General features: G+C 45.6%; 5 protein-coding genes across 5 annotated transcripts; 4 read left to right on the top strand and 1 right to left on the bottom strand.

Moving 5' to 3' along the window:
* Positions 1-31851: 31851 nt before the first annotated feature.
* LOC123079753 (rop guanine nucleotide exchange factor 7) lies at positions 31852-35402 on the top strand. Its single transcript, XM_044502553.1, has 7 exons — positions 31852-32414; positions 32498-32614; positions 32699-32853; positions 33768-33842; positions 33926-34216; positions 34308-34664; positions 34768-35402. The coding sequence occupies exons 1-7, from the start codon at positions 32213-32215 to the stop codon at positions 35185-35187; spliced, it is 1617 nt and encodes a 538-aa protein (XP_044358488.1). The 5' UTR covers positions 31852-32212; the 3' UTR covers positions 35188-35402.
* Positions 35403-35493: 91 nt separating this feature from the next.
* On the top strand, positions 35494-36474 carry LOC123079757 (rop guanine nucleotide exchange factor 5-like). The gene is made up of 2 exons (XM_044502556.1): positions 35494-35735; positions 35840-36474. The coding sequence occupies exons 1-2, from the start codon at positions 35712-35714 to the stop codon at positions 36257-36259; spliced, it is 444 nt and encodes a 147-aa protein (XP_044358491.1). The 5' UTR covers positions 35494-35711; the 3' UTR covers positions 36260-36474.
* Positions 36475-36592: 118 nt separating this feature from the next.
* LOC123079756 (rop guanine nucleotide exchange factor 5-like) lies at positions 36593-37544 on the top strand. The gene is made up of 2 exons (XM_044502555.1): positions 36593-36806; positions 36910-37544. Exons 1-2 carry the CDS (start codon positions 36783-36785, stop codon positions 37327-37329), a joined length of 444 nt encoding a protein of 147 aa, XP_044358490.1. The 5' UTR covers positions 36593-36782; the 3' UTR covers positions 37330-37544.
* A 497-nt stretch (positions 37545-38041) lies between these two features.
* LOC123079758 (non-specific lipid-transfer protein) lies at positions 38042-38752 on the top strand. The gene is made up of 2 exons (XM_044502557.1): positions 38042-38449; positions 38557-38752. The coding sequence occupies exons 1-2, from the start codon at positions 38116-38118 to the stop codon at positions 38571-38573; spliced, it is 351 nt and encodes a 116-aa protein (XP_044358492.1). The 5' UTR covers positions 38042-38115; the 3' UTR covers positions 38574-38752.
* A 10-nt stretch (positions 38753-38762) lies between these two features.
* Positions 38763-42415, bottom strand: LOC123079755 (uncharacterized). The gene is made up of 6 exons (XM_044502554.1): positions 42087-42415; positions 41575-41650; positions 40672-40835; positions 40503-40557; positions 40373-40424; positions 38763-39195 (listed from the first exon to the last, which is right to left on the bottom strand). Exons 1-5 carry the CDS (start codon positions 42225-42227, stop codon positions 40408-40410), a joined length of 453 nt encoding a protein of 150 aa, XP_044358489.1. The 5' UTR covers positions 42228-42415; the 3' UTR covers positions 38763-39195; positions 40373-40407.
* Positions 42416-71320: the final 28905 nt, after the last annotated feature.

The raw sequence follows: 71320 nt of genomic DNA, 5'->3' as shown, positions 1-71320 counted from the left end.
GCCGTTGCCGGGGAGGTGAGTGCTTGAAGGTATATCTTTAGATCTTGCAATCAAATCTTTTAGTTTCTTTTTTTATCACTAGTTTAGTATATAAAAGAAAACTACAAAAAAAATGGAATTGAGTTTGCCTCATATGCTTCATCTTTTTAATATCTTTCGTGAGTATGATGGAAAGGAAAATTGTGCCAAAGTGTTAGAAGAAGAATGCATTAAAAAATTTGGCACTAAATCTTTGAATGATAAGCATGATTGCAATGTTGTTAGTATGAACTCTTTGAATATCCATGGTACTAATGATGATTGGACTAGTCATGATGAAAATGTTTCCTATAAGCATGTCGATTTCTGTGGAGTGCATGGAGTTTGCAAGTACACCCCAATTAGGGAATATAGATTTTGCAAGAGGCATAAGTACTTAGAAACTAAATGGTTGCAAGAAAGGCTAGATGTTTGTGCTGAAAATTTAAATTTTCTTAGCCGTACTTGTGAACTTTGCAATGAACGTGGTCATTTAACTATCTGATGCAAATTGTTTCATGATCTAATCGTTTCCAAAAATTGTGATGACTTGATTTCCCTTGCACATCATAATGAACTTAGTTTTCTTATGGGTTATGAAGAAATGAAACGTATAACTAACTATCTTCCAGTATTTGCCCGTGATAAACTTCTTGATTTTGATCTAGAGGAAATTTATATGTATTGTGCGGTGAATTGCATTGAAAATCCTTATATTGCCAATTACATAAAGAAAAGAAAACAAATAGAGGATGAAGATAATACTAATGAAAGGGAAGAGACTTCCCAATATTCTCCTATTATTTCTTATGATGAATCAGGTAACGAGGAGGAGCCTTCTATTCAACCAATCTCATTAATAAGGAGCTCCAAAAAGAGGATTGAACCCACACATGATGTGAAGAAGAAAAAGAAAAGACGGAGAAGCAAAGGTAAAAAGTTATCCCTCCCAAATGATGTTGCTCCTACTACTCATCGTGATGATGATAATTGCTATACTATTGGTGTTATCCATACTATTAATGATGAGAGTGATTATGCTTATGATATGAAAAGGCCCAAGCTTGGGGAAGCTATGTTTGATGAGAATGACATATTTGGGAATATGTTTGCTGAAATTAATGTTTGTCCCAAGCTTGGGGATGCTATGTTTAATGAAGATGATGTTTTTAGCCTCCCAAGTTTTGATATGCAAATTTGTTATGATGATAGCATGTCTCCTATTTATGATGATTATTGTGATGACACCTATGATATAAAGAGTAGTGATGATTATATTTATAAAACTTATCATGATTATGATTACCCTTTTTCTGAACATTACTCTTTTAATGTGGAAACAATTTATAGTATTCGAGTTTCTTATGATACTCCCACTATTCCGAATGAGAAGAATTTTGCTTATGTGGAGAGTAGTAAATTTTCTATGCTTGTAGATCATGAAAAGAATGCTTTAGGTGCTGGTTATATTTTTTAATTCATTCATGATGCTACTGAAAATTATTATGAGGGAGGAACCTATGCTTGTAGGAATTGCAATAATGTCAAGTTTCCTCTCTATGTGTTGAAATTTTTTAAGTTGCACTTGTTTTGCCTCCCTATGCAAGTTGATTCTTGTTCCCATAAGTTGTTTGCTCACAAAATCCCTATGCATAGGAAGTGGGTTAGGCTTAAATGTGCTAATCATATGCTTCATGATGCTCCCGTTATGTTTCAATTCTTATCTTTTATGAGAGCATCATTGTCATCATCATGCCTAGCTAAAAAGGCATTAAAGAAAAGCGCTTGTTGGGAGACAACCCAATATTTACCCTTACTGTTTTTGTGTGTTCACATGATTATGCTACTATAGTAATCATGTTTTATAGATTTTGTTTCAATAAAGTGCCAAGTAAGACCTTTAGGATAGCTTACGGTGATAGTTAATTTGATCTTGCTGAAAAATAGAAACTTTTGCGCGCACGAGATTAGTTTTCATAAATCACAGAAACGTGCTTTGCAGTTGATTCTTTTTGCAGAAGATTAATAAACAAATTTATTAGGACTTCCTAATTTGGTAGAATTTTTGGAGTTCCAGGAGTATACGTTTGATACAGATTACTACAGACTGTTCTGTTTTTGACAGATTCTGTTTTCTATGTGTTGTTTGCTTATTTTGATGAATCTATGAGTAGTATAGGAAGGTATGAACCATAGAGAAGTTGTAATACAGTAGATATTACACAAATATGAATTTAGAATGAGTTCACAACAGTACCAAAAGTGGTGATTTATTTTCTTATACTAACGGAGCTCATAAGATTTTCTGTTGAGTTTTGTGTTGTGAAGTTTCCAAGTTTTGGGTAAAGATTCGATGGACTATGGAATAAAGAGTGGCAAGAGCCTATTCTTGGGGGATGCCCAAGTCACCCCAAGGTAATATTCAAGGACAACCAAGAGCCTAAGCTTGGGGATGCCCCGGAAGGCATCCCCTCTTTCGTCTTCGTTCATCGGTAACTTTACTTGGAGCTATATTTTTATTCACCACATGATATGTGTTTTACTTGGAGCATCAATTTATTTTGTTAGGATTTTCTTTCTTTTATTTAGAATAATGTTTTGCATCTTTATTTTCAATAAAAAAAGTCAAGGATAGCCTTTACCATGCTTATTTTGCAAGTATGCATGTTGCTGTTTCAAAACATAAAGTTTACCGCTGTTGCAAAAATTCCCTAGAAAAATCAGAATGTGATAAATTGTTGAAACCTTTTGCATAATAAGCTCTGATAAATTTACTACAGCGGGAATTTTGTTTCATAATGTTTGGAGTTAGGGAAGTATTGATACTCTTGTATTCTTTACAGACTGTACTGTTTTGGCAGATTGCTGTTATGTTTGCATATGTTTGCTTGTTTAATGATTCTATTTGAGGATAGGAGTATTAAATATGCAGAGGCATTTAGTATGCAATGTTGAATAATAAATTTTGTGATTTTCTACAGTAGAGAATGATAAGGTTTTTGCATTGGTTTATACTAACTTATCTCACGAGTTCTTGTTGAGTTTGGTGTGGATGAAGCTTTCGAGATTTAGGAAACCGTGATATGAGAGGAATTAAGGAGACACAAAAGCGGGATGCCCAAGGCACCCCAAGATAATATTTCAAGAAGTCTCAAGCATCTAAGCTTGGGGATGCCCCGGTAGGCATCCCACCTTTCTTCTTCGAGAATTATCGGTTAGTATCGGTTGAGCCTAAGTTTTTGCTTCTTCACATGATGTGTGCTATCCTTGAAATGTAATTTTATTTTGCTTTGCTTGCTGCTTGAATAAAATACATTATATCTGAAATTCTTAAATGAGTGAGAGTCTTCACATAGCTACATAATTATTTAACTACTCATTGATCTTCACTTATATCTTTCAGTGTAGTTGGTCATTTGCTCTAGTGCTTCACTTATATCCTTTTAGAGCACGGCGGTGGTTTTATTTTGAAGAAACAGATGAACTCTCATGCTTCACTTATATTATTTTGAGAGTCTTAAACAGCATGGTAATTTGCTTTGGTTAGGATTTAGTCCTAATATGATGGGCATCCAAGAGGGGTATAATAAAAACTTTCATATAAAGCGCATTGAATACTATGAGAAGTTTGATGCTTGATGATTGTTTTGAGATATGAGGATGGTAATATTAGAGTCATGCTAGTTGAGTAATTATGAATTTGAGAAATACTTGTGTTAAAGTTTGTGATCCCGTAGCATGCACGTATGGTGAACCGTTATGTGATGAAGTTGGAGCATGATTTATTTATTGATTGTCTTCCATATGAGTGGAGGTCGGGATCGCGCGATGGTTAACTCCTACCAAACCTTCCCCTAGGAGCATGCGTGTAGTACTTTGTTTTGATTACTTGTAGATTTTTGCAATAAGTATGTGAGTTCTTTATGACTAATGTTGAGTCCATGGATTATACGCACTCTCACCCTTCCACCATTGCTAGCCTCTCTTGTGCCGCGCAACTCTCGCCGGTACCATACACCCACCATATACCTTCCTCAAAACAGCCACCATACCTACCTATTATGGCATTTCCATAGCCATTCCGAGATATATTGCCATGCAACTTTCCACCGTTCCGTTTATTATGACACGCTCCGGATCCATCATTGTCATATTGCTTTGCATGATCATGTAGTTGACATCGTATTTGTGGCAAAGCCACAGTTCATAATTCTTTCATACATGTCACTCTTGATTCATTGCACATCCCGGTACACCGCCGGAGGCATTCATATAGAGTCATATTTTGTTCTAGTATTGAGTTGTAATTCTTGAGTTGTAAGTAAATAAAAGTGTGATGATCTTCATTATTAGAGCATTGTCCCATGTGAGGAAAGGATGATGGAGACTATGATTCCCCCACAAGTCGGGATGAGACTCCGGACGAAAAATAAGAAAAAAAGAGGCCAAAAAAAGAGAAAAGGCCCAAATAAAAAAATAAAAAATGAGAGAAAAAGAGAGAAGGGGCAATGCTACTATCCTTTTACCACACTTGTGCTTCAAAGTAGCACCATGATATTCATGATAGAGAGTCTCCTATGTTGTCACTTTCATATACTAGTGGGAATTTTTCATTATAGAACTTGGCTTGTATATTCCAATGATGGGCTTCCTCAAAGTGCCCTAGGTCTTCGTGAGCAAGCAAGTTGGATGCACACCCACTTAGTTTCCTTTTGAGCTTTCATACACTTATAGCTCTAGTGCATCCGTTGCATGGCAATCCCTACTCACTCACATTGATATTTATTGATGGGCATCTCCATAGCCCGTTGATACGCCTAGTTGATGTGAGACTATCTTCTCCTTTTTGTCTTCTCCACAGCCACCATATTCTATTCCACCTATAGTGCTATGTCCATGGCTCACGCTCATGTATTGCGTGAAAGTTGAAAAAGGTTGAGAATACTAAAGTATGAAACAATTGCTTGGCTGAAACCGGGGTTGTGGATGATTTAAATACTTTGTGTGATGAAGATAGAGCATAGCCAGACTATATGATTTTGTAGGGATAGCTTTCTTTGGCCATGTTATTTTGAGAAGAAATGATTGCTTTGTTAGTATGCTTGAAGTATTATTGTTTTCATGTCAATATTAAACTTTTGTCTTGAATCTTTCGAATCTGAACATTCAAGCCACAATAAAGAGAGATTACATTGATAAATATGTTAGGTAGCATTCCACATCAAAAATTCTGTTTTTATCATTTACCCACTCGAGGACGAGTAGGAATTAAGCTTGGGGATGCTTGATACGTCTCCAACGTATCTATAATTTTTTTATTGTTCCATGCTATTATATTATCTGTTTTGGACGTTTAATGAGCTTTACTAAACACTTTTATATTATTTTTGGGACTAACCTATTAACCGGAGGCCCAGCCCAAATTGCTGTTTTCTTGCCTATTTTAGTGTTTCGAAGAAAAAGGAATATCAAACGGAGTCCAAACGGAATGAAACCTTCGGGAGAGTTATTTTTGGAACGGAAGCAATCCAGGAGACTTGGAGTTTACGTAAGGGAAGCAACGAGGAAGCCACGAGGCAGGGAGGCACGCCCTACCCCCTGGACAGGCCCCCCACCCTCGTGGGCCCCTCGTGGCTCCCCTGACCGACTTCTTTCACCTATATATGTCCATATACCCTAAAAACATCGAGGAGGAGAATAGATCGGGAGTTCCGCCGCCGCAAGCCTCCAGAGCCACGGAAAACCAATCGGGACCTGTTCCGGCACCCTGCCGGAGGGGGAATCCCTCTCCGGTGGCCATCTTCATCATCCTGGCGCTCTCCATGACGAGGAGGGAGTAGTTCTCCCTCGGGGCTGAGGGTATGTTCCAGTAGCTATGTGTTTGATCTCTCTCTCTCTCTCTCGTGTTCTTGAGGTGGTACGATCTTGATGTATCGCGAGCTTTGCTATTATAGTTGGATCTTATGATGTTTCTCCCCCCTCTACTCTCTTGTAATGGATTGAGTTTTCCCTTTGAAGTTATCTTATCGGATTGAGTCTTTAAGGATTTGAGAACACTTGATGTATGTCGTGTCGTTCTTATCTGTGGTGACAATGGGATATCATGTGATCCACTTGATGTACGTTTTGGTGATCAACCTGCGGGTTCCGCCCATGAACCTATGCATACGGGTTGGCACACGTTCTCGTCTTGACTCTCCGGTAGAAACTTTGGGGCACTCTTTGAAGTTCTTTATGTTGGTTGAATAGATGAATCTGAGATTGTGTGATGCATATCGTATAATCATACCCACGGATACTTGAGGTGACATTGGAGTATCTAGGTGACATTAGGGTTTTGGTTGATTTGTGTCTTAAGGTGTTATTCTAGTACGAACTCTATGATAGATCGAACGGAAAGAATAGCTTCGTGTTATTTTACTATGGACTCGTGAATAGATTGATCAGAAAGGATAACTTTGAGGTGGTTTCGTACCCTACAATAATATCTTCGTTTGTTCTCCGCTATTAGTGATTTGGAGTGACTCTTTGTTGCATGTTGAGGGATAGTTATATGATCCGGTTATGTTATTATTGTTGAGAGAACTTGCACTAGTGAAAGTATGAAACCTAGGCCTTGTTTCCTGGCATTGCAATACCGTTTCCGCTCACTTTTACCACTTGTTACCTTGCTGTTTTTATATTTTCATATTACAAAAACCTATATCTACCATCCATATTGCACTTGTATCACCATCTCTTCATCAAACTAGTGCACCTATACAATTTACCATTGTATTGGGTGTGTTGGGGACAGAAGAGACTCTTTGTTATTTGGTTGCAGGGTTGCTTGAGAGAGACCATCTTCATCCTACGCCTCCCACGGATTGATAAACCTTAGGTCATCCACTTGAGGGAAATGTGCTACTGTCCTACAAACCTCTGCACTTGGAGGCCCAACAACGTCTACAAGAAGAAGGTTGCGTAGTAGACATCAATCTGAAATCTTGAATTAAAAAGAATCCTCCATGGCTAGTTAATTATTTGACTACTTAGTGTTCTTCACTTATATCTTTTTGGAGTAGTTTGTCATTTACTCACGTGCTTCACGCATATCCTATGAGTAAATGGTTGAATGAATTGAATATCATAAATCTGAATTTATATGTGTTTCATATGCCTATACCATGGGGAGTAATGACTTCACACATAATAAGTATAGGTAGTAAACTTATTGAAAGTTAGCAAACGCAGAATTGGTCACTTGAAGAATTTATGAAAGAGTATTGAAGGAAGAGAGATTTCTATCTTGGACATCTTTTGTAATTGTGAGCACTCATTAAAATATGACATGCTAAAAGCTTGATGTTGGACAAGGAAGACAACTTAATGGGTTATGTTTTCCTATATCTGAAACGTTATATCGTCTTGGTGAAGGAAATATGCCCTAGAGGCAATAATAAAGTTATTATTTATTTCCTCATATCATGATAAATGTTTATTATTCATGCTAGAATTGAATTAACCAGAAACGTAATACATGTGTGAATACATAGACAAACATAGTGTCACTAGTATGCCTCTACTTGACTAGCTCGTTAATCGAAGATGGTTGAGTTTCCTAACCATAGACATGAGTTGTCATTTGATTAACGGGATCACATCAGAGAATGATGTGATTGACTTGACCCATTCCGTTAGCTTAGCACTTGATCGTTTAGTATGTTGCTACTGCTTTCTTCATGACTTATACATGTTCCTATGACTAAGAGATTATGCAACTCCCGTTTACTGGAGGAGCACTTTGTGTGCTACCAAGCGTCACAACGTAACTGGGTGATTATAAAGGTGCTCTACAGGTGTCTCCGAAGGTACTTGTTGAGTTGGCGTATTTCGAGATTAGGATTTGTCACTCCGATTGTCGAAGAGGTATCTCTGGGCCCTCTCGGTAATGCACATCACTATAAGCCTTGCAAGCAATGCGACTAATGAGTTAGTTGCAGAATGATGCATTACGTAACGAGTAAAGAGACTTGCCGGTAACAAGATTGAACTAGGTATTGATATACCGACGATCGAATCTCGGGCAAGTAACATACCGATGACAAAGGGAACAACGTATGTTGTTATGCGGTTTGACCGATAAAGATCTTCATAGAATACGTAGGAGCCAATATGAGCATCCAGGTTCCGCTATTGGTTATTGACCGGAGATGAGTCTCGGTCATGTCTACATAGTTCTCGAACCCGTACGGTCCGCACGCTTAAAGTTTCGTGACGATCGGTATTATGAGTTTTTGTGTTTTGATGTACCGAAGGTAGTTCGGAGTCCCAGATATGATCACGGACATGACGAGGAGTCTCGAAATGGTCGAGACGTAAAGATCGATATATTTGATGACTATGTTCGGATACCGGAAGTGTTTCGGGAGGTTTCGGACATTTACCGGAGTACCGGGGGGTTACCGGAACCCCCTCCCCCCCCCCCCCCCGGGGGGGGGAAGCTATTGGGCCTTATGGGCCTTAGTGGAGAAGAGAGAGGGCATCCAGGAGGTGGCGCGCGGCCCCCCTTGCCCCAGTCCAAATTGGACAAGGGAAGGGGGCGGCGGCCCCCCTCTCCTTCCTTCTCTCCACCTCCTCCTTCCCCCTTCTCCTTCTTGGAATAGGAAAAGGGAGGGACAAACCTACTTGGAGTAGGATTGCCCCCCCTTGGGCGCGCCTCTCCCTTGGCCGGCCCTCTCCTCCTCCCCCCTTTATATACGGAGGAGGGGGCACCCCATAGACACAACAATTGATCATTGATCTCTTAGCCGTGTGTGGTGCCCCCTCCACCATATTCCACCTCGGTAATATTGTAGCGGTGCTTAGGCGAAGCCCTGCGTCGGTAGCATCATCACCACCGTCATCACGCCGTCGTGCTGACGGAACTCTCCCGCAAAGCTCTGCTGGATCGGAGTTCGTGGGACGTCATCGAGCTGAACGTGTGCTGAACTCGGAGGTGCCGTGCGTTCGGTACTTGGATCGGTCGAATCGTGAAGACGTACGACTACATGAACCGTGTTGTCATAACGCTTCCGCTTTCGGTCTATGAGGGTACGTGGACACACTCTCCCCCCTCGTTGCTATGCATCACCATGATCTTGCGTGTGCGTAGGAAATTTTTGAAATTACTACGTTCCCCAACAGTGGTATCAAAGCCAGGTTTATACGTAGATGTTATATGCACGAGTAGAACACAAGTGAGTTGTGGGTGATACAAGTCATACTTCTTACCAGCATGTCATACTTTGGTTCGGCGGTATTGTTGGATGAAGCAGCCCGGACCGACATTACGCGTACGCTTACGCGAGACTGGTTCTACCGACGTGCTTTGCACATAGGTGGCTGGCAGGTGTCTATTTCTCCAACTTTAGTTGAACTGAGTGTGGCTACGCCCGGTCCTTGAGAAGGTTAAAACAACACTAACTTGACGAACTATCATTGTGGTTTTGATGCGTAGGTAAGAACGGTTCTTGCTCAGCCCGTAGCAGCCACGTAAAACTTGCAACAACAAAGTAGAGGACGTCTAACTTGTTTTTGCAGGGCTTGTTGTGATGTGAAATGGTCAAGGCATGATGCTATATTTTATTGTATGAGATGATCATGTTTTGTAACCGAGTTATCGGCAACTGGCAGGACCCATATGGTTGTCGCTTTATTGTATGCAATGCAATCGCCCTGTAATTGCTTTACTTTATCACTAAGCGGTAGCGATAGTCGTAGAAGCAATAGTTGGCGAGATGACAACGATGCTACGATCGAGATCAAGGTGTCGCGCCGGTGACGATGGTGATCATGACGGTGCTTCGGAGATGGAGATCACAAGCACAAGATGATGATGGCCATATCATATCACTTATATTGATTGCATGTGATGTTTATCCTTTATGCATCTTATTTTGCTTTGTTTGACGGTAGCATTATAAGATGATCTCTTACTAAAATTTCAAGATAAAAGTGTTCTCTCTGAGTATCCACCGTTGCCAAAGTTCGTCGTGCCGAGACACCACGTGATGATCGGGTGTGATAAGCTCTACGTCCATCTACAACGGGTGCAAGCCAGTTTTGCACACGCAGAATACTCGGGTTAAACTTGACGAGCCTAGCATATGCAGATATGGCCTCGGAACACTGGAGACCGAAAGGTCGAGCGTGAATCATATAGAAGATATGATCAACATAGTGATGTTCACCATTGAAAACTACTCCATCTCACGTGATGATCGGACATGGTTTAGTTGATTTGGATCACGTGATCACTTAGATGATTAGAGGGATGTCTATCTAAGTGGGAGTTCTTAAGTAATATGATTAATTGAACTTTAATTTATCATGAACTTAGTCCTGATAGTATTTGCATATCTATGTTGTAGATCAATAGCTCGCGATGTAGTTCCCCGTTTATTTTTTATATGTTCCTAGAGAAATATATGTTGAAAGATGATAGTAGCAATGATGCGGACTTGGTCCGTGATCTGAGGATTATCCTCATTGCTGCACAGAAGTATTATGTCCTTGATGCACCGCTAGGTGACAGAACTATTGCAGGAGCAGATGTAGACGTTATGAACGTTTTTGACAAAAGCTCGGTATGATGACTACTTGATAGTTTAGTGCACCATGCTTTACGGCTTAGAACCGGGACTTCAAAAATGTTTTGAACGCCACGGAGCATATAAGATGTTCCAAGATTTGAAATTGGTATTTCATACTCATGCCCGTGTCGAGAGGTATGAGACCTCTGACAGTAATTTGCCTACAAGATGGAGGAGAATAGCTCAACCAGTGAGCATGTGCTCATATTGTCTGAGTACTACAATTGTTTGAATCAAGTGGGAGTTAATCTTCCAGATAAGATAGTAATTGACAAAGTTCTCTAGTCACTATCACCAAGTTACTAGAACTTCATGATGAACTATAATTTGCAAGGGATGATGAAAACAATTCCCAAGCTCTTCGCTGCTAAAATCGGTGAAGGTAGAAATCAAAGAAAAAACATCAAGTGTTGATGGTTGACAAGATCACTAGTTTCAAGAAAAAGGGCAAAGGGAAGAAGGGGAACTTCAAGAAGAACGGCAAGCAAGCTGCTGCTCAAGTGAAGAAGCCCAAGTTTGGACCTAAGCCTGAGACTAAGTGCTTCTACTGCAAAGGGACTGGTCACTGGAAGCGGAACTACCCCAAGTATTTGGCGGATAAGAAGGATGGCAAAGTGAACAAAGGTATATTTGATATACATGTAATTGATGTGTACTTTACTAGTGTTTATAGAAACCCCTCGGTATTTGATACCGGTTCAGTTGCTAAGAGTAGTAACTCGAAACGGGAGTTGCAGAATGAACAGAAACTAGTTAAAGGGTGAAGTGACGATGTGTGTTGGAAGTAGTTTCAAGATTGATATGATCATCATTGCACACTCCCTATACTTTCGGGATTAGTGTTGAACCTAAATAAATGTTATTTGGCGTTTGCGTTGAGCATGAATATGATTTGATCATGTTTATTGCAATACGGTTATTCATTTAAATTAGAAATAATTGTTGTTCTGTTTACATGAATAAAACCTTCTATGGTCATACACCCAATGAAAATAGTTTGTTGGATCTCGATCGTAGTAATACACATATTCATAATATTGAAGCCAAAAGATGCAAAGTTAATAATGATAGTGCAACTTATTTGTGGCACTGCCGTTTAGGTCATATTGGTGTAAAGCGCATGAAGAAACTCCATGCTGATGGGCTTTTGGAATCACATGATTATGAATCACTTGATGCTTGCGAACCATGCCTCATGGGCAAGATGACTAAAACTCCGTTCTCCGGAACAATGGAGCGAGCAACTGACTTATTCGAAATAATACATACTGATGTATATGGTCAGATGAGTGTTGAGGCTCGCGGTGGGTATCTTTATTTTCTGACGTTCACAGATGATTTGAGCAGATATGGGTATATCTACTTGATGAACACAAGTCTGAAACATTTGAAAAGTTCAAAGAATTTCAGAGTGAAGTGGAGAATCATCGTAACAAGAAAATAAAAGTTTCTACGATATGATCGCAGAAGTAAAATATTTGAGTTAACGAGTTTGGCCTTCAGTTAAAACAATGTGAAATGGTTTCACTACTCATGCCACCTGGAACACCACAGTGTAATGGTGTGTCCGAACGTCGTAACCGTACTTTATTAGATATGGTGCGATCTATGATGTCTCTTACCGATCTACCACTATCATTTTGGGGTTATGCATTAAAGACAGCTACATTCACGTTAAATAGCGCACCATCTAAATCCGTGGAGATGACACCGTATGAACTGCGGTTTGGCGAGAAACCTAAGCTATCATTTGTTAAAGTTTGGGACTGTGATGCTTATGTGAAAAAGTTTCAACATGATAAGCTCAAACCCAAATCGGAGAAGTAAATCTTCATAGGATACCCAAAAGAAACTGTTGGGTACACCTTCTATCACAGATCCGAAGGCAAGACATTCGTTGCTAAGAATGGATCCTTTCTAGAGAAGGAGTTTCTCTCAAAAGAAGTGAGTAGGAGGAAAGTAGAACTTGATGAGGTAACTGTACCTGCTCCCTTATTGGAAAGTAGTTCATCACAGAAACCGGTTCCTATGACACCTACACCAATTAGTTAGGAAGCTAATGATGTTGATCATGAAACTTCAGATCAAGTTACTACTGACCCTCGTAGGTCAACCAGAGTAAGATCCGCACCAGAGTGGTACGGTGATCCTGTTCTGGAGGTCATGTTACTAGACCATGATGAACCTATGAACTATGAAGAAGCGATGATGAGCCTAGATTCCGCGAAATGGTTTAAGGCCATGAAACTGAGATGGGATCCATTTATGAGAACAAAGTATGGACTTTGGTTGACTTGCTCGATGATCGGCAAGCCATTGAGAATAAATGGATCTTCAAGAGGAAGACGGACGTTGATAGTAGTGTTACTATCTACAAAGCTCGAATTGTCGCAAAAAGGTTTTCGACATGTTCAAGGTGTTGACTACGATGAGATTTTCTCACTCGTAGCGATGCTTAAGTCTGTTCGAATCATGTTAGCAATTGCCACATTTGATGAAATCTGGCAAATGGATGTCAAAACTGCATTCCTTAATGGATTTCTTAAAAAAGAGTTGTATATGATACAACAAGAAGGTTTTGTCAATCCTAAAGGTGCTAACAAAGTGTGCAAAGCTCCAGCGATCCATCTATGGACTGGTGCAAGCATCTCGGAGTTGGAATATACGCTTTGATGAGTTGATCAAAGCATATAGATTTATACAGACTTACGGTGAAGCCTGTATTTACAAAAGTGAGTGGGAGCACTACAGCCTTTCTGAGAAGTATATGTGAATGACATATTGTTGATCGGAAATAATGTAGAATTTTCTAGAAAGCATAAAGGAGTATTTGAAAAGAGTTTTTTTTAAAAGACCTCGGTGAAGCTGCTTACATATTAAGCATCAAGATCTATAGAGATAGATCAAGACGCTTGATAAGTTTTTTCAATGAGTACATACCTTGACAATATTTTGAAATAGTTCAAAATGGAACAGTCAAAGAAAGGAGTTCTTGCCTGTGTTGCTAGGTGTGAAGTTGAGTAAGACTCAAAATCCGACCACGGTAGAAGATAGAGAGAGAATGAAAGTCATTCCCTATGCATCAGCCATAGGTTCTATAAAGTACGCCATGCTATGTACCAGACCTATTGTATACCCTGCCCTGTGTTTGTCAATGGAGTACAATAGTGATCTAGGAGTAGATCACTGGACATTGGTCAAAATTATCCTTAGAGGACTAAGGAAATATTTCTAGGTTATGGAGGTGACAAAGAGTTCGTCATAAAGAGTTACGTCGATGCAAGCTTTGACACCGATCTGGATGACTATGAGTCTCGATCTGGATACATATTGAAAGTGGGAGCATTTAGCTAGAGTAGCTCCGTGTAGACTGAGGGAGTCCTGGATTAGGGGGTCCTCGGACAGCCGGACTATATCCTTTAGCCGGACTGTTGGACTATGAAGATACAAGATTGAAGACTTCGTCCCGTGTCCGGATGGGACTCTCCTTGGCGTGGAAGGCAAACTTGGCGATACGGATATGTAGATCTCCTCCCTTGTAACCGACTCTGTGTAACCCTAGCCCCCTCCGGTGTCTATATAAACCGGAGGGTTTAGTCCGTAGGACAACAAAAATCATACCATAGGCTAGCTTCTAGGGTTTAGCCTCTACGCTCTCGTGGTAGATCAACTCTTGTAATACTCATATCATCAAGATCAATCAAGCAGGAAGTAGGGTATTACCTCCATCGAGAGGGCCCGAACCTGGGTAAACATCGTGTCCCCCGCCTCCTGTTACCATCTGCCTTAAACGCACAGTTCGGGACCCCCTACCCGAGATCCGCCGGTTTTGACACCGACATTGGTGCTTTCATTGAGAGTTCCACTGTGCCGTCACCATAAGGTTTGGTGGCCCCTTCGATCATTGGCGACGATGCGATCCAGGGTTAGGTATTCCTCCCCGGACAGATCTTCGTATTCGGCGGCTTCATACTGCGGGCCAACTCGCTTGGCCATCTGGAGCAGATCGAGAGCTACGCCCCTGGCCATCAGGTCAGGTTTGGAAACTTGAACTATACTGCCGACATTCGCGGAGACTTGATCTTCGACGGATTCGTGCCCACGTCAGGTGCGCCACACAATCACGACGAGCATGACTTAACTCTGCCATTGGACAGTGTTTGGGAGATCACACCTGCAACTACTCCGGCCCTCAATCCGGAACAAATTGCGCCATCTGAGGACGGGTGGATAGACCCCGCCACGGAGGCCGCATTCTCAGTGGCGATAGAGCCGAATACTGACTTCACCTCCTACGAGAGCCGTGTTGCCGAACCATTGGATTCGTCCTCGGCCACGGGCTCCGAGCCGCTTGCGTTCGTGCCTATCGAATCCGATTGGGCACCGATCATGGAGTTTACCTCCACGGATATCTTTCGGCACTCGCCTTTTGGCGATGTGCTAAATTCATTAAGGTCTCTCTCCTTGTCAGGAGAACCTTGGCCGAACTATGTCCGGCAAGAATGAGATGCGGACGACGAAGAAATTCGCTCCCCACCCACCACCCACTTAATAGCCACTATCGATGATTTAACCGACATGCTCGACTTCGACTCCGAAGACATCGATGGTATGGACGACGATGCAGGAGACAAACAGGAACCACCGCCCACAGGGCGCTAGACCGCCACCTCATCATATGATATATACATGGTGGATACCCCCAAAGAAGGCGATGGCGATAAGACAGCGGAGGATGACCCCTCCAAGAAGCAACCCAAGCACCGACGTCAGCGGCGCCGCTCTAAGTCCCGCCATAGCAAAAGTAGCGATACCGGCACAAGAGACAATAACACTCCGGACAGTGCCGAAGACGACGACAATCCCCTCCAGCCAGATTTAGAGTGGGAGGATGAACAAGCTAGCCCTCCAGAACAGGCAGCAGACGGAGAAAATGGAGGATGACAATTACATGCCTCTCTCCGAAGACGAGGTGAGCCTCGGTGACGAAGAATTTATCGTGCCTGAGGATCCCGTCGAGCAGGAGCGCTTCAAGCGCCGGCTTATAGCCACAGCAAACAGCTTGAAGAAAAAGCAACAACAGCTTCGAGCTGATCAAGATCTGCTAGCGGACAGATGGACTGAAGTACTAGCGGCCGAGGAATACGAACTCGAACGCCCAACCAAGAGTTACCCAAAACGCAGGTTGCTACCCCAACTCGAGGAGGAAGCATTAAAACCTACATCACCAGCGTATGATGTGGTGGATCGGTCACCTCGTGGCCGAGACAGAGGGGCATATCAGCCCGAAGTCCAGCCTGCACCCCGTCGCCAGACAACCAAAAACACCAAGGCCCGGGGCAACACGCGGGACCTGCAAGACGTATTGGAAAACAAAGCAGGGCATACAAGATCAATCTACGGATCACGGGGTCGCGCCCCAACGCGTGACGATGATCGTCATGCCGGATACAGTAAAAGCAAATCCGGCCAGGCCGAATACAGCAGACAAGACTCGTATGAGCTGCGTCATGATATAGCTCGGCACAGAGGCGCCGCACACCCCCTATGCTTCACTGATGAAGTAATGGATCACGAATTCCCAGAGGGTTTTAAACCCGTAAACATTGAATCATATGATGGCACAACAAACCCTGCGGTATGGATCGAGGATTTCCTCCTCCACATCCACATGGCTCGCGGTGATGATCTACATGCCATCAAGTACCTCCCACTAAAACTCAAAGGACCAGCTCGGCATTGGCTTTGCCAGCAGACTCCATTGGCAGTTGGGAGGATTTGGAAGATGCATTTCTCGACAACTTCCAGGGCACTTATGTGCGACCACCGGATGCTGATGACTTGAGCCATATAACTCAGCAGCCAGGGGAATCGGCCAGGAAATTCTGGACCCGGTTCCTAACTAAGAAAAACCAAATTGTCGACTGTCCGGATGCAGAGGCCTTAGCGGCATTTAAGCATAACATCCGTGACGAGTGGCTCGCCCGACACCCCGGCCAGAGAAGCCGAAGTCCATGGCAGCCCTCACGACACTCATGACCCGCTTTTGGCGGGCGAGGATAGCTAGCTGGCTCGCAGCAACAATACATCAAGGAATCCTGGCACTTCAGATGCCAAAGATACTACCGGCAGACCACGCCGTAACAAACACAAGCGCCGCAGCAACGGCGATAACGCCGAAGAGACGGCAGTCAATGCCGGATTCAGTGGCTCTAAATCCGGTCAGCGGAAAAAGCCGTTCAAAAGAAGCAATCCGGGCCCGTCCAATTTGGACCGTATACTCGATCGCTCGTGTCAAATTCACGGCACCCCCAATAAGCCAGCCAATCACACCAACAGAGAATGTTGGGTGTTCAAGCAGGCCGGCAAATTGAATGCCGAAAACAAGGACAAGGGGCTGCATAGCGACGACGAGGAAGAGCCTCGGCCGCCGAACACAGGAGGACGGAAGAGGTTCCCTCCACAAGTGAAAACGGTGAACATGATATACGGAACCCATATTCCCAAGAGGGAGCGGAAGCGTGCACTAAGGGACGTCTATGCGATGGAGCCAGTCGCCCCAAAGTTCAACCCATGGTCCTCTTGTCCGATCACCTTTGATCGCAGGGACCACCCACTTGTATCCGTCATGGTGGATCTACCGCATTGGTCCTTGACCCCATCATTGACGGATTTCACCTCACTCGAGTCCTTATGGATGGTGGCAGCAGCCTGAACCTGCTCTATCAGGATACAGTGCGCAAAATGGGCATAGATCCCTCGAGGATCAAACCCACAGAAACCACCTTTAAAGGGGTAATCCCAGGTGTAGAGGCCTGTTGCACGGGCTCAATCACACTGGAAGTGGTCTTCGGGTCTCGGGACAACTTTCGAAGCAAGGAGTTAATCTTCGATATCGTCCCCTTTCGCAGCGGCTATCACGCACTGCTCGGACGAACCGCGTTTGCCAGATTCCATGCGGTACCACATTATGCATACCTCAAACTCAAAATGCCAGGACCACGCGGGGTTATAACAGTTAATGGAAACACAGAGCGCTCACTCCGCACGGAGGAGCACACTGCGGCTCTCGCAGCAGAAGCGCAAAGCAGCCTTATTAGGCAAGCTGACAATTCGGCGAAAAAGACATCGGACACCTTCAAGCGAGTCCGGAGCACCCCGCAGGTGGATCGGCAGGCACGTTTGAGGCTCGACTAGAAATTCGGCCTCCGTCCTAGTCCCAGTCAAGTGGCGAAATCTGTGCCGCGCGTACATAACTACGCACTCAAGATACCATGGACATAGGCGGAGGCACCAATACGGCACGTCCCACAATGCGGCTCAACCGCCCCAGGGGCTATATACCTTTATCATTTTCTCTCTTTCAGGACCTTACTCTCTGGAAGCCCTTTCCGGCAGTCTAATTGTTGGACTCATCACAGTAAGGAAATACCAAGGAAGCTAGACGGTATGACGTACAAGGGAATCCCCAGGTGGTCTCTGATAACGATCAAAATACCTGTTTTACATACCCGCACGCAACTTGCCCTTGGATAGGACATGTCAAATGGCCCTATTTTCTTCTTATTGCAGTACTTGTATCCGTACACTTTGACGTACTATTTAATAACAATGCGTAGCGTTAGCCTATTATTGCATTACCCTTTCTTTTTTTTCTTTCTCTTGTCTGCTTAATTACGACAGATTGCACCCGTACATTCTAGTATGACTAGTACGCCAGGGGCTTCAGTATACCCCATAATACGGTGTGAGAAGTCCGAACACTTTCGACAGTGCGGCACCCCGAACTTATATCATTATATGCATCAGCTCCGAATCATGTCTTGGGTCAATAGTTGGGTTTGCCCGGCTCCCATGTTTTGGTACCTTACGTTCCGCAATATCGGCTAAGGTAGCGCTGGGAGAACTACTGCGATTGTGTCCCGGTTCTTCCGGACGAGCACCTCAGTAGAGAAAGCCGAAAACTGACTGTCATGATGAGGCGAGAGCTGGTCGCTGTTCGAGAGGTCTCAAGTCCTTAAAGACTTTTTCCGCTTCGGGCGAGGAGTCGGCCTTGCCCGACTTAGGCGTATATAGCGCCCCAAATTCGGCCTTCCGAATACTAGGGGCTTCGCCAAAATTTAAAATTGTAGACTTCTATGGCTAAGTGAGAGTGATAAAGCTTTATAGTCCGATTGCCTGGTTCGCTGTGCTGAACACCTCCTTCGAAGGACCCAAAATTGGGATAAAGAGTGCTCAGGTTTATCCCGAACACCCCAGTACTAGTTACATGGGGGCAGAAGCCGACGACTGGCCAACTCTCAGATTTCATAAACGGCCGCACAGAAGGTAATATTTTAAATTAACAAGCATGGTATAGCGCAAATGAACTCGTTTCATATTACAGGATCACATGAGTACATTCACTCGAATATTACATCCTTAGCACATTCCTCCGCCACAAGGCGAGCACCCTTCAGGACACTGTCATAATACATTTCGGGGTGGCGATGCTCCTTGCCTTGCGGCGGCCCCTCCTTCACCAGCTTTACGGCGTCCAGCTTCGCCCAGTGCACCTTCGCCCGGGCAAAAGCCCTGCGCGCACCCTCGATGCAGACGGACCGCTTTATGACTTCGAGCCGTGGGCAGGCATTCACAAGCCGCCTCACCAGACCGAAGTAGCTATCAGGCAGGGGCTCGCCAGGCCACATCCGGACTATAAGACCCTTCATGGCCTGTTCGGCCGCCTTGTGGAGCTCGACCAGTTGCTTCAGCTGGTCGCTCAAGGGCATTGGGTGTTTGGTCCCAGTATACTGAGACCAAAACAACTTCTCCGTCGAGCTCCCCTCCTTAGCCCGGTAGAACTCCGCGGCGTCTGACACACTGCGGGGAAGATCTGCGAACGCTCCTGGAGAGCTCCGAACTCGGGTAAGTAAAAGGAAAGTTTCCTTCACATGCTTGCTTTGCATAATGAATGCCTTACTCGCTGCTATCTTCTTAACCGCCTCAATTTCCTGGAGGGCCTTTTGGGCTTCGGCCTTGGCATGTTGTACACTTTCGAGGGCCTTCGCAAGCTCGGACTCTTGCGTCTTAGAGTCAAGCTCCAAGGACTCATGTTTTTTGGCGAGAGCCTGGAGCTCTTGCTGCACCTCGCCAACTCGGGCCTCTTGTTTCTCGCGCTCGGTGTGCTCCTTGGCCGCTTTGTCTTCGGCCTTGGATAGCGCCTTCTTCAGGGCCGCCACTTCGGTCGTGGCCTCTAGCAAAATTGATGACAATCTTATTATTCTAAAACCAAATTTTTCAATATACAGACGGGGTATCGCTTACCTTTGTTCTCTTCGAGCTGCCTCTTGGTAAGGCCGAGCTCTTCCTTGGACCGCTCAAGGTCCTGCATCAGTGCAGCGACCTCCGCAGTACGTGCGGCAGCGGCTAGCACTGAAGCCTGCATATGCACATAGACATATTCTGATCAGACTCCTGCGGTTATTATTTGATCCTCTATTCGGCCTTTCTTCGCGAACGCCAAACAAAGCATCAGGGGCTACTGTCTATGCTGTAACATTTTCTTATAAGTTTGATTACTTACCTCAAAGCCTGTTAGGAGGCTGGCACAGGCTTTAGTCAGTCTGCTTTTGGCTGACCGAACCTTCTCGATCACTGCACTCATGATAGTGCGGTGCTCTTCGTCGATGGAAGCGCCGTGAAGCGCTTCCAGCAAGTTTTTCGATGCCTCTGGATGGACAGAGGCCGTTGGCACAGGCGGCTTGCCCCTCTTGGCGAGGGGTTGCCTGACAGAGTCCGGAACCACTGGAGGTTCCGGTGCAGTATTCGGCTGGGGGCCGAATTTCCTGCCCCCGTCATCGGAGCCCATGGGAGTCTTGCTCCCCTTGCGCACAGTGTCCGGAATGTCACCTTGAGGCGCCTCCAGGACTACCTCCCCTCGGCTCGGTGCCCTTTGATACAACACCTCGATGTTGTCCGTAGGGCGAGGGGATGAAGCGGTCGGAAGTGAATCACTGTTCAGATCCGACGGATCCAAAGAACCATCCGACGAAGATACGTTGATACGGGCTCGGGACGGGCTGCATAATCATGTGCGGCGTGATGAGAAGCAGTGCAATACAACATATCAAGGATTATTATGGTATCCGAATACTTACGACTTCGCCAGGGGCTTGTCCCTGGGCAACCATTCGTCGTCGCTGTAAGCGGCTGTCATGGAGCAGCCCAGGAGGAGGGTCCTTCCCTTCTTGAACCCTTCGGCCTCCCCGGATGGGGCGGCCTTCCTTTTCTTGTCTCCCCCGATAGGTGGGGGGGAACTTTCCTCTTCCTCCTCCTCGTTTTGGTGGGAGGAGTGCGCCTCGGTGTTTTCGGACGAAGAGTCCGATATAACCTTGCACCGGAGACCCTTACGGGTCCCCGTGGCCTTCTTCGCCGGCACCTCATAAGGCGCCGGAACCAGCATCTCCGTTAGGAGAGCGTCTGCTGGATCTTCGGGCAGGGGGGCTGGACAATCGATCTGCTCCGTTGTCTCTACCCAGTCCTGTTAAAATGACGTGGAGGCTTAGATCCCGCGTGTGGTTATACTAGGGAAAATAACATCTTATGAGATGTAGAAGACTTACCGGATTGGCGGGGCGCTTTGCGCAGAGTCCGCGGTCCTCGGTAAGGGGAGGAGGTACCTCGACGCCCTTGAACAGCAGCTTCCAGACGTCCTTGTGCATCGTGTCGAAGAGCTCTCGCAGCGTCTGGTGCTCGGCCGGGTCGAACTCCCACAAATTGAATGCCCGTCTTTGACACGGGAGGATCCGGCGGAAGAGCATGACTTGGACCACGTTGACGAGCTTGATTTTCTTGCTCATCATGTTTTTGACGCAGGTCTGGAGTCCGGTCAGCTCCACCAAGGAACCCTAGGATAGGCCCTTTTCTTTCCAGGAAGTGAGCCGCGTGGGGATTCCGGATCGAAATTCGGGGGCCGCCACCCAGTTGGTGTTGTGCGGCTCGGTGATGTAGAACCACCCCAATTGCCACCCCTTTATGGTCTCCACATAGGAGCCTTCGAGCCAGGTGACGTTGGGCATTTTTCCCACCATGGCGCCTCCGCACTCCGCTTGTTGGCCGACCACCACCTTCGGCTTAACGTTGAAGGTCTTCAGCCACAGGCCGAAGTGGGGCTTGATGCGGAGGAAGGCCTCGCACACGACGATGAACGCCGAGATATTGAGGATGAAATTGGGGGCCAGATCGTGAAAGTCCAGCCCGTAGTAGAACATGAGCCCGCGGACAAACGGGTGGAGAGGAAATCCCAATCCGCGGATGAAGTGGGTAAGAAAAACCACCCTCTCATGGGGTTTTGGAGTAGGGACGACCTGCCCCGCGTCTGGCAACCGGTGTGCGATATCCGCGGCCAGATATCTGGCTCTCCGTAGCTTTGTGATGTCCTCCTCCATAACGGAGGAGACCATCCACTTGCCTCCCGCTCTGGACATGCTTGGAGTGGTTTGAGGAGAAAATGCAAACTTGGGTGCTGGAGCTCGAGTGCGCAAGAATGGATGAGCAAGGAGGAAGAAGGCGTGGATGAAAAAGAAGAATCCTTGTCCCTTTATATAGGCAGAAGAAACTATACGCCTCCCCACCTGCCTGGTAAAACTCGCTTATTCCCCAAGCGCCGTAATTGATGGCGCGGTTGGGTTACCCACACCCGTATTGATGAGAATCCCATGATAAGGGGACACGATCTTTGCTTCGACAAGACGTGCCAAGAAAACCGCCTCGCAATATGTGCAGTCGCTGGTTGAGAAAAATGGTTCGAATAATGACCGAGCCGTGGTATGATGTCATGCTGCCGAATGTGTCAACACTTGGATCATCCAATATGTTGAGCTTGCCTTTCCCTCTCATGCTAGCCAAAATCTTTTGCACCAAGTAGAAATACTACTTGTGCTTCCAAACATCCCTTAAACTAGTTTTGCCATGAGAATCCACCATACCTACCTATGGATTGAGTAAGATCCTTCAAGTAAGTTGTCATCGATGCGTGCAATAAAAATTGCTCTCTAAATATGTATGATCTATTAGTGTGAAAAAAATAAGCTTTATACGAACTTGTGATAGGGAAGAAATAAAAGCGACAGACTGCATAATAAAGGTCTCTATCACAAGAGGCAATATAAAGTGACGTTCTTTTGCATTAAGATTTTGTGCATCCAACCTTAAAATCGCATGACAACCTCTGCTTCCCTCTGCGAAGGGCCTATCTTTTACTTTTAACTTCTACCCTTATACAAGAGTCGTGGTGATCATCACCTTTCCTTTTTATACTTTTTCCCTTTGGAAAGCACTTTGTGTTGGAGCGATCCGGATATATATATCCACTTGGATGTAGGTTTTCATAAATTATTATTGTTGACATTACCCTTGAGGTAAAAGGTTGGGAGGCGAAACTATAAGCCCCTATCTTTCTCCGTGTCCGATTAAAACTTTGAACCCATAAATATCACATGAGTGTTAGCAATTGTGAAAGATTAAATGATAGTTGAGTATGTGGAGTTTGCTGAATCAAAGCTCTTACATAGACCCTTCCTGAAAATAAGATGAATTGCAATTGTTTGATGACTAAGAGCACTGTTTGTTAGTTTTCAAGAAAGTTTATGATCTATACTTTAACATGTGAATAGCTTGTTACTTGATCATGAAAAGTTTTATGAGATGAGCTACTATTATGACATATAATGATGCTAGAAAAGGTGATTGAAATTATCATTGATCAAACTTGTGCACCTGATAGCATTCACACTTCATAAATTATTTCTTTTATCATTTACCTACTCGAGGACGAGCAGGAATTAAGCTTGGGGATGTTGATACGTCTCCAACGTATCTATAATTTATGAAGTATTCATGCTATTATATTATCCATCTTAGATGTTTTATATACATTTATATGCTATTTTATATGATTTTTGGGACTAACCTGTTAACCTAGAGCCCAGTGCCAGTTTCCGTTTTTTCCTTGTTTTTGAGTTTTACAGAAAAGGAATACCAAACGGAGTCCAATTGACGTGCCAATTTTTGATGATTTTTTATGGACCAAAAGAAGCCCCTGGAGTAAAAGAGTTGGGCCAGAAGACTACCGGGCTATCCACGAGGGTGGGGGCGCTCCCACCCCCTGGGCATGGGCCCCTATCTCGTGGACGACTCGGAGACCCCCTTGACGTGAAACCGATGCCAAAAAATTCCTATAAATGTAGAAACCTCCAGAAAATAACCTAGATCGGATGTTCCGCCGCCGCAAGCCTCTGTAGCCACGAGAAATCAATCTAGGCCCTCTCTGGCACCCTGCCGGAGGGGGCCATCATCACCGGAGGCCATGGGAAAGGATCTCGGAGGGGCCATCATCGCCATGAAGGCCAAGGACCAGAGGGGGAACCTCTCCCCATCTAGGGGGGAGGCCATGGAGGAGGAAGCACAAGGGGGAGAACCTCTCCTCCTCTCTCTCGGTGGCGCCGGAGTGCCATCGGGAGGGGAATCATCATCGCGGTGATCGTCTTCATCAACACCACCATCCTCATCTCTTTTACGCAGTCCACTCTCCCGCACCCCGCTGTAATCCCTACTTGAACATGGTGCTTTATGCCACATATTATGATCCAATGATGTGTTGCCATCCTATGATGTTTTGAGTAGATATCCTTTGTCTTTGGGTTGATTGATGATCTAGATTGGTATGAGTTGTATGTTTTATTTTGGTGCTGTCCTATTGTGCCCTCCGTGTCGCGCAAGCGTGAGGGATTCCCGCTGTAGGGTGTTGCAATACGTTCATGATTCACTTATAGTGGGTTGCTTGAGTGACAGAAGCATAAACCCGAGTAAGGGGGTTGTTGCGTATGGGATAAAGGGGACTTGATGCTTTAATGCTATGGTTGGGTTTTACCTTAATGATCTTTAGTAGGTGCGGATGCTTGCTAGAGTTCCAATCATAAGTGCATATGATCCAAGAAGAGAAAGTATGTTAGCTTATGCCTTTCCCTCATATGAAATTGCAATGACGACCACCGGTCTTGTTAACAATTGCCTAGGAAAAGTCCGCACACCGATCCATCATTATTCCACACTCGCTATTTGTAATAATTAAGTAATATATTCTAACTTTATGATAACAGCACCTACTTTTATATTTTAGCTCTCCGATACCATGCAAAGTTATCCTCTTCATACCTACAACGTAGTTTTATTTCTCATTTCTAGTTGAAAGCAAACGTTCGGTGTACGTAGAGTCGTATCAGTGGCAGATAGGACTTGAGAGAATATTGATCTTACCTTTAGCTCCTTGTGGGTTCGACACTCCATACTTATCACTTCCCCCATTGGGAATTGCTACGATGATTCCCTGCACTTGGGGATTATCAGGCATGCCGTCTTTTTCGTGCAAACGTTGCAGGTCCTTCCGTGCCTCCGGTGTATCTTTTGTCTTCCCATACACACCCAAGAAGTGTAGCAGGTTCACGCAAAGGTTCTTCGTCACGTGCATCACGTCGATTGAAGAGCGGACCTCTAGGTCTTTCCAGTAGGGTAGGTCCCAAAATATAGATTTCTTCTTCCACATGGGTGCGCGTCCCTCAGCGTCATTCGGAACAGATAGTCCGCCGGGACCCTTTCCAAAGATTAGGTGTAAATCATTGACCATAGCAAGTATGTGATCACCGGTACGCATGGCGGGCTTCTTCCGGTGATCTGCCTCGCCTTTGAAATGCTTGCATTTCTTTCGACATTGATGGTTGGTCGGAAGAAATCGACGATGGCCCAGGTACACATTCTTCCTGCATTTGTCCAGGTATATACTTTTGGTGTCAGCTAAACAGTGCGTGCATGCGTGGTATCCCTTGTTTATCTGTCCTGAAAGGTTACTGAGAGCGGGCCAATCGTTGATGGTTACAAACAGCAACGTGTGCAGGTTAAATTCCTCATGTTTGTGCTCATCCCACACACGTACACCGTTTCCATTCCATGGCTGTAAAAGTTTTTCAACTAATGGCCTTAGGTACACATCAATGTCGTTGCCGGGTTGCTTAGGGCCTTGGATGAGAACTGGCATCATAATGAACTTCCGCTTCATGCACATCCAAGGAGGAAGGTTATACATACATAGAGTCACGGGCCAGGTGCTGTGATTGCTGCTCTGCTCCCCAAAAGGATTAATGCCATCCACGCTTAAACCAAACCATACGTTCCTTGGGTCACCTGCAAACTCAGCCCAGTACTTTCTCTCAATTTTTCTCCACTACGACCCGTCAGCGGGTGCTCTCAACTTCCCGTCTTTCTTACGGTCCTCTCTGTGCCATCGCATCAACTTGGCATGCTCTTCGTTTCTGAACAGACGTTTCAACCATGGTATTATAGGAGCATACCACATCACCTTCGCAGGAACCCTCTTCCTGGGGAACTCGCCGTCAACATCACCAGGGTCATCTTGTCTGATCTTATACCGCAATGCACCGCATACCGGGCATGCGTTCAAATCCTCGTACGCACCGCGGTAGAGGATGCAGTCATTAGGGCATGCATGTATCTTCTGCACCTCCAATCCTAGAGGGCATACGACCTTCTTTGTTGCGTACGTACTGTCAGGCAATTCGTTATCCTTTGGAAGCTTCTTCTTCAATATTTTCAGTAGCTTCTCAAATCCTTTGTCAGGCACAGCATTCTCTGATTTCCACTGCAGCAATTCCAGTACGGTACCGAGCTTTGTGTTGCCATCTTCGCAATTGGGGTACAACCCTTTTTTGTGATCCTCTAACATGTGATCGAACTTCAGCTTCTTCTTTTGATTTTCGCACTGTGTCCTTGCATCAACAATGACCCGGCGGAGATCATCATCATCGGCACATCGACTGGTTCCTCTTGATCTTCAGGAGCTTCCCCCGTTGCAGCATCAGCGTATTCATGGGCACATAGTTGTCATCGTCCTCTTCTTCTTCGCTGTCTTCCATCATAACCCCTATTTCTCCGTGCTTCGTCCAAACATTATAGTGTGGCATGAAACCCTTATAAAGCAGGTGGGTGTGAACGGTTTTCCGGTCAGGGTAAGACTTCGTATTCCCATATATAGGGCATGTACAGCACATAAAACCATTATGCTTGTTTGCCTCAGCCACTTCGAGAAAATTATGCACGCCCTTAACGTACTCGAGGGTGTGTCTGTCACCGTACATCCATTGCCGGTTCATCTGCGTGCATTATATATAATTAAGTGTGTCAAAAACCATTACAGAATATCATGAATAGATAAGTGATCAAATTAATAGAGGTTCATCATCACATTAAAACCAAAGTACATATATAGTTCTCATTGAACAACATATAGCTCTCTAGAGCATCTAATTAAACCATACATTGAAACTATGTAAAACATTTCAATGCAACAACAAATGCGATCATAATCGCAACCAAGGTAACAATTGATCCAACGGCATAATGATACCAAGCCTCGGTATGAATGGCATATTTTCTAATCTTTCTAATCTTCAAACGCATTGCGTCCATCTTGATCTTGTGATCATCGACGACATCCGCAACATGCAACTCCAATATCATCTTTTCCTCCTTAATTTTTTTATTTTTTCCTTTAAGTAATTGTTTTCTTCTTCAACTAAATTTAACCTCTCGACAATAGGGTCGGTTGGAATTTCCGGTTCACATACCTCCTAGATAAATAAAATATATGTCACGTTGGTCGGCATAATTGTCATAAACAATAAATGAACCAAATAGTTATAAAAGATAATATATACCACATCCGAATCATAGACAGGACGAGGGCTGACGGGGCGGATACCAAAACCATCGCACTATATAATAACAAGCAATAATAAAAGTAAGAAAATTAGACAAGTATCTATCTAAAGTAAGATTTTTTTTCTTTCAGAAAGAAGATAAGAACAAGAGGCTCACCACGGTGGTGCCGGCGACGAGATCGGCGCGGGCGATCGACGACGGTGAAGACGGGAATGGGACATGACGGACCGCTAAACCTAGACAAATCTCGGGGGAAATGGAGCTCGGAGGTCGAGTTTCGAGAGGAGAAAGCTTAACTAGTGTGGCTCGGGCATTTCATCGAACACCTCATGTGCATAGGAGGTGAGCTACAGCACCCAAATGCCCTCCCCTCACCGGCCAGAAAAACAGAGCAGCGGAGTGCTCTGCTCGCGGGCGAGGGGTATATATAGCCACCTCATTGGTCTCGGTTCGTGGCTGGAACCGGGACAAAAGGGTCCACACGAACAGGGACAGATGCCCCACGAGGCCCGGCCGGCCCCCTGGGCGGACGAACCGGGACGTATGCCCCCCATGGGTCCCGGTTCGTGACAGAACCGGGACTAATGGGCTGGGCTGGCCCCAACCAAAGCCCTGTTTTCTACTAGTGACCAGACAACCCCTCCTCCAGATCAGATCGAGCGGGGCGGCTTTGCGAGGAAGAAACACCAACAAACTGAACGGAGTTACGAGAGTGATCAACTGAGGGAATCGGGACGAGAGATTGCACGATGACAAGATGTGGGGTGGGGTGATGGACGAAACAATTGACGTAAGGCGGGAGAGGGAACCTTACATTTTTTGAAGTATCAGAGATTTCTAGAACTTAGTTGGTTTATATTACTTGTTATTCTTCGTCGACGGTCGTAGCAAGTCGATCAAAATTTCCCCTTCCTTTTCTACTCTAACACGTCTAAATGCGTAGCTCCGATGATGCTCAACGTGGACTTAGAAATAGTTGTTTTGCAGCCTTGTTGACAAATAGCAAATTTCTAGTAATGCTCGTTTCGGAATGCATAAAATGAATATTCACGTTCATGTTCAGAAAATTGGATTAGTAGCATACAAAAAAGTGTTGTAAACAAGAAATCGGTGCCAGTAGATTATGTATATTAGCAATGTCAGAATTGTATTTCATTTAAAAAAACCTAAGCCCTCACTATGTTAATTAAGGAAAGAATTGTCGAGCTAATTAGTGAAAAAATGGGTGAAAGCCACAACAACACACCCGCAAAATTGTCGTCATAGTGCTCGGATTTTCCTAGGTTTATTTCAGGCTTCGAGCGATGTTCATTTAGTGAAAGGAGATGTTCCCATCAACTACGGAGACATGTGTGATGTCTTCGTGAATCTCAAGATGATGCCGGCTCAGTCTCTTGGAAGTGGTCGTAGAGATAAACTATTTGTGCGCGCTTTCATAGGAGTGTATGTTTGAGCGTCTCTGTCTGTACTATGTTAAATAAGTCATCATCATGGAACATGATTGCATATGGTACCATTGGCCAACCCGGCTACACACACACCGCACACAAACTATTATGATGACAAATACCATTAGGGTAGTCTACATGTGTCATTGTTGAAATATATTGCCCCTCACTTTTCATTCGAACTTTTTGGAGCCACTGGCTTAAGCATGAATTCAATATGCTTTTAGAGTCTTGATTTAAGGCCCTGCCAACTGAGTATTAAGAGAAGATTCTGCCGCCTACAATGATTTCATGTGCAAGGACTAAAAAAGTCTTGACGTGAGGGAAATATACTGGCTCTCTCCATCAGTTTGGATTTTTGGAGCCACTGGCTATAGCATTAATTCAACAATTGTCATCACCCCTCTACCCAACCAAGCACCAAAGACCAAAAAGCCACTTAAAATGTACTCCCTCCGTTCTTGAAGTGCCATCAAATTAGTAGCATTAGGTTCATGATAAAATATATTTTCATCATATCCCTATTTGGTTTTATAAATATTGATATATTTTTGCACAAATTCGATCAAATTTTAAGATAGTTTGACCCTTTAATAAAGTTGGAAGTACACTTTTTTAAGGACGAAGGGAGTGACAGAGTTGATGGACTTTCTCAATTTGTAGCATAAGTAGTATGTGAAGAAACTCAGCGTGGTGACGTGATGAGGCACGCACATACAGCTGCATTTACGGATGTCACGTATAGAAAGAAACTTCTTGTTTTCGCTAATGACTTAATGCAGACGGCATGAAAGAAGGCCGTCGCTCCGAGGAATGGCGCTACTCTCGCTATGTCATGGGAAGCAGGTCATACCCATTATCTTCTCACTTTGGAGCTTCACATTTGCAGTGTGACCCCGATCGATGAGGTGGGGTTGGATTTACAAGGGCACGCTTCCTCTCCTCCTCGCCTCTAGGCTCTAGCTCAAGGGTTCACGTGTCCTCATCACTCAAAAGGCTCTCTCCCCTACCGATCTGGACTGAGCGGCGAGTACATGTTTCTTACAGCTGGCCCGGCACTAGAGACTAGACAAGACAGACACCATCACGAACACAGAGAAGGACCAAACATAACCATGCACATAATTACATTTTCAATGCTTCAGTGTTGTCATGGAATTGTCACGGCAGATGTCCTTGTGAAAGGTCTTAGTCATGGAGTCATCGCAATTAGGAAGCTTAAAGGGGTTATTAAAGCGGGACAAAGGACACGAGGGTTTATACTGGTTCGGCCTCTTACGGTGAAGGTGAAAGCCTAATCCAGTTGAGATGGAATTGGTAGGGTTTCGATGACCAGGGAGCGAATCCGCTATGCCTGACTCTCGATTTGATGTTACTTGCCCTAAGCCGCCGCCGGGTCGTCCCCTTATATACACGGGTTCATGCCCCGCGGCCTACAGAGTCCTGGCCGACTCATAAACAGTGTCCGGCTCGGTGACTAGTTAATCTTGCCTTATAATACAAGTCATGTCATTATGGCGGTTTATCACTACGGGCCTTAAGTCGTCTGTGGGCTTTGAGCTCTTAACTGAACCGCCATCTTCAAGCTTGATATTGGGCTTCATATAATGAATCAATATAGCGTAACCCGGCCCCTCCCGAATAGTTATATCCCAACAAGTGTGAAGCCTGCAGTTTTTTTCTTCCACCCCCGTCTGGCCGCGACTACGAGACCCCAGACAGTGAGAGTCGAAAGTAGTGTGAGCCAGATCTTGCTACGGACGGCGCAGGTGCGAACTGAAACAAGCCAAAAACAGTTCGTCGCGTCGTTGCTGCGAGACGCGAGAAACCTGCGCAGGCCGTGGCGGGGGCCGAACCCGCCGGCCGGGCACCGAGGAAGGAATCATGTGCGCTCGAGCAAAATCCGTGGCCGGGTGCGTGACAGGGGAGCCAGCTCGCCCGGTGCCGGTGGGAACAAGTAGGCCGCGACAAGAGCTTGTGCGGTTTCTGCCGCTCCGCTCCGCTCCTAGGGCCGTGGTAGCACGCGTCACGCCATCGGGCGTTGGCTTTATCCGTCATCGGGACCATGGGGCCTGAGAACCTTCTTTGCATTGTTTAGTGGAGTCTAGTAGGAAAATGGTGCCCCCCTTTGACATTGGGTCCCGAACGTTGGAGTAGTAACAATCTTTTTTTTTTTTTTGCGGGGAGTTGGAGTAGTAACAATCGCGGTGGTTAATTCCATTTTTCAAAGGACTTTGTCCTGAGGACTTCTGACACTGTGTCACCGTCGGGTCTAGTAGGAAAATGGTGCCCCCTTTGACATTGGGCCTGACATCGGATGATGAGCGAAGCTGGCAGCGCGGGAGTCACGGACGGTAAAATCGTGACCGTTCATGTCAGGAAAAACGAACATCTGGTCAGAATTTTCTGTCATCAGTTTGACGACGTGCTGCTCTATAAGATTTTGTTTGCACAAACAGAAGGCCGGATTTAGGGTAAAGCTACTATAGTAGGTGGTACAGGCACGGTGGTGATGATTCAGAGCCCCATCCAGAATAAATGAGACCTCACACTAAGCTCGACATGGGTCTCTACCGTCACGAGTGGGATGGAAAGAAGAGAAATCGATCGTGAAAGGAGCACGTACTCATCATCATCATCACAATTAAAACTTTAGCGCTGGATATTAATCGCCGTTCACCTCCACCGGAACAAGAGAAGAGAAACACTTGTATTGCAGTAGGTCAGGGCGATGCACTCGCTCCTTTGCTGCACGAACGAAAAAGAAGAAGAAAAACACCCATGATGAGAATACCAACTCTCCTATCCAGGCATCCAGCTAACCCCACGACCTGTATTTCTATAGCTGGAGCACTCGGCTCATCTACTCCGTGCACGCAGCAACAGCAAAAGCGTGAGGAGGAGAGCGCGCGGCAGGACCAGGAGCGGAGCGTGTCACGCCGATCCGGCCTCTTTATTGTTCGCACGCCTTCCCCCCCTCGACTCCCTCCACCGTTGGCGCTCCTCCCGCCCGCCCCGCTCTCTCAAAAGTAAACCCCTCCCTCCTCTTCCTCCTGCCCAGAACCCAACGGTCACTCACTCTTCCCCATCGACCAACCAGCCAGCCAGCCCAGCTACCCACATTTTCCCAGGCCTTCGTCTGCCACTGCTTCCGATCGCTCCACACCCGAGACCAAGACGCCAAAAACACCCGCACAGAGACGCTCGATCACCACGCGCGCGCCATTTCTTTGCTCCCCCGCGCACGTCTCGATCGCCGGGTGCGGAGCTTAACCCGGCCGCCGGCCGAGGCACGGAGCGGAAACGACGACACGGCACAGTAGATCTGCCACGCACGCGCGGCTGCTGGGGCTCGGTGCGATGGGGAGCGGGGAGGAGGAGAGGGGCGGCGCGAGCGAGGCCGCCTTCACGGACTCGGCCGACGGGAGCAGCTCCAGCTCCGACGCCGCCTCCACCGACGACTGGCCCGCCCTCGCGCTGGCAGCACCCAAGAAGACGCCGGCCTGCGGCGGCGCCCCCGACGCCGAGATGAGCGGCAAGCAGAAGCGCAGGGCTGGGCCAGGTACACGGGCTTCTCACTCGTCTGTCAGAGGCGAAGCAAGCCAGCAACAATGTAGGTACTGGTGCTAATGTTATTGTGTGCAGAGATGGAGCTGATGAAGGAGAGGTTCGCGAAGCTGCTGCTGGGCGAGGACATGTCCGGGAGCGGCAAGGGCGTCTGCACCGCGCTCGCCATCGCCAACGCCATCACTAACCTCTGCGGTCAGTATCCCATCTTTGCTCCATTTCTTCATGATTTCTTTCTTTCCACAGTAGGAGAGAGTTGTCAGCGAGTGTCTTGTGCAGCTACCATCTTCGGGCAGCTGTGGAGGCTGGAGCCGCTCCAGCCGGAGAAGAAGGCCATGTGGCGGCGGGAGATGGACTGGCTGCTCTGCATCAGCGACCACATCGTCGAGCTCGTCCCCACCTGGCAGTCGTTCCCCGACGGAACCAGGCTTGAGGTACCACCAACCGGCACCTAAACATTTCAACCAGCGCTGCGATTTTCAACCGGCAGACCGAGCAATAGGCCGGCTGAAATCACGAGCCGAAAGTTCAAAACGGTGGATCAAATGTCTTCGCCTGTCAGTACTCCCGGGTGAATGTACATTTGATTATTGAGCACCGCCAGAGCACGGGAACAGTTTATAATGTCGACTTTAGTAGCACATGGACCGCTAGAAAATCGCTATTAAGCACGCATTTAGCAACCATGGCACCCATATAAACAGAGAGAAATGTTAGGTGCGCCCATGATTTTTCTGATCGAAACTTTGCGGTTGTGGCGCCATGCTGTTGTGCTTGCGAAAATTTGTTGCCGGATGAGGGCAACTGCCCGTGCTGTCTTAATTATATGACAGCAAATGGTAGCAGTTTAATTAAAAGTGCCCGATAGAAGATGCCATGCTGGTGATACGAGGTATTTCTAGGAGTACGATAGTTACTCCACAACGGTAATGAAGCCAAAAAAAATGCAATTGAAGACAGAACGTATTGTGAATAATAGTACTACTGGCTAATGAAAACAAACCAAATCTCCAGTACATATTGTGATTCTGTAGAACAGGTTCCCAGTTACTAGTACGGAGTCCACTGCAATGAGTCGATTGAGAAATCTAGACACATGTCATGCGTACCATGCGATTGCTCTTTGACAGAGTGGATCAGCGTGCTCCTAAGGCATAAGGAATAGTGATGGGTGGACCTACTGGCTTACTGCATATGCATTACAAATCAAATATGAATGATGATTTATCAATTATCAATTATTAGCCATGAAATAATTGTCAAGGCGCAAATGCGACGACTCATTGATAAAGTTCAGCCTTCACCTCTAAGCAACTGGCTTACACGTTTTCCGGACCCTTCGTTTCAGATCATGACAAGCAGGCCACGGTCAGATTTGTACATCAATCTGCCGGCGCTTCGGAAGCTAGACCACATGCTCCTCGTGAGTTCTCCCAGCTGTGAATTCACCGCACAAGCAATCTGAAAAATTCAGCAACATCTAACAACATGATCGACACATGGCAGGAAATCCTGGACAGCTTCAGGGACACTGAATTTTGGTACGTCGACCAAGGGATATGCGCGGCGGACTGCGACGGCTCAGCCTCGTTCCGGGCGGCCTTCCACCGCCGCGACGACAAATGGTGGCTGCCGGTGCCCCGGGTGCCACCCGGGGGCCTCCGCGACAAGACGAGGAAGCAGTTGCAGCACAAGCGCGACTGTGCGAACCAGATCCTCAAGGCTGCAATGGCCATCAACAGCAACGCCTTGGCAGAGATGGATGTCCCCGAGTCGTACCTCGACTCCCTGCCAAAGGTATCACCATGATCTAGCCTCAGCGTGCAATATTCAGTAATGTCAGTAATGTCTCTTGCTCACGACTTGGTGGTGCAATTTTGTGTGGTAGAACGGGAGGGCGACTTTGGGCGACGTGATATACCGCTACATAACGTCGGATCACTTCTCCCCCGAGTGCCTTCTCGACAGCCTAGACCTGTCGACGGAGTACCAGGCCCTGGAGATTGCCAGCCGTGTCGAGGCATCGGTCCACGTGTGGCGCCGCAGGGTGCCCGCGAAACCGGTGAACGGCTTAGGCCGCACCGCCAGCGCAAGGTCGTGGAGCATGGTGAGAGACATGCTGATGGACTCGGAGAAGAGGGAGCTGCTCGCGGAGCGAGCAGAGGGCCTCTTGATATGCCTCAAGCAGAGGTTCCCTGCACTGACGCAGACAAGCCTGGACATGAGCAAAATTCAGTACAACAAGGTTGGTTTGCTTGCAAGTGTGTGTCCCTTTGTCTGTCTTTTCACCCATTTGCCTGTCAACAACTGAGTTCATTCACCATCGCTGCATGGTGAACAATTTTCAGGATGTGGGCAAGTCGATCCTGGAGAGCTATTCGAGGGTTTTGGAGAGCCTGGCTTCGAACATCGTGGCGCGCATCGACGATCTTCTCAACATCGACGAGCTGAACAGGCACGTGGAGCAACTGTCGTCGGGTGAAGCCGACCTGAAGATGGCGTGCGGCAGGGCCGTGGTGCCGCCCTACCAGCAAGTGCCTGCCTCGGGCACGCCGTTCGTGACGGCGTACGCCACGCCGAGCTTCTCCCCGGGGCGGCTGTCGAGCCCGAGGACCTCGGTCGGTGCCGGCAGACGGTCTCAGGGCAGCAGGGCTGCCGCCGCCGCGAAGAAGGCCTTGACGGACCATCTCGGCCCGTCGGAGGTCAGGGGGATGATCATCGTGAACCGGAGCACGATGATCGATGTCTCGACGACCACGGACCTGTGAGGCTAGGCCGGTGGACGGCTCGTAGAATTGCCTGTCCCTCTGTGCATAAGTGTGTCCTTCATTTGTGCTCACGTTCTTACTATGTTTTTAACTCTTAGTGCTTAGCGATGGAGTACCGCTGCTGCTTCTTTTTGCGAGAAGAAGCTGCTATGTATCGTTGCTCGCCTTCAACAGAAGAATGGAAAAGAAAAACGAAGTGTCCTGCTGTTTGCATACCTCGTGATCAGATATTTATTATCATAATATGAAAGTTCAGTTTGCCTGCTAAATCAGGTGGAATTACCTGCACCAGTTAGTTCGATCGGTACGGACGGACTCCGGTTAAAAGTGAAAACCTGCAGCTTCTACTGCTGTTTTCTGGAACCTGAAGAACCGGAAAGGCAGTGTGGCCTGGCTCTCGCGTTTTCAAGAACTCCGGCCAGTGATCGCACCGCCGACGTACCCGCAATGATGGCCAGCAAGCGGAGGGCCTCTTGATATGCCTCAAGCAGAGGTTCCCTGCACTGACGCAGACAAGCCTGGACATGAGCAAAATTCAGTACAACAAGGTTGGTTTGCTGTGCAAGTGTGTGTCCCTTTGTCTGTCTTTCCACCCATTTGCCTGTCAACAACTGAGTTCATTCACCATCGCTGCATGGTGAACAATTTTCAGGATGTGGGCAAGTCGATCCTGGAGAGCTATTCGAGGGTTTTGGAGAGCCTGGCTTCGAACATCGTGGCGCGCATCGACGATCTTCTCAACATCGACGAGCTGAACAGGCACGTGGAGCAACTGCCGTCGGGTGAAGCCGACCTGAAGATGGCGTGCGGCAGGGCCGTGGTGCCGCCCTACCAGCAGGTGCCTGCCTTGGGCACGCCGTTCTTGACGGCGTACGCCACGCCGAGCTTCTCCCCGGGGCGGCTGTCGAGCCCGAGGACCTCGGTCGGTGCCGGCAGACGGACTCAGGGCAGCAGGGCTGCCGCCGCCGCGAAGAAGGCCTTGACGGACCATCTCGGCCCGTCGGAGGTTAGGGGGATGATCATCGTGAACCGGAGCACGATGATCGATGCCTCGACGACCACGGACCTGTGAGGCTAGGCCGGTGGACGGCTCGTAGAATTGCCTGTCCCTCTGTGCATAATTGTGTCCTTCATTTGTGCTCACGTTCTTACTGTGTTTTTAACTCTTAGTGCTTAGCGATGGAGTACCGCTGCTGCTTCTTTTTGCGAGAAGAAGCTGCTATGTATCGTTGCTCGCCTTCAACAGAAGAATGGAAAAGAAAAACGAAGTGTCCTGCTGTTTGCATACCTCGTGATCAGATATTTATTATCATAATTTGAAAGTTCAGTTTGCCTGCTAAATCAGGTGGAATTACCTGCACCAGTTAGTTTGATCGGTACGGACGGACTCCAGTTAAAAGTGAAATCCTGCAGCTTTTACTGCTGTTTTCTGGAACCTGAAGAACCGGAAAGGCAGTGTGGCCTGGCTCTCGCGTTTTCAAAACTCCGGCCAGTGATCGCACCGCCGACGTACCCGCAATGATGGCCAGCAAGAAGAGGGCCTCTTGATATGCCTCAAGCAGAGGTTCCCTGCACTGACGCAGACAAGCCTGGACATGAGCAAAATTCAGTACAACAAGGTTGGTTTGCTTGCAAGTGTGTGTCCCTTTGTCTGTCTTTTCACCCATTTGCCTGTCAACAACTGAGTTCATTCACCATCGCTGCATGGTGAACAATTTTCAGGATGTGGGCAAGTCGATCCTGGAGAGCTATTCGAGGGTTTTGGAGAGCCTGGCTTCGAACATCGTGGCGCGCATCGACGATCTTCTCAACATCGACGAGCTGAACAGGCACGTGGAGCAACTGTCGTCGGGTGAAGCCGACCTGAAGATGGCGTGCGGCAGGGCCGTGGTGCCGCCCTACCAGCAGGTGCCTGCCTTGGGCACGCCGTTCGTGACGGCATACGCCACGCCGAGCTTCTCCCCGGGGCGGCTGTCGAGCCCGAGGACCTCGGTCGGTGCCGGCAGACGGTCTCAGGGCAGCAGGGCTGCCGCCGCCGCGAAGAAGGCCTTGACGGACCATCTCGGCCCGTCGGAGGTCAGGGGGATGATCATCGTGAACCGGAGCACGATGATCGATGTCTCGACGACCACGGACCTGTGAGGCTAGGCCGGTGGACGTCTCGTAGAATTGCCTGTCCCTCTGTGCATAAGTGTGTCCTTCATTTGTGCTCACGTTCTTACTGTGTTTTTAACTCTTAGTGCTTAGCTATGGAGTACCGCTGCTGCTTCTTTTTGCGTGAAGAAGCTGCTATGTATCGTTGCTCGCCTTCAACAGAAGAATGGAAAAGAAAAACGAAGTGTCCTGCTGTTTGCATACCTCGTGATCAGATATTTATTATCATAATTTGAAAGTTCAGTTTGCCTGCTAAATCAGGTGGAATTACCTGCACCAGTTAGTTTGATCCGTACGGACGGACTCCAGTTAAAAGTGAAATCCTGCAGCTTTTACTGCTGTTTTCTGGAACCTGAAGAACCGGAAAGGCAGTGTGGCCTGGCTCTTGCGTTTTCAAGAACTCCGGCCAGTGATCGCACCGCCGACGTACCCGCAATGATGGCGAGCCGAATCTTTCCATCACAAGGCCATACGTGGCTCATCTCCAGCGTAGTGGAGCGCAGTAGGTAGTGCTCGAAATGGAACTACGGAGGGCTCAGTGCACGCGCGCGGGCAAAAGAGAAGTGAAGGGAGCGGTGGTGCACCCTCCACTCCGGGCCTCCCACACCATGTTACCCGGGCGAGATCTTCAAGCGGCCATCGATGGCCTCCATCCACCATGACCCGGAGAGCTGTATATATACCCTGGCCGAGGCACCAGGACGATCACCATCGGAGCGCGCACTGCAGAGAGAGAAGAGAAGAGAAGAGTGAGGTGCGGCCAAGAGAAAAGAGATGGAGTCCAAGGCGGCGAGGTGCCTCTGCTTGCTGGCGATGCTCCTGGTGGCCGGGCTCGGGGCGGCGCGCGGCGCCGGGGAGTGCGGCCGCGTGCCGGCGGACAGGATGGCGCTCAAGCTGGCCCCGTGCGCGGCGGCCACCCAGAACCCCGGGGCCAAGGTGGCGCCCGGCTGCTGCGCGCAGATACGCAGCATCGGGCGCAGCCCCAAGTGCCTGTGCGCCGTCATGCTGTCCGCCACCGCGCGCCAGGCCGGCGTCAAGCCCGCCGTCGCCATGACCATCCCCAAGCGCTGCGCCATCGCCAACCGCCCCATCGGCTACAAATGCGGCCGTAAGTTCATTTATTCTGATGATGTTCGATCCTTTCTAACTCTGTAGCAACTCTGTCCATTGGAGCCATCATCGTTTGCTTTGCTCTGTTTTTTTTTCTCTGTGCAGCATACACCCTGCCATGAGGAGCACATGTGGTGGAACTGGAAGAGCTTTCCAACTCTTGGAACATATGGAAGAGCAGATGACATACACCTGATGCCATCTTTGTCATGTGGAACTTTTACTTGAATCTTTTATGAATAAATAATGTGGTTGTAATGCCTCTGTTGGAATATATAATATAATGAAGTACCTTCCCAAATCTTATGGTATATTGACAAGAACACTTCCCAAACTTATATATGAAGTTCCAACAGTACATTTTTAATAGTACAATGTAAATGATCTCTGCTTCTCCAGCGCTTCTGGTCTGGAGAGAGGATCAGACGGTACAAGCAGCACAGGTTTGGTACTATGTATAGGAGTCATCAGAGACCAGACTGCCCAGGTTAGGCGGAATGGCCTCGGGACCCTTTATGCAACCTGACACCAAGTTCTAGGTACTTGTAGGTTCATTACATTTCACAGCTAAAGCACAAGCTATGGAATAAGAAGGTAAAGGCACACACACGCGCACACAGCATCTGCCCAGGAGTGATGATGCGTCCAAATACTGCCACCACCGATGAGCGAATGTTTCTCCACTATGTAAGGTATATAACTGCTATAAAGGAAATTAGGTTCAACAGCTCCCCCTTCGATTTCCTGCCAACAGCGGTGAAACAGAACGGTGAGGAAACAATCAAACCAATGATACAATGACAATGATTTAGAGATACAATGACAATGATTTAGGTAAATAAAAACCATCACCGGGAGACAGAAAACATTCTGCAGCATAGCTACGTCTGATAACTTGGTTCTGACTATGTTGCCATCACTGGGGATCTAGGGAACCTCAGTTAAAAATTAGGATTGACAAGTTACTTAAAGTGTCTTTTTTAGAAATTCAGTACTTGTTTTATGATAATACAAAAGTATGACGATCCTCGAGAGTGATTTACACTACTGCCTGAGCCGTATCCTCTTTTGGAGTAATAATTCTGTTTCTCAAGACGAAAGTAATGGTATTGCAAGCAATACAACTTAAAGGAACATCCGCACAAGTGGTGAGCATACTTCTGCTGTTGCTTTCTCACCCAAACTGAACTGGATACAACAAAGTCCTCGGACTACATTTAAGGCAACTAATTGCTTACCTAAAGTCCCTAAATATAGTGATTATGACATAAAAAGTAGGGGGTTAACTACGGTTTTTACCCAGGACATTTCTTTTCTTCCCAGTGACCTTTGTTATCTTATCTCAACCACAACTACATCATTATACTGTACACCAACCCCACAGCTTGTTAAAAAAAATCGCCATTGACATTAAAGCCTTGACACTGGCAACACGGGTGAATAAACAAAATTTCTTCTTCGTATATGATGATATTATAAATAGGAAAGGAGAGAAGAAATATACTCTCTGGAGAACTGGGAGAAGAATTTGGGTTTGGGCAAATTTCACACAAAAAATTAGGTGAGAGTGTGAAATATTTGATATCACTAATAACTAAATTCCATCCCATATTAAGCTTCGAGTAATTCGAAGTTTACTACTGTACGTATTAACTATTCTGACTTCTGAAACAAAGTATGGGAGAATATGCTCGCTTTCTGATAAAGAACAGCATCTGTGAACACGGTAACTGATGCAGAGGCGAAGTGAGCAAAAGTGGATATGAGTTGCTCAGGTGGGCATACGCCCCCCTATCGCTTTCCAGAAAATTATCGATTACCTATGTAAGCTGAATAATATATAGCATATCACATGTAAGCAGAGAGCAAGACCAAACCATAATAATGTAACCAATGTCCAATAGTAAGGTCCTCGTTTTACCTTGTTCGAAAAGGGAGAGGACACCAAGCTCTTGCTTAGTAGTAAAACGAGCCTGGCAACAAAATAAATAAATACATCAGTCAACCATATAACTCAGTCATAATATATGCCCAAATATACAACACTATACCTTGCCACCAATCGCCATGAGAATCTGCGACAGGATCCTTCTTATCCACCTTGTACTGAAATGAACAAAAAGGTGTTCAAAACCTTGGTTGCCTAAAGCGCTGATTAAAAAGTGAAAGTACATATGAATTATAAGCATGAGTTAAGCTTTTTGTTTAGCGATTTCTTACATCACTGTATTCCGTGGCTTGCTTAGGTGCAGAGCTGCCGTAATATTCTCGGCCACCATAGTGCACAGAAGAACCAAAACAAGACGACGTACCAACCGAGTCATACTTGTTATCCTTGGTATATGTTGTGCGGCCCCTAGCAGGACTCCACTGGGATTTACCATCTGTAAGACAAATCAATATGTTAGTTATTTTTCGGTCGTTGCATTTCTCAGTGATTCAAACCAAGCAAGATAGATCACCAAGACGATATTACTTTACGAAAGAAACAACCCATAATGTGTGGACATGACTATCGGCAGAGTTTAGCGCTTAGGGTTGTGGCCTTTGTTCTGATTGAAACTGGCCTACTCGTAGGCTTGTCTATAACTTTTTCCTTCAATTATATAATGCATAAAGATGCAAGGCTTTTGCACTTTCTCAAAGATTTTTATTTTGTGGGGACAAGAATAAGAAATAAAAATTTCTAGTTGGTTGAAGATAGCTAACATGTTCACGCTGTACTTCACCTTGTACAAGTATGAAGACTGCAACCAAAGATGAAAGCTCCAAAGTTTCAAAACTTATCTGGCAGTGAAATTTTATCTCTCTTCTCCTTTTGAAGGTAAAGGTAGGTGGGCTTTGCTGGTCAACTCAGCGGACAAGAGTTATACATGCTTTAAATGCTTTTGAGATTTTCTTTTGAGGGATTAAATGTTTTTGAGTTTGGAAATTTTCCAACGCTTCCTCGGCACTAAATAGCCTGCAGTTTGTTGAAAGAGAAAACAGTTCTTCTTCATTGGTATAGATGTGTGACGTACTATTCCGTTCCATTTCCACAGTACGTAGTACCGGAATGGCAAAAAGGAGAATATGAGACGAGACGAGACGAGACGAGACGAGAGGAGGGAGTTGTGCAACTACCTGTCATGCTGGCCTGAGCATTGCCGTTCTGCCCCTTGAAAAGAATGGCGTACAAGTCCTGCTCTTTGCCGTTTACCTTGAAAACAAGACAAAAACGGGAAACGTCCAAATTAGTAGATGGCAACATCACAATATGAATCCTTTGCCCGTAAGAAAACATCGCAGCATGAATCCCCCTAATTAATAAGGCCTATTACGACGGGATACTCAAGATAATCGGTATCCACTTGGAGAGAAGGGCGTATCTAGATCAAAAAGTCTACCAAAATTCTCGCATATTCAGTCCAGCAGACGGGGGCCTCGCGAGAAAACTAAAATCATCGCGCGAGCAAGGAAGGATTAAAAACAAGGGGAATCCGATCTAGCAATCGACGCCCTGCTCGCGCGCGAGGAGAGCCGTCTGCACCGCCGCAATCACGCGAGAGATCACGTCGGGCGGCAGCACGGACGCCGGCCGAACCACGGAGACATAACACCGAACAGGGAGAAGGCGTGAGGGAAGAGACGGGTACCCCGTGCGGTGCCGGGTGGAACAGGCTGCTGAGCGGCGAGTCGGCGACGGCGTCGGCGGCGGCGGCGGCGCGGGGAGGCGACTTCTTAGTCGCCGCGCGCGGCTGCGGCTGGGCCTGGGGCGAGGACCTCTTGGGCTCCATTTCGGGGGACGGACGGACGGGCGGATGGAAAGGAGGAGCTGCCGCTGAGGATTAGGGCACGTGAACGCGGCGGTTGTGTCGTAGGCGGCGGCGGGAGGAGGGAGGAGGAGACGGGGAGTCCAGGCAAGCGCTACTGCTCAACTACTCGTTCCGACTCGTGGCGCTCTGCCCCGGCCTCCATGCGTGCCCCGCATTTAAAGGGCCCGGGCCGCGGGGGTGTGGGCCGCCATTACGTGGATCTCGAGGGGCCTACGCGCGAAACTGTGGCGGATAGATGCCCGCCCCTCGGTAGTGAACGCGTCGCGCCGCCGTTCAGGTTCAGCTGTTGCCGTCGGCCGGGCCGCGGTGGCGAACGTGGGTGGGCGTGCCGCCAGTCGGAGGGAGGGGACGACGGGCGGCGGCGAAAAGGACGTGACGCTGATGCGCGACGGAAGAGATCCCATCGCCGGACGTCTCCGTTCGTTGTACTGCACCGGGTCGAGCTCGACCGAGGGGGGAGGCTTTACGGCGCTGAAAGTGCTGACGGGAAGCTGGACTGACGGAACTGTGTCGATGACGCGTGGGCCCGCGAGACGGAATTCCGTCGAAACTAACGGGAGTTGGGGTTCTGTGCAAAAACCAAACGGCGTTCGGGGGATTTTTTTTTCTTTTTCGTTTTTTTTTGCGGGAAGAAAATGGAATCCTTGAATGGAGAAGATCTAAAATTAAATGTAGAATATCCTCTTAACAGAGGATTCGGGAAGAAAATGGAATCCTTGAATGGAGAAGATCCAAAATTAATGTCATGTCATATTCACTGGATCTCTATGTAATTGGATTTGCACAAGGCAGGTTGGTTGCACTGAACGAACAAACAAATATTTTGAGTGAGATTTGAATATTATATACACAAAATAAAGTGAAAAGGGGCTCTATAGGATTAATAATAAACCTTCAAATTTCTACGATCCTTTGTACCAAGGAGGGTTGAAGTGTGGTTCTTTTTTCTGGTGTTACATAGAGCTTGTAACAAAATATAAACCTTTGCTTTGTAAGACCTATCCTATTTAAATTGAGTGCTAAAGGCACGAACACCAATGGGCGTAAAACTGTAAAATGTAAATAAAGTCAGGGACTACTGGTGTAATAAGTCGCCCAACAAAGACTCAACCTCGATAAAGATTGTATCACTTGCAAGGATAATGCTTCTTGGGCTCGATGTGGAACTGAGTATATGACTTCCTTCTTTTCACTTGGGGTCAAACTGGGGACTACTAAAAAATATATCGAGTGAAGTGGTTGTATAAATGGTAAGAACAAGAAGGAGACGACGTGTCATTATGATGGTGCGACATGACATACAAAGCAGGGAAAATATCTAGTGGTACCAACCTTTAGGTGCTACCGTGATACAAGCTTCTGGGCCGTCGGGTTTTCAGATCAGACGGCTCTCAATAACTCTGCAACATTTGCAAAAAAGCCTACGAGGAGTTTAAAAATTCCGCATAGATCTAGCGGATCCAACAGGTCCCGGATGTCGTCCGATCTAAGAATCCGACGGCCCAGATGCCTGTATCACGGTAGCATTTTAGTCTCGGTAGCATCAGATACTCTCCCATACAAAGCAATGCTCACTAGTAGAAAAAGGGCCTTTAGTCCCGGTTCTGGAACCGGGACTAAAGGGTCGTTACTAAAGCCTCCCCCAACCGGTACTAAAGGAAATTTTATGATTTTTTTTAAAAAAATTGACTTTTTTTTTATTTTCAAATTTATGAATTATTTTAACCTCTAATCTCTAATCACCCCTCATCACTGCTCAATTTAACCTCTAATCTCTAATCACCCCGCATCATTCCAAATTATCTAACTTTCCGGACGGTCACCCATCCTCTCACTACTCCAGCCTGAGCACGCTTAACTTCCGGGTTCTATTCTCCCTCGTTTCCAAGTCTGCACTTGTTGTTTTACTGACAATAGTAAGATGTCAATCCTATTAACCCTCAGGAATTTAGCTTGAGCATGAAGTCACACATTTCACTGTTTGAGTTTGAAACTATTGTTCTAAAAAACAATAATTATTAGTAACACTAATATTACTTAAATAAGTAGTTTGACTATAGTTTGACCATAGTTTGACCAGATTTGATCAAAATTCAAAAAAACTGAAATAATTATTTAGTAACACTAATATTTCTTGAATAATTAGTTTGACCACTGTTTGACCAGATTTGACCAAAATTCAAAAAAACTGAAATAATTATTTAGTAACACTAATATTCTTGAATAATTATTTAGTAACACTAATACTTCTTGAATAAGTAGTTTGACCATAGTTTGACCAGATTTAACAAAAATTCAAAAAAAAACCAGAAATTTGAGCATAACTTTTTTCCCTTTTAGAATTTGAGCATTCTAAAAATTTGCAAACAGGCCATAGGCCGTCAAAATCGGATGCGGATTTTCATGCTGAACATTTTGATATATTATACTTTTTTTCTGACATCGTATGCAAAAGTTATAGCCGTTTTACATTTTTCCTACACTTTTTGCAAAACATGTCCAAATTTAAGTTTTTAAATTTTCCTAACTAGTACATGTAGTAACATAACTACATCTGGAAGGATTTTAATTTTTGAAGTTTTTATCATTTTCTTTTGCTTTTTACAAAACTGAAAAGGCGGTCCGGGGGGGGTTAGAGTTTGAAAATGGGACCTTTAGTACCGGTTGGTGGCTCGAACCGGGATGTTGTTGTGAGTTCAAGGGAAATACTATGAAAACTGATTATTTACCACATTTTGTAAAACATTGGATGTTGTTGTGAGTTCCGTTTATAAAATTGAGAAGAACATTGTCCCTTTTTGGGGAGAAAAAATGAGAACAATCACGAATGCACACGAATCATATATGCCACTTGCAACATCTGGCTGGTTATGTATTATAAAAACACAGTAGATTTCAACTTGAATAACAACTATAATTTTTTTAGTGTGACTAGCATTTATGCATGCATACTCTATTGTGTGCTATGCAATAGTCAAATGTTTAGAAAAAAAATAGCAATACATGTTATATCAATAATTAAATTTACAAACATGTACATGCGACGAGTGTGTATTTAAAAAAAATCAACAGGGTAATAACAAGCGGACCCAAATAAAGAAGAAACCTATAGATCAGTGATACAAAAAACGTAACAACTGGACCCAAAGAGAGACAAAAATTACGAAGTGGCTTATGAAACTTGCAACGAGGACCCCAAAGAGAGAAAAAGGGACAAAATTGGGGCAAGATCTATCCCCTGACGGAACTAATCTCGGTGGTGCCGAAGACGAAACCACTTGGCTTGACGAAACTTCCATAGCACCATGCATGGATTCCTTCCTGGAGCAGCACTGCCACCCCTTTGTCATCATCACAGAGTAATAAATTGGGCCGCCTTTCGGCCACATAGCACGACGGATTGTCGAAGGAGGCGACCATTATCCGCCATGGGCACCATAGCTCCTCCAAAACCGCTGTTGATGATGCACTTGAATCCTATCTACGACATCCATCACCCAGTATCTCCTTCACTGCCTCTCCATCACCACAACGGAATCGTCCATCGAGCAAGAGATGGAGGTCCTCTAGCAGATCAGGGTCGGAACTAATCTTTCTGAAATCTCATATCCAATGAGACATCCAACCCGAGCCCCACCGGGATCTTCCACCAACTCTCCCAACATTACCTTGATGGCAATAAAGAAGAAGAAAAACCGGCATAGTGGCTCACCCTGGAGCGACGACACACTTATTAGAAGAGGCGAAACCAGATCCATGGTCCACTGTACCCTCCACAGTGGAGGTGGGCAGGAACACCACACCTATGACCACCCTTGTTTTGCACTAGTAGCGGTGGATAACACTCGAACGTTATGGTGTTGGTCGCCAAGGAGAAAAATCAAGGCAAGCGCCTCAACCCACATGAGGAATCCGGAGTCCTCTCCTTGGTCGCTCCAGCCGGCGGGGCCGCTGAAGAGACAGAGAGACTATCAAGAGGGGATATAGGGGAGAGAAACGACGTGTTTGTTTCATTCATTTGGTTTGAGAGAGATCAGTGTGCAATTAGGATTGTAATAATATTCCAAGTGTATGAATTATAGCAAATGAGTCCAAAAGAGGAAGGAAAACAAAAGCATGCTATTCTAATCTCCGACAATTTAATGACCAAACCTCTTTCTATATGAAACTATTATCTTCGTGTATAGATAAAGTTCGTACTAGACTCCAAATAGGTATACTTCATATACTCGAAACATGGTAAATCATAAAGCCCAATGCACCGTGTGCCACCTCAATAATAATTAATGTGCCTTGAGATATATCTCACATTTAAGTTCAAACTCAGAAAATATAACTACACTCCGTGGTCACCCCCAACATGGTGTATCGGCATGTGCAAGTGAGGTTGCTTCGCAGGCCCTCTAACGCTTGTGGCCCCCATCAGATGCGTCGACATCGACCTCGACATGGTCCTCGAGAGTTTTCCTGCCAAGTGGACCACCACCCCCACGAGATATCATGGGCTACCTTTGTATATGCACCGTATGTGGAGGATCGATGTGCAACCTCTCGTCGACACAGCGGCGGGTAAGCTCGTCCTATGGCATGGAGGCAACATCACAGAAGCTGTAAGGGATGCCCTTGTCAAATCGGTCCTCATGGCGCAGTCAACCTACCACATGACGCCCTTAGTCCTCACAGATGGGACGCTTGGGGCAGTGAGAAGCTTGAGCATGCCTTTCTCTAGTCGGGCTCCGACAAGGTTTCAACTGTCAATGCAAGGTGACCTGGAAGCTGGTCTGTAGGCTGAAAAAGTTTGGAGGCTTGGGGATTTTGGACTTGTGCAAGTATGCTAGAGCACTCCGGTTGTGTTGGCCATGGTACAAACTGAAGGAGCCGGATTGATACTGGGTTGGATTGCGGACACCTTGTAGCAAGGTGGACATGGCCCTCTTCTACATTGCATAGCTTCTTGGGACCAAGCCAAAGGATATTGCGCCCCTGATCTTTGATATCTCCACTGGCAGGAGCCTCGCCATGTGGGACGCTTTGCATGGCGTTGCTTGGCTCACGAAGATCAAAAATGGCTCTTGTGTTCTCGGTCACCCACATTGTGCAATTCTGCACCCTTTGGGTAAGTCTAGAACAAGTGCAACTCTGCGGTGACATTGTCGACAATATTCTTTGGAAGCTGATCACCGGCGCAAGTATTGCTCGGCATCCGCCAACAAGGCCCAGTTCCATGTGACGATTGACACCATCATGGCACCGATGGTTTGGGGCAACCAGACACCTCCCAAGTGCATTTTTTTTCTTGCCCGTCCTCAAGAATAGAGTCTGGATGATGACCGTTTGGAGAGAAGAGGTTGGCCAAACTGTAGTTTATGTCAGCTTTGCAAGAGGGAGCCTGAGTCGGCGGTCCATACGTTGTTCACGTGCAGGCGCTGTGTCAAACTTGGAATGCCGTCAAATTTTGGATTGATGTGTCGGAAATCGACACCGCTACCTGGCAAGCACTCCCCTCGGTTCACGCTTGGTGGGAGGCCACTGTGTTGCGAGGAGGGCATAGGAGACACCCGATGGCCTCGCTCTAATGTCGGGCGTCTAGGAGATGTGGAATGAGAGAAAGTCGAGGGTTCTAAAAAGTAATTCTAGGATGCCATCCATAATCATTGCACACATTAAGAATGAGGCCAAGGATTAGACCATTGCCGGGGCGAAGCACTTGAGTTCCCTCATGCCACGACACTAGACTTTTGTTTTTTCATTTGTTAAGCGTAACGGACCTCGCTAAGAACCTTGCTAACCTTCTTGTTTATCACTGAGATGACGCAAAACTTCTTCCTCTGTTTCTGAAAAAAGTACGCCTGCTTTGAAACAACAATTGACACACTACCTTCGATGCACTTTGTTTAGATAGATAGCACTTATGTACTAGAGGATTACTGAACCGATGCAAATCAGTGGAGCAATCCAACGAAAATACGAAGGTGACCATGGTTTCACTTCCACGCACTCCTGAATAGCAAATTCAAAAGGCAAGTACTCGAACTTTTTTTGGAAAAAATATAAATTTTGGGTACCAAACTTGATCCAGCAATCCAATGTTCTAGATCACTGGGTTGTATCTGACCCCGAGCCATCTAGAAGGTCAATCTCGATCCATGGATGTCAGCAGCGAATTCTCATCATTTTCAGGCTTTTTTTACATCATCACTCAGCACGGAGAGGCGCAAAAAGGATGTCTGTTTTGGGTGCGGGAACTAGCAGATAGGCAGATTCTCGCGCCCATGTGCACACAAGCACTTTGACTTTGCAATTCGATGAGGATCCACGGAGCACGGCATATACCAAAGCCCTTGGCCCTCCCGCCCTTTGACCTCACCGCCTACGAGGACGATACCATTCCCTGCTCCGGCGACGTCGACAGATTCCCGGCCTTATCGTCGCCTCTCTTCTCCAACCCACGGCCCCCAGCTAGCCACCGCCAGTGCCATGCCGGTCGAATATCCATCTTTCCGCGATTCCAGCAGCTTTGGGGCTCAACAAGTGTCGCCGGAGTTGTTGTTCGGGTTAACCAAGGACGGAGGATCTAGTTCTTCGGAAAGAAGAGACGGGACGTCCTTGGAAAAGAGGAGATGGGACGAGCCGACGAAGGATCCTGGCAACTTGCCTTTCCAGTTCATCACAAGAGTTGGAGTTTGCGACGACACAAACACAAGCGGCATGCATACGTGCGCGCGGCGTGCGTCTACGCAGGGCGGCATGGGGCATCATCCATGGCCTCATCGGCGTTTATCCGGAGGCTGACTGGAGTGTGACTGTGCACGCGTGGTCCGCGTGGTGTGGAGACCGGCCTATCTACGAGCCTGCCTACTACGTACATACACGGCGCCGCGGATGGACTTGGACTGAATTGGCTCCGCTTTGGGCTGGTCCAAGACAGGAGTCCCGAGAAGTTGGCTCTAGACTCTTGTTGCTTCGGCGCAGGCTACGACGCGGAGGACGTAGCATCGGCTCTGTCCAACCACCTGTCGTGCGCTCGGGCGCATGCCGATCGGATCAGCTTGCGAGTAGACTCCACCCCAACTGACAAAAGCTCCCACGAGAGGAGAGACGCACACTGCGACAGCGAGTCTTTGCGTCATCCGAGGCGTCAAGTGAGCACGACACGTCGAGGCCGCCCAAGCACCAGCCGATACTGGAGACTGGATAGATTACGGGGTTATCCTTGAAACGAAGATGCCGCTTTTGAAGAACACCGGTCGGTGAATTCTCCGGAGCATGATGCACGCGCGCACTCGACCCGAGGCTCATCCTTATCTCGCTCGCTCACTCACTCGCTCGCCCAAGATTCTGCACCGCGCGGGCGGGCATCAGCCTGTCCAGGTCAAAGCCCGTCGAAACCACGCACGGCGAGACGCAGTGCGGCAATGGCGCGGGGTGGGTCACCGGGGATCGACGTGAAACCGGCAGCCTCCGCGCGCCTATCCACACGCGCACGCGCGACGTGATTGCCCCGTTCCCGATCGCAATCTTTTTCCGTTCTCATATGCACCGTCGCGCTGAGCTTCACGCTTTACCGGCCAATAATTCCGGCCTCGCATCGCATCTTTCGGGCGGAGAAGTATCACGGCGGGCGGTGGCGGACAGGTGAGGTCCACGCCGACGTGTCAAGGATGCTGCGGGGTACGTAGGGCCGCCGCCCCCGCGCTTTCTATCCTGTTCGCCACGGACGGCGACGGCACGGCCGGTGGCGACGGCGCCAGGTGCGGATGCCGCCGGTGGTTTGTGCTGGCGGACGGGACCGGGACACGTCCCTCTCCCGGGCCGCACAGGGGAAAAGGGCGGGAGATCAGATTAGTATAACTCTGGAAAAGCGCGAATCGCACGGGGAGGGGATCGGCAGAGAGCGAGCGGGAGAATTATTTGCGGACCGGGAAGCGACGTCGCGTCCATGCCATGGTCGACACGACAAGCTGCTGAGCTCGGATAGGAAGAGATAAGGAAAGAATTCAGCGCCAAGCTTGCTGGAGAGATTGCACGAGACGTCTGATCTTGCCCCGGACAGGCGGCGGGTGGAATGATCTCGTGGAAAGGTGTCAGTGCCTCTCGGCCGCATTGATGCTGCCTGCTCAAATCGGGGTAAACGGAATGGGTTCTTGGGTATTGTTCGAGCGGCCCTCGTCTCGTCGGAGTGGGTCATATGATTTTTTTTTTTTAAAAATTCCGATCAATTCATCAAACATCATGACGATATAAGGAACACGAGAAGTATTAAGAATTACATCCATGTCTGTAAATCACCTAGCAACAACTACAAGCACTGGAACAAACTGAAGGCGCGTCGCTGTCATCACCCCTCCCTCTTCGGAGCCGGGCAAACCTTATTGTTGTAAACGGTCGAAAAAAATTCGTCGTGCTAAGTCCTCAAAGGACCAGCGCACCAGGACGTCAACAACTGCCGACGAAGAGAAGAGTAGATCGGAAGGACCCAATATGTAGACACATGAACAAAGATCGGATCCACACGGCTCCATCAAAAACAAGTACCGATCAAATCCCGTGAGATGCGTTGTAAACACACCTCCATACGCCCTCCGAGGATGCAAGACGCACCGTCGGGGCGGAGACTAGGCGGGGAGAACCTTATTCCATTTTCTGGGAGCCGTCCTCGCCTCGTCTTCCTGAGCAGGACACAAACCCTAAACAAACTAAAAAAACACCTAAAATGAAGCATGAGCCCTCCCGCTGGCAAGGGCCGGAATCCACCGCACCTCCATGGCCCTAAGGCCACAGGAGACGAGGCAGATCGGCGAAGACGCCGATGGGAGACGACGAAACCCTAAACGCCTGAGGCTTTTATTTCTTTGTGGGAAAGAAAGAAAACTCTCACGAGGTCGTACGATATATTGGCATATGCTTATTTTAAACCATGAATTAGGATCATGATCTAGACTCACTTTTGTCTTTGCACAAGGAAAGAGGGATACAACAACCATAGTTCAAAATGACGAAAATCAGGATAACCTTCGTGAGAGAAGAATAATATGGATGGAAAGAGAAAAATGGGAAGTGGGCAAGACTGAAAATAGCTTGAAACAAGCAAATGGAGCTCCTGCTCAAGATTGCGATGATCCAATCCATCACCTTATCTCTATCAAGCTGTGTTTCCATTATTTTTGTGAGATTATTTCAATTACTAGTTCTTGGGCCCAAAATCCTTGTTTTTTATCCAAGATTGTGAGATTGTTCTATATGAAAGCATCTAGTGCTATCGAGACAAAACTTGTTGTACCCCATATTTGATTACAGTGAAAATATACCGAGTGAAGTGCATTACAGGTCCTCAAACTAGTTCAGAGGTGTCATGTAGGTCCTCAAATATAGAAATTGTCATATAGGTCCTCAAAGTGCAACATATGTGTCATCCAGATTCTCAAACTATTTAGAAGTGTCACATGGGTCCTTGAACTATTTCAGAGGTGTCACATAAGTACACACTTATTGTACTTCAAAGGACCTTCGAGTACCTGGATGACACTCTTCATAGTTCGAGGACATACATGACGACACCTCTGAAGTAGCTTGAGAGCCTAGGATGCACTTCACTCAAGAAGATTTGGGTGACATCGTCTCGTGGTTTTACTTCAACTTGGGGTTTTCCACATGAAAATATTGATGTTCATCTGTGTTGATTTTGTACAACTGTTTGTGTGCTTTAGCTTGGCACCAGACACCTCTGAGATGGATGTCATAAGTGCAACGCCGCACTGAAGTAACTGTAGATAAGCATTAAGCTTTGTCATAAGTTTTGTCTTGCAAAACTTACTCCATATATGAAGTTGCATATGTTTGTTTCGATAGTAATTGAAGATAAGTAACTCTATTAAGAGTCGACTGATAATGTCGTAGTGCTGAATAGACTTCTGGTAGTAGTCGTTTGATCCAAGAAAACACCTTAGCTTCTTCAGATTGGTGGGCTTTGGCCAAGCTTTGATTACTTTCATTTCACGAGGTTTGTGGACACACATTGATCAGTGATGACATGCCTGAGATACTCTAGCTTGGACTAGGCGAAGACACACTTGGAAAATTTTACCACCAACTAGTTGTCCAGCAGGATGGAAGAAATAGTTCTCAGCTGTTGGACATGCTCGGTAAGAGATGAGTTGTAGACAACGATATCATCCATAAAAACCAGCACTCCTTTGTGCAACCTCTTGTTAAGGCCTGATTATTCATGCCTTGGAAGGTAGACGTAGCCTCAGACAAACCGAACAACAGGATCAAAATTTCATATAGTTCCTGGTGCGTCCGAAAAGTTGTTTTAAACTCATATCCTTCAACTAGTTGGATCTGATGATACCCAGAAAGCAAGTCCAACTTAGTGAACCATTGAGCTCCAGACAGTTCGTCCAATAGTTCATCCACAATGGCATCGATTGCTTATTTTTAACTATAATAGCGTTGATCAACTTGTAGTCGATGCAAGACCCATCTTTTTCATGCACTGGGAGCACTAGAGAGGCAAACTAGCTCGAGCTCAACCGAATCTTACCATTTTCAGCATGTCTTGGATCTGCCACTGAATTTTGTCTTTCTATTGTGGTGTGTAGCGGTAGGGACATGCACTGACAGGTTGAGCATCAGGGAGCAGAGAAATCCGGCGATCTTTGGGTCGTGGTGGTGATAGTACCGTAGGAGTTTGGAATAGGTCATGGAACTCATCTAGCAACTCCATAACGCACTCAGGTGTATTTAGAGCAACTGACTGATCACTGCCAATTGGCATGGACTCCTAGTCTCAACGGAGCACTTGGACTTGAACCCCTTGTTGGATGGCGCCCCTCGAATCAAACCCTGTAGTTTCCTTGCAGATACAGGTTTTGTTGGGGAACGTAGTAATTTCAAAAAAATTCCTACACACACACAGGATCATGGTGATGCATAGCAACGAGAGGGGAGAGTGTGTCCACGTACCCTCGTAGACCGAAAGCGGAAGCGTTAGCACAACACGGTTGATGTAGTCGTACGTCTTCATGATCCGACCGATCCAAGTACCGAACGCATGGCACCTCCGAGTTCAGCACACGTTCAACTCGATGACGTCCCGCAAGCTCCGATCCAGCAGAGCTTCACCGGAGAGTTTCGTCAGCACGACGGCGTGATGACAGTGATGATGATGCTACCGACGCAGGGCTTCGCCTAAGCACCGCTACAATATTATCGAGGTAGATTATGGTGGAGGGGGGCACCGCACACGGCTAAGAGATCAATGATCAATTGTTGTGTCTCCAAGGGGTGCCCCCTCCCCGTATATAAAGGAGTGGAGGAGGGGGAGGAGGCCGGCCTCCCTAGGCGCACCCCATGAGGAGTCCTACTCCCACCGGGAGTAGGATTCCCCCCTTCCAAGTAGGAGTAGGAGAAGAGAAGGAAGGGAGAGAGGAAGAGAAGGAAAAAGGGGGGCGCCGCCCCCCTCCTTGTCCAATTCGGACTAGAGGGGGAGGGGGCGCGCGGCTGCCCTGGCCGCCCCTCCTCTTCTCCCACTAAGGCCCATGAGGCCCAATTAACTCCCCGGGGGGTTCCGGTAACCCCCCGGTACACCGGTATATGCCCGAAACCTCCCGGAACCCTTCCGATGTCCAAACATAGTCGTCCAATATATCGATCTATACATCTCGACCATTTCGAGACTCCTCATCATGTCCGTGATCATATCCGGGACTCCGAACTACCTTCGGTACATCAATACACTAAAACTCATAATACCGATCGGCACCGAACTTTAAGCGTGCGGACCCTACGGGTTCGAGAACAATGTAGACATGACCGAGACATGTCTCCGGTCAATAACCAATAGCGGAACCTGGATGCTCATATTGGCTCCTACATATTCTACGAAGATCTTTATCGGTCAAACCGCATAACAACATATGTTGTTCCCTTTGTCATCGGTATGTTACTTGCCCGAGATTCGATCGTCGGTATCTCAATACCTAGTTCAATCTCGTTACCGGCAAGTCTCTTTACTCGTTCCGTAATACATCATCCCGCAACTAACTCATTAGTTACAATGCTTGCAAGGCTTATAGTGATGTGCATTACCGAGTGGGCCCAGAGATACCTCTCCGATAATCGGAGTGACAAATCCTAATCTCGATATATGCCAACTCAACAAGTACCTTCGGAGACACCTGTAGAGCACCTTTATAATCACCCAGTTACATTGTGACGTTTGGTAGCACACAAAGTCTTCCTTCGGTATCCGGGAGTTGCATAATCTCATAGTCATAGGAACATGTATAAGTCATGAAGAAAGCAATAGTAACATACTAAACGATCAAGTGCTAAGCTAACGGAATGGGTCAAGTCAATCACATCATTCTCCTAATGATGTGATCCCGTTTATCAAATGACAACTCATGTCTATGGTTAGGAAACATAACCATCTTTGATCAACGAGCTAGTCAAGTAGAGGCATACTAGTGACACTCTGTTTGTCTATGTATTCACACATGTATCATGTTTCCGGTTAATACAATTCTAGCATGAATAATAAACATTTATCATGGTATAAGGAAATAAATAATAACTTTATTATTGCCTCTAGGGCATATTTGCTTCAGTCTCCCACTTGCACTAGAGTCGATAATCTAGATTACACAGTAATGATTCTAACACCCATGGAGTCTTGGTGCTGATCATGTTTTGCTCGTGAGAGAGGCTTAGTCAACGGGTCTGCAACATTCAGATCCGTATGTATCTTGCAAATCTCTATGTCTCCCACCTGGACTTGATGTCGGATGGAGTTGAAGCATCTCTTGATGTGCTTGGTTCTTTTGTGAAATCTGGATTCCTTTGCCAAGGCAATCGCACCAGTATTGTCACAGAAGATTTTCATTGGACCCGATGCACTAGGTATGACACCTAGATCGGATATGAACTCCTTCATCCAGACTCCTTCATTTGCTGCTTCCGAAGCAGCTATGTATTCCGCTTCACACGTAGATCCCGCCACGACGCTTTGTTTAGAACTGCTCCAACTGACAGCTCCACCGTTTAATATAAACACGTATCCGGTTTGCGATTTAGAATCGTCCGGATCAGTGTCAAAGCTTGCATCAACGTAACCATTTACGACGAGCTTTTTGTCACCTCCATAAACGAGAAACATATCCTTAGTCCTTTTCAGGTATTTAAGGATGTTCTTGACAGCTGTCCAGTGATCTACTCCTGGATTACTTTGGTATCTCCCTGCTAAACTAATAGCAAGGCACACATCAGGTCTGGTACACAACATTGCATACATGATAGAGCCTATGGCTAAAGCATAGGGAACATCTTTCATTTTCTCTCTATCTTCTGCAGTGGTCGGGCATTGAGTCTTACTCAACTTCACACCTTGTAATACAGGCAAGAACCCTTTCTTTGCCTGATCCATTTTGGACTTCTTCGAAACTTTGTCAAGGTATGTGCTTTGTGAAAGTCCAATTGAGCGTCTTGATCTATCTCTATAGATCTTGATGCCCAATATGTAAGCAGCTTCACCGAGGTCTTTCATTGAAAAACTCTTATTCAAGTATCCTTTTATGCTATCCAGAAATTCCATATCATTTCCAATCAACAATATGTCATCCACATATAAGATTAGAAATGCTACAGAGCTCCCACCCACTTTCTTGTAAATACAGGCTTCTGCAAAAGTCTGTATAAAACCATATGCTTCGATCACATTATCAAAACCTTTATTCCAACTCTGAGAGGCTTGCACCAGTCCATAAATGGATCACTGGAGCTTGCACACTTTGTTAGCATCCTGTGGATCGATAAAACCTTCAAGTTGCATCATATACAACTCTTCTTCCAGAAATCCATTCAGGAATGCAGTCTTTACATCCATTTGCCAAATTTCATAATCATAAAATGCGGCAATAGCTAACATGATTCGGACGGACTTAAGCATCTCTACGGGTGAGAAAGTCTCATCGTAGTCAACTCCTTGAACTTGTAGAAAACCTTTCGCGACAAGTCGAGCTTTGTAGATAGTAACATTACCATCAACGTCTGTCTTCTTCTTGAAGATCCATTTATTCTCGATGGCTTGCCGATCATCGGGCAAGTCAACCAAAGTCCACACTTTGTTCTCATACATGGATCCCATCTAGGATTTCATGGCCTCAAGCCATTTTGCGGAATCTGGGCTCATCATCGCTTCCTCATAGTTCGTAGGTTCGTCATGGTCTAGTAACATGACCTCCAGAACAGGATTACTGTACCACTCTGGTGCGGATCTTACTCTGGTTGACCTACGAGGTTCGGTAGTAACTTGATCTGAAGTTTCATGATCATTATCATTAGCTTCCTCACTAATTGGTGTAGATGTCACAGGAACCGGTTTATGTGATGAACTACTTTCCGATAAGGGAGCAGGTACAGTTACCTCATCAAGTTCTACTTTCCTCCCACTCACTTCTTTCGAGAGAAACCCCTTCTCTAGAAAGGATCCATTCTGAGCAACAAAAGTCTTGCCTTCGGATCTGTGATAGAAGGTGTACCCAACTGTCTCTTTTGGGTATCCTATGAAGACACATTTCTCCGATTTGGGTTCGAGCTTATCAGGTTGAAGCTTTTTCACATAAGCATCGCAGCCCCAAACTTTAAGAAATGACAACTTTGGTTTCTTGCCAAACCACAGTTCATAAGGAGTCGTCTCAACGGATTTAGATGGTGCCCTATTTAACGTGAATGCAGCCATCTCTAAAGCATAACCCCAAAATGATAGCGGTAAATCTGTAAGAGATATCATAGATCGCACCATATCTAGTAAAGTATGATTACGACGTTAGGACACACCATTACGTTGTGGTGTTCCAGGTGGCGTGAGTTGCGAAACTATTCCGCATTGTTTCAAATGAAGACTAAACTCGTAACTCAAATATTCTCCTCCACGATCAGATCGTAGAAACTTTATTTTCTTGTTACGATGATTTTTCACTTCACTCCAAAATTCTTTGAACTTTTCAAATGTTTCAGACTTATGTTTCATCAAGTAGATATACCCATATCTGCTCAAATCATCTGTGAAGGTGAGAAAATAACGATATCCGCCGCGAGCCTCAACATTCATCGGACCACATACATCAGTATGTATGATCTCCAACAAATCTGTTGCTCGCTCCATTCTTCTAGAGAACGGCGTTTTAGTCATCTTGCCCATGAGGCATGGTTCGGAAGTACCAAGTGATTCATAATCAAGTGTTTCCAAAAGTCCATCAGAATGGAGTTTCTTCATGCGCTTTATACCAATATGACCTAAACGGCAGTGCCACAAATAAGTTGCACTATCATTATCAACTCTGCATCTTTTAGCTTCAATACTATGAATATGTGTATCTCCACTATCGAGATTCAAAAAGAATAGACCACTCTTCAAGGGTGCATGACCATAAAAGATATTACTCATAGAAATAGAACAACCATTATTCTCTGATTTAAATGAATAACCGTCTCGCATCAAACAAGATCCAGATATAATGTTCATGCTTAACGCTGGCACCAAATAACAATTATTCAGGTCTAATACTAATCCGAAGGTAGATGTAGAGGTAGCGTGCCGACTGCGATCACATCGACTTTGGAACCATTTCCCACGCGCATCGTCACCTCGTCCTTTGCCAATCTTTGCTTAATCTGTAGTCCCTGTTTCGAGTTGCAAATATTAGCAACAGAACCAGTATCAAATACCCAGGCACTACTGCGAGAATTAGTAAGGTACACATCAATAACATGTATATCACATATACCTTTGTTCACCTTGCCATCCTTCTTATCCGCCAAATACTTGGGGCAGTTCCGCTTCCGGTGACCAGTTTGCTTGCAGTAGAAGCACTCAGTCTCAGGCTTGGGTCCAGACTTGGGTTTCTTCTCCTGAACAGCAACTTGTTTGCCGTTCTTCTTGAAGTTCCCCTTCTTCTTCCCTTTGCCCTTTTTCTTGAAACTGGTGGTCTTATTGACCATCAACACTTGATGCTCCTTCTTGATTTCTACCTCCGCAGCCTTTAGCATTGTGAAGAGCTCGGGAACTGTCTTATCCATCCCTTGCATGTTATAGTTCATCACGAAGCTCTTGTAGCTTGGTGGCAGTGATTGAATAATTCTGTCAATAACACTATCATCCGGAAGATTAAATCCCAGTTGAATTAAGTGATTGTTATACCCAGACATTCTGAGTATATGCTCATTGACAGAACTATTCTCCTCCATCTTGCAGCTGTAGAACTTATTGGAGACTTCATATCTCTCAATCCGGGCATTTGCTTGAAATATTAACTTCAACTCCTGGAACATCTCATATGCTCCATGACGTTCAAAACGTCGTTGAAGTCTCGGTTCTAAGCCGTAAAGCATGGCACACTGAACTATCGAATAGTCATCAGCTTTGCTCTGCCAGACGTTCATAACATGTGGTGTTGCTCCTGCAGCAGGTTTGGCACCTAGCAGTGCTTCCAGGACGTAATTCTTCTGTGTAGCAATGAGGATAATCCTCAAGTTACGGACCCAGTCCGTGTAATTGCTACCATCATCTTTCAACTTTGCTTTCTCAAGGAACACATTAAAATTCAATGGAACAACAGCACGGGCCATCTATCTACAACAACATAGACATGCAAAATACTATCAGGTACTAAGTTCATGATAAATTAAAGTTCAGTTAATCAAATTATTAAAGAACTCCCACTTAGATAGACATCCCTCTAATCATCTAAGTGATCACGTGATCCATATCAACTAAACCATGTCTGATCATCACGTGAGATGGAGTAGTTTTCAATGGTGAACATCACTATGTTGATCATATCTACTATATGATTCACGCTCGACCTTTCGGTCTCCAGTGTTCCGAGGCCATATCTGCATATGCTAGGCTCGTCAAGTTTAACCCGAGTATTCTGCATGTGCAAAACTGGCTTGCACCCGTTGTATGTGAACGTAGAGCTTATCACACCCGATCATCACGTGGTGTCTCGGCACGACGAACTTTCGCAACGGTGCATACTCAGGGAGAACACTTGTACCTTGAAATTTAGTGAGATCATCTTATAATGCTACCGTCGATCTAAGCAAAATAAGATGCATAAAAGATAAACATCACATGCAATCAATATAAGTGATATGATATGGCCATCATCATCTTGTGCTTGTGATCTCCATCTCCGAAGCACCGTCATGATCACCATCGTCACCGGCGCGACACCTTGATCTCCATCGTAGCATCGTTGTCTTCTCACCAACTATTGCTTCTACGACTATCGCTACCGCTTAGTGATAAAGTAAAGCAATTACAGGGCGATTGCATTGCATACAATAAAGCGACAACCATATGGCTCCTACCAGTTGCCGATAACTCGGTTACAAAACATGATCATCTCATACAGTAATATATAGCATCATGTCTTGACCATATCACATCACAACATGCCCTACAAAAACAAGTTAGACGTCCTCTACTTTGTTGTTGCAAGTTTTACGTGGCTGCTACGGGCTGAGCAAGAACCGTTCTTACCTACGCATCAAAACCACAACGATAGTTTGTCAAGTTAGTGCTGTTTTAACATTCTCAAGGACCGGGCGTAGCCACACTCGATTCAACTAAAGTTGGAGAAACTGACACCCGCTAGTCACCTGTGTGCAAAACACTGATACGTCTCCAACGTATCTATAATTTATGAGGTATTCATGCTATTATATTATCCATCTTGGATGTTTTATGGGCTTTACTATGCACTTTTATGTTACTTTTGGGACTAACCTATTGACCCAGAGCCCAGTGCCAGTTTCTATTTTTTCCCTTGTTTCAGTGTTTCGCAGAAAAGGAATATCAAACGGAGTCCAAACGGAATGAAACCTTCGGAAAAGTTATTTTTGGAAAGAAAGCAATACGGGAGACTTGGAGTGCACGTCAGGGGATCAACAAGGAGAGCACGAGGCAGGGGGCGCGCCCACCCCCCTGGGCGCGCCCTCCACCCTCGTGGGCCCCTCGTGGCTCCCCTTACCGACTTCTTTCGCCTATATATTACCATATACCCTAAAACCTTCGGGGAACAGAATAGATCGGGAGTCCCGCCGCCGCAAGCCTCTGTAGCCACCAAAAATCAATCGGGACCCTGTTCCGGCACCCTGCCGGAGGGGGGAACCCTCACCGGTGGCCATCTTCATCATCCCGGCGCTCTCCATGACGAGGAGGGAGTAGTTCACCCTCGGGGCTGAGGGTATGTACCAGTAGCTATGTGTTTGATCTCTCTCTCTCGTGTTCTTGAGGTGATACGATCTTGATGTATCGCGAGCTTTGCTATTATAGTTGGATCTTATGATGTTTCTCCCCCTCTACTCTCTTGTAATGGATTGAGTTTTCCCTTTGAAGTTATCTTATCGGATTGAGTCTTTAATGATTTGAGAACACTTGATGTATGTCTTGCGTGGGATACCGTGGTGACAATGGGTATTCTATTGATCCACTTGATGTATGTTTTGGTGATCAACTTGCGGGTTCCGCCCATGAACCTATGCATAGGGGTTGGCACACGTTTTCGTCTTGACTCTCCGGTAGAAACTTTGGGGCACTCTTTGAGGTTCTATGTGTTGGTTGAATAGATGAATCTGAGATTGTGTGATGCATATCGTATAATCATACCCACGGATACTTGAGGTGACATTGGAGTATCTAGGTGACATTAGGGTTTTGGTTGATGTGTGTCTTAAGGTGTTATTTTACTACGAACTCTAGGGCTGTTTGTGACACTTATAGGAATAGCCCAATCGATTGATCGGAAAGAATAACTTTGAGGTGGTTTCGTACCCTACCATAATCTCTTCGTTTGTTCTCCGCTATTAGTGACTTTGGAGTGACTCTTTGTTGCATGTTGAGGGATAGTTATATGACCCAATTATGTTATTATTGTTGAGAGAACTTGCACTAGTGAAAGTATGAACCCTAGGCCTTGTTTCCTAGCATTGCAATACCGTTTACGCTCACTTTTATCATTAGTTACCTTGCTGTTTTTATATTTTCAGATTACAAAAACCTATATCTACCATCCATATTGCGCTTGTATCACAATATCTTCGCCGAACTAGTGCACCTATACAATTTACCATTGTATTGGGTGTGTTGGGGACACAAGAGACTCTTTGTTATTTGGTTGCAGGGTTGCTTGGGAGAGACCATCTTCAACCTACGCCTCCCACGGATTGATAAACCTTAGGTCACCCACTTGAGGGAAATTTCCTACTGTCCTACAAACCTCTGCACTTGGAGGCCCAACAACGTCTACAAGAAGAAGGTTGCGTAGTAGACATCAAGCTCTTTTCTGGCGCCGTTGCCGGGGAGGTTACTGCTTGAAGGTATATCTTTAGGTCTTGCAATCGAATCTTTTTGTTTCTTGTTTTATCACTAGTTTATATTATAAAAGAAAACTACAAAAAAATGGAATTAAGGGTTCCTCATATGCTTCATCTTTTTAATATCTTTCGTGAGTATGATGGAAAGGAAAATTGTGCCAAAGTGTTAGAAGAAGAATGCATTAGAATGTTTGGCACTAAATATTTGAATGATGAGCATGATTGGAATGTTGTTAGTATGAATTCTATGAATATCCATGATGCTAATGATATGCAGAGCCACAAGCTTGGGGATGCTATGTTTGATGAAGATGATATTTTTTGTCCCCCAAGTTTTGATGAGAAAATTTATTATGATGAAAGCATGCCTCCTATCTATGATGATTATTGTGATGACACGTATGCTATAAAGAATAATGATAACCATGAAAATTTTCATCTTGATCTTAATTTTCAATCACATGATAGTTATTTTGTTGAGTTTGCTCCCACTACTATTGATGAGAATAAATTTGCTTACGTGGAGAGTAGGAAAATTTATATGCAAGTAGATCATGAAAAGAAGGCTTTATGTGCTGGTTATATTGTTGAATTAATTCATGATGCTACTGAAAATTATTATGAGGGAGGAATATATGATTGTAGGAATTGCAATAATATCAAGTTTCCTCTCTATGTGCTTAAAGTTTTGAAGTTATGCTTGTTTTGCCTTCCTATGCTAGTTGATTATTGTTCCCATAAGTTGTTTTCTCACAAAATCCCTATGCATAGGAAGTGGGTTAGAATTAAATGTGCTAGTCATATTCTTCATGATGCTCTCTTTATGTTTCAATTCTTATGTCTTATGCGAGCATCATTGAAATCATCATGCCTAGCTAGGGGCGTTAAACGTTAGCGCTTGTTGGGAGGCAACCCAATTTTATTTTAGTTTCTTGCTTTTTGGTTCTGTTTAGTAATAAATAATCCATCTAGCTTCTGTTTAGATGTGCTTTTGTGTTTTAATTAGTGTTTGTGCCAAGTAGAACCTTTGGGAAGACTTGGGTGAAGTCTTTATGATCATGCTGTAAAAAACAGAAACTTTAGCGCTCACGAGATTAGGTAAAAGTTTTACTGGGGAGTGCTATTTAGTTGATTCTTTTTGCAGATGATTACTATACAAATTCCTCAGGTCCACCAATTTATTTTAGAATTTTTGGAGTACCAGAAGTTTGCGTTAGTTACAGATTACTACAGACTTTTCTGTTTTTGACAGATTCTGTTTTCTTTGTGTTGTTTGCTTATTTTGATGAATTTATGGCTAGTAAAATAGTTTATAAACCATAGAGAAGTTGGAATACAGTAGATTTAACATCAATACAAATAAATAATGAGTTCATTACAGTACCATGAAGTGGTGTTTTGTTTTCTTTCGCTAACGGAGCTCACGAGATTTTCCGTTAAGTTTTGTGTTGTGAAGTTTTCAAGTTTTGGGTAAAGATTCGATGGACTATGGAATAAGGAGTGGAAAGAGACTAAGCTTGGGTATTCCCAAGGCACCCCAAGGTAATATTCAAGGATAACCAAGAGCCTAAGCTTGGGGATGCCCCGGAAGGCATCCCCTCTTTCGTCTTCGTTCATCGGTAACTTAACTTGGAGCTATATTTTTATTCACCACATGATATGTGTTTTGCTTGGAGCGTCATTCTATTTTGTTAGTATTTGCTTGCTGTTATTTAGAATAATGTTTTGCATCTTTATTTTCAATAAAAATGTCAAGGACAACTTTTACCATGCTTATTTTGCAAGTATACATGTTGCTGTTTCAAAACAGAAAGTTTACCCCTGTTGCAAAAATTCCCTAGAAAATTCAGAAAGTGATAAAATGTTGAAACCTTTTGCATAATAAGCTCTGATAAATTTACTACAGTGGGAATTTTCTTTCATAATGTTTGGAGTTAGGGAAGTATGATGAATCTTGCATTCTTTACAGACTGTACTGTTTTGGCAGATTGCTGTTATGTTTGCATTGTTTGCATATGTTTGCTTGTTTAATGATTCTATTTGAGGATAGGAGTATTAAATATGCAGAGGCATTTAGTATGCAATGTTGAATAATAATTTTAGTGATTTTCTACAGTAGAAAATGATAAGGTTTTTGCATTGGTTTATACTAACTTATCTCACGAGTTCTTGTTGAGTTTGGTGTGGATGAAGCTTTCGAGATTTAGGAAACCGTGATATGAGAGGAATTAAGGAGACACAAAAGCTCAAGCTTGGGGATGCCCAAGGCACCCCAAGATAATATTTCAAGAAGTCTCAAGCATCTAAGCTTGGGGATGCCCCGGTAGGCATCCCACCTTTCTTCTTCAACAATTATCGGTTAGTATTGGTTGAGCCTAAGTTTTTGCTTCTTCACATGATGAGTGCTATCCTTGAAATGTCATTTTATTTTGTTTTGCTTGCTGTTTGAATAAATACCAAGATCTGAAATTCTTAAATGAGAGAGAGTCTTCACATAGCTACATAATTATTTAACTACTCATTGATCTTCACTTATATCTTTTTGGAGTAGTTTGTCATTTACTCGTGTGCTTCACTTATATCCTATGAGTAAATGGTTGAATGATTTGAATGTCATAAATCTGAAATTATATATGTTTCATATGCCTTTCCCATGGGGAGTAATGCCTTCACATATAAGAAGTAGAGGTGGTAAATTTATTGAAGGTTAGCAAACATTGTATTGGTCACTTGAACAATTCATGAAAGAATATTGAAGGAAGAGAGATTTCACATATAAATATACTATCTTGGACATCTTCTATGATTGTGAGCCCCATTAATTATTTTCAAACCTGAGCAAATTAGTTGAAGTTGGACAAGGAAGACAACATAATGAGTTATGCTTGGGTATATTTGTATAGAAGTTATATTGTTATGGATCCTCTAACATGTGGTGCTTGCTATTTAGAATCCTTTGCTAGCCAAAATATCTGTACTAAGCGGGAATACTGCTTGTGCATCCAAATCCTTGAACCAAGTTTCTTCCATGAGTGTCCACCATATCTACCTATATGCGGTATTTACCTGCCGTTCCAAGTAAATTTGCATGTGCCAAACTCTAAACCTTCAAATAATAATCTGTTTTGTATGCCCGAATCGCTCATGTAGCGACTAGGGGCTGTCAGTATCTTCCATGCTAGGTGGGTTATTCTCACGATGAGTGGACTCCGCTCATCATTCACGAGAAAATGGCTGGTAACTGGGATGCCCAGTCCTATGATCAAAAGATCAAAAACAAATTCGCAAATAATTTAAACAAAACTCCCCCAGGAATGTTGATAGTTGGACGGCACCCGTTGTTTCGGACAAGCCGTGGAGTGTGAATGTTGGTGGAGGGGGAGTAAAAACTTTACCTTTCTGCGTGGGAACCGCCTATAATGTATGTAGTATGGAAGATATTGGGAACTCTTGGTCGTTATGTTGACAATGAAAGCATACCTCTCAAAATTATTTTCATCTCTGTTTTTGCTTCGAGCTCTGGCACCTCTGCAAATCCCTGCTTCCCTCTGCGAAGGGCCTATCTTTTACTTTTATGCAAGAGTCAGTAGTATTCCTTCTCATTCCAACCTACTCTTTAGTTGGCAAGCATCATGTGATGGAAAGATCTAAGCATATATGGCCATTCAAATATATTTGAGCATGAATTATTATTGTTGACATTACCCTTGAGGTAAAAGGTTGGGAGGCGAAACATTAAGCCCCTATCTTTCTCTGTGTTCGATGAATACTATTTGTTCTAAAAATATGCTTTGAGTGGTAGCAATCATGGAAGACTAAATGATAGTTGAGTATGTGAAGTTTGCTGAATCAAAGCTCTGACATAGACTCTTCCTGAAAATAAGATGAATTGTAATTGTTTGATGACTAATAACACGGTTTGTTAGTTTTCAAGAAAGTTTATGATCTATACTTTAACATGTGAATAGTTTGTTACTTGATCATGCAAAGTTCTATGAGTTGAGCTACTGTTATGACATATAATGATGCTAGAAAAGGTGATTGAAATTATCATTGATCAAACTTATGCACCTGCTAGCATTCACACTTCATAAATTATTTCTTTTATCATTTACCTACTCGAGGACGAGCAGGAATTAAGCTTGGGGATGCTGATACGTCTCCAACGTATCTATAATTTATGAAGTATTCATGCTATTATATTATCCATCTTGGATGTTTATGGGCTTTACTATGCACTTTTATATTATTTTGGGACTAACCTATTAACCCAGAGCCCAGTGCCAGTTTCTGTTTTTTCCCTTGTTTCAGTGTTTCGCAGAAAAGGAATATCAAACGGAGTCCAAACGGAATGAAACCTTCGGAAAAGTTATTTTTGGAAAGAAAGCAATACGGGAGACTTGGAGTGCACGTCAGGGGATCAACGAGGAGAGCACGAGGCAGGGGGGTGCGCCCACCCCCCTGGGCGCGCCCTCCACCCTCGTGGCTCCCCTTACCGACTTCTTTCGCCTATATATTCCCATATACCCTAAAACCTTCGGGGAACATAATAGATCGGGAGTTCCGCCGCCGCAAGCCTCTGTAGCCACCAAAAACCAATCGGGACCCTGTTCCGGCACCCTACCAGAGGGGGGAACCCTCACCGGTGGCCATCTTCATCATCTTGGCGCTCTCCATGACGAGGAGGGAGTAGTTCACCCTCAAGGCTGAGGGTATGTACCAGTAGCTATGTGTTTGATCTCTCTCTCTCTCTCTCGTGTTCTTGAGGAGATACGATCTTGATGTATCGTGAGTTTTGCTATTATAGTTGGATCTTATGATGTTTCTCCCCCTCTACTCTCTTGTAATGGATTGAGTTTCCCCTTTGAAGTTATCTTATCGGATTGAGTCTTTTAATGATTTGAGAACACTTGATGTATGTCTTGCGTGGGATACCGTGGTGACAATGGGTATTCTATTGATCCACTTGATGTATGTTTTGGTGATCAACTTGCGGGTTCCGCCCATGAACCTATGCATAGGGGTTGGCACACGTTTTCGTCTTGACTCTCCGGTAGAAACTTTGGGGCACTCTTTGAGGTTCTATGTGTTGGTTGAATAGATGAATCTGAGATTGTGTGATGCATATCGTATAATCATACCCACGGATACTTGAGGTGACATTGGAGTATCTAGGTGACATTAGGGTTTTGGTTGATGTGTGTCTTAAGGTGTTATTTTACTACGAACTCTAGGGCTGTTTGTGACACTTATAGGAATAGCCCAATGGATTGATCGGAAAGAATAACTTTGAGGTGGTTTCGTACCCTACCATAATCTCTTCGTTTGTTCTCCGCTATTAGTGACTTTGGAGTGACTCTTTGTTGCATGTTGAGGGATAGTTATATGATCCAATTATGTTATTATTGTTGAGAGAACTTGCACTAGTGAAAGTATGAACCCTAGGCCTTGTTTCCTAGCATTGCAATACCGTTTACGCTCACTTTTATCATTAGTTACCTTGCTGTTTTTATATTTTCAGATTACAAAACCTATATCTACCATCCATATTGCACTTGTATCACAATCTCTTCGCCGAACTAGTGCACCTATACAATTTACCATTGTATTGGGTGTGTTGGGGACACAAGAGACTCTTTGTTATTTGGTTGCAGGGTTTCTTGAGAGAGACCATCTTCAACCTACGCCTCCCACAGATTGATAAACCTTAGGTCATCCACTTGAGGGAAATTTGCTACTGTCCTACAAACCTCTGCACTTGGAGGCCCAACAACGTCTACAAGAAGAAGGTTGCGTAGTAGACATCAAGCACGGCGGTAAAACCAGTTTCGCGTAAGCATACGCGTAATGTCGGTCCGGGTCGCTTCATCCAACAATTCCGCCGAACCAAAGTGTGACATGCTGGTAAGCTGTATGACTTGTATCGCCCACAACTCACTTGTGTTCTACTCGTGCATATAACATCTACGCATAAAACCAGGCTCGGATGCCACTGTTGGGGAACGTAGTAATTTCAAAAAAAATCCTACGCACACACATGATCATGGTGATGCAAAGCAACGAGAGGGGAGAGTGTGTCCACGTACCCTCGTAGACCGAAAGTGGAAGCGTTAGCACAACGCGCTTGATGTAGTCGTACGTCTTGACGATCCGACCGATCCAAGTACCGAACGCCCGGCACCTCCGAGTTCAGCACACGTTCAACTCGATGACGTCCCGCGACCTCCAATCCAGCAGAGCTTTGCCAGAGAGTTTCATCAGCACGACGGCGTGATGACGGTGATGATGATGCTACTGACGCAGGGCTTCGCCTAAGCACCGCTACGATATTATCGAGGTGGATTATGGTGGAGGGGGGCACCGCACACGGCTAAGAGATCAATGATCAATTGTTGTGTCTCCAAGGGGTGCCCCCCTCCCCATATATAAAGGAGTGGAGGACGGGGAGGAGGCCGGCCTCCCTAGGCGAGCCCCATGAGGAGTCCTACTCCCACCGGGAGTAGGATTCCCCCCTTCCAAGTAGGAGTAGGAGAAGGGAAGGAAGGGAGAGAGGAAGAGAAGGAAAAAGGGGGGCGCCGCCCCCCCTCCTTGTCCAATTCGGACTAGAGGGGGAGGGGGCGCGCGGCTGCCCTGGCCGCCCCTCCTCTTCTCCCACTAAGGCCCATTAGGCCCAATTAACTCCTCGGGGGGTTCCGGTAACCCCCCGGTACTCCGGTATATGCCCGAAACCTCCCGGAACCCTTCCGGTGTCCAAACATAGTCGTCCAATATATCGATCTTTACATCTCGACCATTTCGAGACTCCTCATCATGTCCGTGATCATATCCGGGACTCCGAACTACCTTCGGTACATCAAAACACTAAAACTCATAATACCGATCGTCACCGAACTTTAAGCGTGCGGACCCTACGGGTTCGAGAACAATGTAGACATGACTGAGACACGTCTCCGGTCAATAACCAATAGCGGAACCTGGATGCTCATATTGGCTCCTACATATTCTACGAAGATCTTTATCGGTCAAACCGCATAACAACATACGTTGTTCCCTTTGTCATCGGTATGTTACTTGCCCGAGATTCGATCGTCGGTATCTCAATACCTAGTTCAATCTCGTTACCGGCAAGTCTCTTTACTCGTTCCGTAATACATCATCCCGCAACTAACTCATTAGTTACAATGCTTGCAAGGCTTATAGTGACGTGCATTACCGAGTGGGCCCAGAGATACCTCTCCGACAATGGGAGTGACAAATCCTAATCTTGATATATGCCAACTCAACAAGTACCTTCGGAGACACCGGTAGAGCACCTTTATAATCACCCAGTTATGTTGTGACGTTTGGTAGCACACAAAGTGTTCCTCCGGTATTCGGGAGTTGCATAATCTCAAAGTCATAGGAACATGTATAAGTCATGAAGAAAGCAATAGCAACATACTAAATGATCAAGTGATAAGCTAACGGAATGGGTCAAGTCAATCACATCATTCTCCTAATGATGTGACCCCGTTTATCAAATGACAACTCATGTCTATGGTTAGGAAACATAACCATCTTTGATCAACGAGCTAGTCAAGTAGAGGTATACTAGTGACACTCTATTTGTCTATGTATTCACACATGTATCATGTTTCCGGTTAATACAGTTCTAGCATTAATAATAAACATTTATCATGATATAAGGAAATAAATAATAACTTTATTATTGCCTCTAGGGAATATTTCCTTTAGGTTTACACTGCAACTTCTTGTGTTTGATGCCTTGCATGGAAGTATGTCACCCTTCATGAGTGAAATGCATTGACCTCTTGTGCTAGTGCACCCACGTAGGGCTACGGTCTTCTAACCAGTCAGCACCCAAAATCAGGTCATAACATCCAAATGTCAAAACCTTGACATCATGTTGAAATGTGTATCCCTTTGTCCACCAGGCGAGCTCGGGGATAAACCGAGAGCTCCTCATAGTGGCACCCCAGTTGAAGATCAGTCACCAAGGCCGGGTCTAGAAAAGAATAGTTAGGCCTAGAATCCATTAGAAAGAGCTCAGCATGCATGCCAATCATACTATGTAGTTGCATTGTACGATGATGCACGGGAGTAGATGACGCCGACTGTTGTGCTATCACCATGACCTCTTCATTTGAGCTAGTATGTGAGATGTTGAGGATCTGGTGACTCATCGAGATGCAAAATTTCCAACAGCTCTTCCATAACATGAAGGGGCACTTTATCAGGACATATGTGGCCTCGTGATCAGGGATTACCACAGCTAAAACACAAATTCTTTGATTCCCTATAAGTCCGCATAGCTTCAGGCTTCTTTGTCGATTTGCGTTCTAATCAGAGACTAGCGCTTGTTTAAAATTTTCTGACAAAGTGGTTGCAGCACTTTTGAAAGTGCAACTAATCCCTGGGTGGTTTTGAAGGAAATATGCCCTAGAGGCAATAATAAATTTGTTATTTATATCTCCTTATATCATGATAAATGTTTATTATTCATGCTAGAATTGTATTAACCGGAAACTTAGTACATGTGTGAATACATAGACAAACAGAGTGTCCCTAGTATGCCTCCACTAGACTAGCTCGTTAATCAAAGATGGTTAAGTTTCCTAGCCATAGACATGTGTTGTCATTTGATGAACGGGATCACATCATTAGAGAATGATGTGATGGACAGGACCCATCCGTTAGCTTAGCACTATGATCATTTAGTTTATTGCTATTGTTTTCTTCATGACTTATACATGTTCCTATAACTATGAGATTATGCAACTCCCGAATACCGGGGGAACACTTAGTGTGCTATCAAACGTCACAACATAAGTGGGTGATTATAAAGATGCTCTACATGTGTCTCCGATGGTGTTTATTGAGTTGGCATAGATCGAGATTAGGATTTGTCACTCCAATTTTCGGAGAGGTATCTCTGGGCCCTCTCGGTAATGCACATCACTATAAGCCTGGCAAGCAATGTGACTAATGAGTTAGTTGCGGGATGATGCATTACGGAACGAGCAAAGAGACTTGTTGGTAATGAGATTGAACTAGGTATGATGATACCGACGATCGAATCTCGAGCAAGTAACATACCGATTGTTGGGGATATGACTATTGGATATGGCCCGCCGAGGAGGGGCCGGGTTATCCCAATGGCCGTTCATCTAGATAAAGCCCGTGAATATGTGACGGTGGCGGTTCATGAAGTAGGCTTGTTAAAGGGCCCAAACCGAGAGGCGGCTTAAGGCCCATGGGTATAAACCGCCATGTATATGTAAGGTTGTATTATAAGGCATGTAAGATAAGTCAGCGAGCCAGACACGTTTGTATGAGCCGGCCGGGACTCTGTAGGCCACGGGGCGTCAACCCATGTATATAAGGGGATGACCCGGCAGCGGCTTAGGGCAAGAGACAACAGATCGAAAGCTAGGCAAAGCGGATTCGCTCCCTGGTAATCGAAACCCTAGCAATACCACCTCAAACTGGATTAGGCTTTTACCTTCACCGCAAGGGGCCGAACCAGTATAAATTCCGCATGTCCTTTGTCCCGTTTTAACCCCTTTAAGCTAACCTCGTCGCAATGGCTCTGCAACTAAGTCCTTCCATGAGGGCATCTACCATGACACTTCCACGACACCGATGACAAAGGGAACAACGTATGTTGTTGT

The sequence above is a fragment of the Triticum aestivum genome, chromosome 3D (genome assembly GCF_018294505.1).
Source record: "Triticum aestivum cultivar Chinese Spring chromosome 3D, IWGSC CS RefSeq v2.1, whole genome shotgun sequence".
NCBI lineage: Eukaryota > Viridiplantae > Streptophyta > Magnoliopsida > Poales > Poaceae > Triticum > Triticum aestivum.
This window is presented reverse-complemented; position numbering and strand designations above follow the sequence as displayed.

What these genes read in the sequence shown, in the direction of transcription:
- LOC123079753 (XM_044502553.1), top strand. Translation starts at nt 32,213, where the DNA reads ATGGGGAGCGGGGAGGAGGAGAGGGGCGGCGCGAGCGAGGCCGCCTTC. An exon ending in CGCCATCACTAACCTCTGCG is followed by an intron (nt 32,615 to 32,698) that starts GTCAGTATCCCA and finishes TGTCTTGTGCAG; the next exon opens with CTACCATCTTCGGGCAGCTG. An exon ending in CCGACGGAACCAGGCTTGAG is followed by an intron (nt 32,854 to 33,767) that starts GTACCACCAACC and finishes CCTTCGTTTCAG; the next exon opens with ATCATGACAAGCAGGCCACG.
- LOC123079757 (XM_044502556.1), top strand. Translation starts at nt 35,712, where the DNA reads ATGAGCAAAATTCAGTACAACAAG. An exon ending in GCAAAATTCAGTACAACAAG is followed by an intron (nt 35,736 to 35,839) that starts GTTGGTTTGCTG and finishes AACAATTTTCAG; the next exon opens with GATGTGGGCAAGTCGATCCT.
- LOC123079756 (XM_044502555.1), top strand. Translation starts at nt 36,783, where the DNA reads ATGAGCAAAATTCAGTACAACAAG. An exon ending in GCAAAATTCAGTACAACAAG is followed by an intron (nt 36,807 to 36,909) that starts GTTGGTTTGCTT and finishes AACAATTTTCAG; the next exon opens with GATGTGGGCAAGTCGATCCT.
- LOC123079758 (XM_044502557.1), top strand. Translation starts at nt 38,116, where the DNA reads ATGGAGTCCAAGGCGGCGAGGTGCCTCTGCTTGCTGGCGATGCTCCTG.
- LOC123079755 (XM_044502554.1), bottom strand. Translation starts at nt 42,227, where the DNA reads ATGGAGCCCAAGAGGTCCTCGCCCCAGGCCCAGCCGCAGCCGCGCGCG. An exon ending in TCCACCCGGCACCGCACGGG is followed by an intron (nt 41,651 to 42,086) that starts GTACCCGTCTCT and finishes CTTGTTTTCAAG; the next exon opens with GTAAACGGCAAAGAGCAGGA. An exon ending in TGCTCAGGCCAGCATGACAG is followed by an intron (nt 40,836 to 41,574) that starts GTAGTTGCACAA and finishes TTTGTCTTACAG; the next exon opens with ATGGTAAATCCCAGTGGAGT.